Source organism: Nannobrachium achirus, assembly GCF_963921795.1.
Source record: "Nannobrachium achirus genome assembly, chromosome: 4".
Taxonomy (NCBI): Eukaryota; Metazoa; Chordata; class Actinopteri; order Myctophiformes; family Myctophidae; genus Nannobrachium; species Nannobrachium achirus.
The window spans coordinates 57,075,875-57,147,963 of NC_137813.1; the positions used below are offsets into that span (position 1 = coordinate 57,075,875).

The 72,089-nt window shown below is 44.1% G+C and overlaps 1 protein-coding gene across 2 annotated transcripts; it reads left to right on the top strand.

Annotated features, from left to right (window-relative positions):
* The first annotated feature begins 19,175 nt into the window (after positions 1–19,175).
* LOC308283759 (zinc finger protein 646) lies at positions 19,176–45,379 on the top strand. Of its 2 annotated transcripts, XM_080724242.1 has the most exons (5): positions 19,176–19,331; positions 34,291–37,067; positions 38,003–39,056; positions 39,205–39,302; positions 40,956–41,096. In XM_080724242.1, exons 2-4 carry the CDS (start codon positions 34,525–34,527, stop codon positions 39,265–39,267), a joined length of 3,660 nt encoding a protein of 1,219 aa, XP_080580368.1. In that variant the 5' UTR covers positions 19,176–19,331; positions 34,291–34,524; the 3' UTR covers positions 39,268–39,302; positions 40,956–41,096. The 2 variants fall into 2 exon arrangements, with proteins under 2 accessions (XP_080580368.1, XP_080580367.1); XM_080724241.1 differs by lacking the exon at positions 39,205–39,302 and having other exon boundaries at positions 38,003–39,118; positions 40,958–45,379.
* The last annotated feature ends 26,710 nt before the right edge of the window (positions 45,380–72,089 follow it).

The window sequence follows — 72,089 nt, forward strand, 5'->3', positions numbered from 1 at the left end:
GGGTTATGAATGTTCATTTCATTCGGCACAGAGGTAGGCTACTCTCTGTCCTGTGCTGTAGGTTGTGGTTCCGTTAAACTCTACCGTCACAATAGAAAAAGGTGGAAATATTTGTAATGGGACCTACAGCACAGCGCAATGCTAATTGCTAACCCGACCATAATGCCACAGTCGGTTTCAATGTCGTCACATACATCAGGCGGCGAGCTCCCATTAAGCAAGGCACTTAACCCCTAAACTCTGCCGTCAGCGGAAGAAGCTGGTGATCCAACAGCAGACAATATTTCAGAGCCACATATAGGTCATAATACTGTATATATGAATATTATTACTCGAGATATGGGTTGTGGTTAGTCATCCATTCTCTGCTGCATTACACAAGAGGCTAGCTAACAACGTGAACAATGCTCCAGCGCCAGCCACGAAGCCTGACTCAGATACAGACAGCCTGCGGCGCCATCCCACCTACAGTACAGCCTGTGTGTGTGTGTGTGTGTGTGTGTGTGTGTGTGTGTGTGTGTGTGTGTGTGTGCGTGCGTGCGTGCGTGCGTGCGCGTGAAGGCAGATGAGCTGAAGCATTCTGACAGTATGGGGCCACCTCCATGCCGAATCCCAGCTCAGCTGTGTATCGCGTGTGTGTGAGTGTGGGTGTGTGTGTGGGGGGGGGGGGGGGGGGGGGGGGGGGAGTTGCCTTCCCTTCACCAATTGCCTACGTACCCCTCCCCCACACACTCTCTCACATGAATTCCCCCCTTAAAACATATTATGCCCCATTTCCCGCACACGCGCCCCCTCTAAAAACATACACACTCCATGTCGGAGGCAATAATTCAATTGCTTTATACCATTTAGATTAGGTTTGGTGACTTTGCGCGGTTCGCTTCTTTTCTAGACTCTGTCCTATCATGTTCTGAACACCAGGTTCAAATTAGCCGTGTTGACTTATTGGTAGCAATACCTCGCCAAGGAAAGGGGAAATAAATCAGCGCTTTTTGTCCAATACTGTGTGCTGTTTTGCAGCGTTTGTAGTTAGTTAGTTAGTTAGTTAGTTAGTTAGTTAGCATTTATGTGTTTGCTGTACATGTCCTTGATATTGTAAATACAATTTAACAGGACAAGGACAGTAGTGGAGGTGCAGTCAACATTTATTATTTTTCTTTTCTTTCTTTTTTTACCACCCAAAACCAAAACTGACTTCATACAAAAAAGTCTTCATACTGAAACCAAAGTGTAGTGACCACTACCCCGTGTCCTATTGAACAGCAAAATCCAATAGATTTTTCTTTTTTTTTTTTGTCTAAACTTTAGTTGGGCAAAATGTTAGTAGGTTTTTAGTGGAATATTGTGTTGTTTTCATTCACACAAAGGGACGGAAGCTCTTTAACAACGTTCAACCTGGTGTCCCCAGTTTAGGCATGTCATTATAGGCGGAAATATTATTCGCCTATAAATGTAAAATCTTCAAAATGTTCGAAAACTGTGAAAACGCAACACGTCTGTCTGTGAGCTACTTCCCCCCCTATTCTTTATACAACAAAGTATAGACGGGTTTCTCATAGACATCGATAAATTGACACAACTAGAGACAGAGTTACATCCCGGTCCTGTAGATATATCAACTCTGCCAACACAGGAAAACAAAATAAGTTGCCGCAAAGCTCAGCGCGTTATACATCCACCAATGTCACCCCTCGCCCCACCAGTGATGTCATATTCCCTCTCGCTCCATCTGTCCCGCTCCGTTCAGGTAGTTATTTTTCTGGAATCTGTTTAGGCTTCTACTCGACCGGTTGGTTGTCCTTAGCTCTGTTTCTCCTGCGACGGGTGCAGGGGTTGATTGACTGCTCTCTTGTGTATACGGCCACCAAATGGATCCTGATTTATTCTATAATGAGGTGATTAAGCCACATCACTCTCACCACCGAGTGGCAGTAATGAGTGATGAGTGCAGTGTTTCCAACCCGCCATTGAATCTCAAATGAGGTAGAAGCAATCTTGTCTTCTGGGTTAGGGAACAGGTGGATTTATTTTTTATATAATATCTTCTGAATTTGCCTTTAATGGTGTGTGGTTGGTTGTGAGACCGCGTTGGTTGTACTGCGTAGACATAAAACGGAACCCAACCATCTCCATAACACATATACATAAACTAAGTATTCACATATCGTCACTGTCGGGCAGAAACCTCGTATCTCCAAGTTTCAAATTTGTATTTTTTTTTTTCGCAAAGCAAAGCCCAGCTTCATCATACAAGGCCGTCTCACACAAAAGTAGTGAAAACAGCAGATCTACAAGCACACAACGCCTCGCGGTGCGAGGCGTTGTGTAGATCGGCTTGTAGATCGGCTGTTTTCACTAGTTTAGTTCATTTTTTTAAATGATAAATACAAAACTAACGCTTTTGGACATACAAGGTTTCCACCCGACAACGACGATATCATTTCATCATATTCCCGTCAGTCGGTCGTCCGACGCCCGGGCCAACGGGTGGTCAAGGTAACCGTGGTGGCGGTGGGCAGACGTGTCGTCACCGAGGGGATTGGAGGGTGGATGGATGGAGGGACGCGAAGCGGAGGAGTTAGAATAGAAGAGAGATTGATCGCCATCCACCCGTACGAGAGACAATTCCATCACTTCCCCCTCAAACCATTCCAGCATGATTTTATAAACGTGAAGGTCCTGTGTGTGTGTGTGTGTGTGTGTGTGTGTGTGTGTGTGTGTGTGTGTGTGCGTGTGTGTGTGTCCCTCTTGACCATTCATCCATTCAGCCATCTTGAAATGGGTGTTGTTTATCAGTCACGCGAGAAACGAAACTCCCCAAATTTCAAAGCTCCTCGGGAAGCAAGCTAGCGCGCGACAAGCTCGCTGTAATCTGACGCGACGCGTGCTGCGCTTGTACGCCCGCGACTTTCACCGTTTTTCGTGCGACAAAAGCATATAGCGGCTCACGCGGTGGAGATGGACCTTTTTCGGAGTGTTTGAGACACCGTACCCCTCCATTTTCATAATGATTTCTCTTTATGAGTTTTGCAAGACACCAGTCATGTTGCCATACCTTAGCTTTTGCTGAACTGACGCCACTGCCACCGCTTGTCGGCGTGTTTGTTTACGACAAAACAGGCAATGCAAAACCTTTGAGCTTTGTGAGTTTGCATGGCGACACGATTCGACATTTATTGACACGCCACACCAGCCCGCCCCGCCTGTCTTTTCCTTATTGTGCACTTTACTGCTGGCCTGTACCCCCCCCCCCCCCCCTCACACACACACACACCTCCATCACCATGTTCTCCCTCCAATATCTTGTGCAAGCTTTTGGCAGATTTTAGATCATCTCTCCCCCGAGAAGTCTAGTTTGCGATGCGGGTTTGGCGTTCCCGGGACAAAGCAATGGACATAAACCGTGTCAATCGACATGCAGTCACGTTCAAAAGTTCAGAACTTCACAAATGTAATAAACGCCCCGAAACCAAGGCAGTAAGGTGTGCTTACAACAGGTTTTTTTTTTTCCAATTATGCGAGGAGAGGAGAAGGGCAGGGTTGTTGGGTTGAACCGATAATGTCCATGGAACTGGTCGTATTTTTTTTGGGCCCCTTTTAAGCGGGGCACCGTCGTGGGTGGAGTGGGCTGGACGAATCAAGTAAGCAGCTGTAAATCTTAACCACTTAAAACGCCAGCACTGGCATTGTGAGGTAAGCTTCCGCTGACAACAGCGGACCGACGAGCTCACAATGCGACGCAAGTGAGGAAAGTGAGCTTGTCGATCGGTTAAATTGTCAGTGCAATAACAGAAAACAGAAAAGACACTAGCATTGAGCCCTGATGGACTCCGGATAGTACCCATATGGGGTCCATGTGGTTAAACATATCCTCCTCATCAACCATCCACCCCCTCCCCCCCACCCTAACCTTTACCCTCCCCCCCCCTCCCCCCAAAGATTAGTTTATTTTAATTAGCCAAAACTGACTTCATTCACTGCTTGTTGGCTTCCGTGGTGACAGTGTGTGTACATGTCGTTTGGAATCCCTCTCTCTGGTGTTATTTAGTACGAGTCTCTGTAAAAAAAAAAAAAAAAAAAACATTTATTGAACCTGCAACTTGTGAGCTGGCCCTTCTGTTGTGGCCACACGTGTACAGTACGTGAGTGTGTGTGTGTGTGTGTGTGTGTGTGTGTGTGCATGCATGCATCCGAACCCCCCTCCCCCCCCCCGCCCCTTCTGCCACAGTGGTACAAGACTGGTACGTATAGGTATGCACTCGTGTGTGTGTGTGTGTGTGTGTGTGTGTGTGTGTGTGTGTGTGTGTGCGTGCGTGTGAGAGCGCGTGAGAGCGCGTGAGTGCGCGCGTTAGCGTTTGTCGTGCGGAGATAGTTTGGAAAGCAGGTCCATGGGTTGCAGCCGTTTGATGAGTTCCGCTCCTTTTCGCATTTTAGAGAGAAGAGGAAACACAAGTAGAAAGGGAAGAAATGAAAGGATACATATTTATTGATATTATGGTTATTATATTTATTGTAAAGTTTCAAACCAAAGCGTTTTATCGCCCCCCCTCCCCCCCCCCCACGCCATGTGTTCTCCGCGCCATACGTACAGAACAAAGAGCACAACGCGAGTCTAGTTTACATTGAGATGCTCGTCACAAAGGGAAACATCTTGCCGTAACTGTCCCAATATCGCTACCGTAAATATTCCAGTAATCGAGACAAAACAAACCCCTCCCGCCTGCAAAAAAAAAAAAAACCCTCAACTTACTGCATGTTGGTCTGTCCGCCGATCAAAACTTAACAGACTAGATTAAAAGTAGATATCCCCCTCCCCCCCTCCCACCCCGCACACGATAACGACATTACCGTTCCCCCGTTTTTTCGGCTCATCTTTAGATGTTAGTCTTAGTTTGTGGTCCGAGTAGTGAAGAATATGACACATAATCATCCTATGATATAGTGTGACATGTACTCTCCTTTTTCACGTATTACGTTACATTATGGCCAAAAAATAACGGTGGTGCTTTTGTCCTTATTTATTTTATTGTGTTATTATTGTTATTATCATTTGGGTGTCGTTATGTTGTGAACAGCCTCTTGCAGCATCCACGCTTGCCTCTAGGTTTCAGGTGTTGCTAGCCAGCTCCGTCAGCAACGCCCAGCCAGTCAGTCAGCCAGCCAGTAAACCAGTCTGCCCGCCAGCTGACACAGACCATGGTATAGTCAGGGACCCACAAGCCCAAAAGCTCAAGGAATGGGGTTGAACCTGTCATGTCTTGCCGTACTTTTAATTTCAGTTTTATCTATTAGTTTGGTCTTTAAGATCCACAGAATGAGAGGTCTGCTCTGCCGGAAACATCGCGAAAAGAAAGTTATGGCCATTTGTATATTCACTGTCCTTAATGACCAAACTAATAGATAAAACTGAAATAAAAAAGTACGACAAGACATGACAGGTCATCTCACATTCTGGGTGAGTGGGTCCCTGGCTAGTATTTCCCCGACTGGCAGGCTGGGCAAGCTGAACTCCAAGCAGCTTTTTTTCTGTTGGGTTCAAATCCAACAAAGCCAAAAAGCCTCTTGTCCCTGTTCTCATCTCCACACTCCTTTCATCATTAGAATCGGGGTGTGCGAGATGATGACGACAACTGGAACGATACGATTTGCGATGACTAAAGGAACGTGTTCGATGTTTTCAAGCCAGCACCGCTGGCTAGCCCCATAAACCTAGAGAAGGCGTCGTTATGCAAGACAGACAGAAAGAAAGAACGAAAGAACGAAAGAAAGAGCACTGTGGCCTTCTTGTCAAACCAGGAGTCACATTAGAGTTAGAGGTATACATTTGTGTCTGTATTATAGCATACATGTTTGTTTCTCTGCATGCGCCCGGCTCTGCAGCCACACATATCATCATACTACTGTCTGTACAGTCTCATGTCCAGGTGGGGTACGACAACAGGAGGAGGACCAAAATGGTGCAGTGCTTCTCCTCTACCGGAGAGAGGCGCTAGCTATGCAGACCTGCTGAAAACGGACTCATTTGCACACAATTCTGTTCTTGTTGGTTTTTTCCAGCACGTTTGTGATCGGGGGAGGGGGACAAAACCGGGCTTTGTAGATGCTCCGACCAATCTCTTATTTATTTATTTGTTCATATTTATGTATTTATTTGATTCTTGTGAGTGAGGCAGCAGCTGCAGCTCAAAACGCCAACACATTGGATTGAAACGGCGGGACGCTGCTCCTGTGTCGGGAGCAGCTGCAGGAACAACATGTCGTCGGTTGTTTGACGAATACCGATCTCTCTGGCCATTTTCTTTTTTTATCCTTCCTTCACTAAACGACTTAAACAAAACAAAGAACCAAAAGCTGTCAAAGTGCCCCACCTCTGGACGATTCTAAAACAAAACGAAAATGTACATTTTGTCGGGGTTTGTTTTGTTTCTCTGTTGTCTGCTGTTGTCTGCGCTACAAAAAGCCACAGCCAGATCTTCTATTGTTTGATTATCGTTCCGTTTTATTTTATGCTCCTTCATACCTCCGTCCGTCTGTTCCATCCGTCCGTGGGTCTTTCTGCTCTCGCAAATCCTCTGAGACACTATTTTGGGTTTGTTAACAGTGGTTTTTTTTGTTTTTGTTTTATCTTAGTGGGAGGGGTGGGAGGAGATAGGAAGAGGGGCAATGAAGGTAGGTCACGCCCACATGGTCTCTGCCACAGGCAGAAAGAACGAGTTAACACACTTAGATATCAAATACATTATTATTATTGTTATTATTATCATTATTATGACTATATACAACAAAGAGAAATGCAGTAAATTTTTTGCAAAAACCCAGAGGGAGAAAGGAACGGCTTCACACAAAAAGGCGTGATCAAACAAAAATGTGGAAAAACTTTAAAAAGGGAGGTTATGACGATTCTATAATAGCAATGATTTAAAGACATACAAATGGAGTTATGTTATCATAAATAATAGTAGTAATATTGAATATTGAATGCTCGCAATTTTGTCAAACTGAAACTGGATTCTTTGTGTTATGTAATTATTGTAAATAATCTTCAAAGAGAGAAAAAATGACTTGCATGTCTATGTATAAATCTACTGAGATATTTGTTCCCGTCAAAGTTGACACGGCGGTTCGATCCCTGTCCTTTTTCCCCCCCACATAAATCCTTCACCGTGTCCCGCCCTCTGTCACACCGCGCTATTGGCTGGGTTCTGACCGACAGACATCCAGACAGCATTCCCTCACACGGGTGAGAGACACGAAGTCGCAACAGGAAGGTGGCCTGGTCCGGTGGTTCTCAAACGTGGGGGTCCCCTGGGATCCTTGAGGGGGTCCCAAATGAGTTACTGCAGCGTCAACATCACAACTTTAACCCTATAATGCTGTGGCTATTTGAAAACAGACGATGTAACAGGCATCAGCGATCTTGTACGCGCGTCCCTGGGACAAGATCCGTTCAAATGAATGGGGGGAAATCTGTGGCCAGATACATAATACATTTGGGGGTCCTTGACATGAAAAAAAAAAAAGGTTTGAGAGCCACTGTGCTAGCCGCTTCCTGCCCAAACGCTGCACCCACACCAGCCTCGTCACGTTGTCTTTTCTACCCGACGACCCAGGGGAAGAAAAAAAAGAAAAATCATCCAATCAAACTGTTGGATGCCGAGGGTGCACTTTTGATTCAACTAAAAGATGCAGCCACAGGGAGATGGTCCATTTCCCCTCCCCTGAGAGTCTGTTAGGGTTCAGATGGGTCTTCGTGGCTGTCTAAACAGGGGGGGGAATCCGGTTTTGTGGGGTTTCTCCCCCGTGTTTAGACCGGAAGACTGAATCTGAGTTTGACATAATGACAATACTTGTTGGTGTCAATGCAGCCTAGACCACACCCCCTTTCCACCGTCCCAGTTCCAGAGGCTCCACCCACTGGTGCCTCTGATGAAAGTGCTTCCCTCCATATTCGGACCCCCCCCCCCCTCACCCCCACCTGGATTCCAAGCCCCTCCTCCGATTACTAATATATCCAGACAGGACGGCCCAACCCTCTCTCTCTCTCTCTTTCTGTCTGTCTATCTTTATGTATGTCTCTCTGCCCAAATGTACCAACCACACCGAAGGCAACTCTATTGCAATCTATCCGGGGCTTAGACTGCACTCAGTCCTGAGAGGTGACTTTGTGTGCTGTAGCAGTTAATAGCCAGGCCCGTCTCGACTCCTCAGTGCCGTTAAACCCGTGGACTGCATTCAAACATTGTTTGTGGCTTTGTGTAATGCTGTGTAACCCTCAAAATCATATTCGGTGTGGTTTTTGCTCTGTTTAAATCAACAGTGTGACTATATATGGACTTATGTGCCACAAATAAATATCAAATTGAAAGCAATACAGAGAAAAACAAGGGCTTTCTATGACCACGCAAAGGCACAGGGACCTCCGGGGGCCACAAGGGGCCCCCAGGAGCCAACACACTACCCCTTTTTTTCTGCATACCCCCAGTTAGGTAGGTTTGCATTAGGCAACGGACTCCCATAACTCTGAGAGAGTACAAGTGGTTCCATTTGTACACTCTCAGAGTTAGACTCGGATTTAGACTAGGATCCATTTGGTTCCTATAATATCAATCTTTTTTTTCCCCCTGGGACCTCCTGGAACCCACTCAAGGACCCCTGGGGGGTCCCCGGACCCCACTTTTAGAACCACTGGTGGTGTGCTGGAATGAGAAAGCCTTCATAACATTAGAACGAAAGAAAATAAAAATAAAATAGGAATAGGGTGGTACTATCTCTATGACAGATGAGAGACAGAGGTAATTGGGTTCAAAACAAAGCCAATCTCCTCCCCGCCCGCCACCCCCTAGCCTCTCCCACCACCAGCCCATAACACATACCCCAAACAAACACCAACACGAACTTGAAAAGAGGACAGGCCTCGATCGTTCTCGATAGGCTCGCAACTTTGACCGGAAAATGCAACTTGTGTCCCGTTTTTTTTGTGTGTGTATGTGTGCGTAGCGTAATGTAAAAGCGATCTGTCCCCCCCCCCCCCCCCCGAGCCCCCTCCCCTCCCCTTCCTGCCCCGCCCTGACCTGCCCCGCCACCCCCCCCCCAACCTCTCTCTCGTAACGCTGTTGGCTGTTATGTTTAGTTCGTGTGACGTGCCAGTATTCCCCCCGCCCGCCCCCCCTCCTTGACTCCTCCCCCTATCCCTCCGTCCCTCCCCCTGCCCCTAACTCCGCCCCCACCTCCTCTCTCTCTCTCTCTCTCTCTCTCTCTTTCTCTCTCTCTCTCTCTCTCTCCCTCCTCCTCTCTCTTCTCTTCATGGATCTTTAAGATGACAACTCTATGCAGATGCTGTCTTTTATAAGTGTGTCAAAAATTTTAATTTAAAATAAAAACTTTAAAAAGGAAAAAAAAAAACACCCTGACAGACATATTGAAATGAAAACAAAAAATGAATAAAGAAAAGGATTGTTCAGTGTAAAGATGTCGCTTGGTCTGACTTTTATTGCCTCAGTGACTGTGTGCTCTCTCTCTCTCTCTCTCTCTCTCTTTCTCTCTCTCTCTCTCTCTCTCTCTCCCTCTCTCTCTTGTGACTTCTATAGCGCTCTTTATAATATTTTTCCAATCAAAGAATGTTATTATTACGATACATTTTCATGTTAACTTTGTATTATTATATTCATATACCGTATTATGTAAATATGTAGTATTAATACTTATCTTAATCTTTCATTTTCCCAGCCAATGACACTTATCTTACATCCCAACCTTCAATACAATCATCATTACTCGATTAACACTAGAAAAGGGCGCCTCCTTAGAATGCAAGGCTTTGCCAGTGTGGGTGGCCTACCTAAGGCTGTGTCAGTTATGGGTTGCTCCCGGCAGAACATGCGGAAGCTGTTCGGGGGGAAACAGTGTTTCAATAAAATGCAGTTGAGCTTTTTTGCATTTGTGGCACCTCCTATGGGCAATAGGCTATATGCGCAGCGCAGCAGCCATATTGAAGAGAAGTTGGGTCTCTTCTCACTTCCTTCAAAGGTGTTACCAATGATACTAATGAAGGCTCTGTTCCATTTCATGTGCACAGTGGTTCTCAAACCTTATATTTCAAGGACCCCATAACATAATTTGTATGCTCTCAGAGTTACACAACTTTTAAGGAGTCATTTGGAACCCCCAAGTTACCCCGGACCACACTTTGGGACCCACCTGTGTAGTTTCCAGTGAGCCAACGTGCTCAATATCAGCACCCTGACTCTGTTAGACCAGAATGGAACAGAGCCTTCATTAGTATCATAAGTAACACCTGTGAAGGAAGTGAGAAGAGACCCAACTTCACCCAAAAATGGCTGCTGTGCATATAGCCTTATCAAGACCAGAGACCCCTCAAGGTGATAACAATTTGGGGTTGATTGAATGTTGCATTCATACAGTAGATAGATAGATAGATAGATAGATAGATAGATAGATACCTTTCATACATTCATTTCATTCATTCATACAGTAGATAGATAGATAGATAGATAGATAGATAGATAGATAGATAGATAGATAGATACCTTTATTATCCCAAGGGGGAAGATCCGTCGCCCAGAGGAAGCACAGCAGTATACTTCTCTGTACAAAGTTACAGAGAAGTATGAAAAGAATAAAAAATCACACCCGTGTGAACTGAGCGGTGGTTTACCCCCCCCTTCCCCCCTGTGTGTGTGTGTGTGTGTGTGTGTGTGCGCGTGTGTGTGTGTGTGCCTGGTCTGGCCTGGCCTGAAAACAGCGCCCCTCCCTTAACGTGTGGTCAGAAAAGGTACTACACCACAGGCTTGAGGCTACATACGGACGCACCCACCCACCCACCCACCCGCCCACATACATACACGTACGTCTACACACACGGCCACGTATAGGAGCGGCGTGACCACCGCTCAAAAAGAACAGAGTAGTAAAGCAGGGGTTTTCAAAGTGGGTGACGGGGCACCCTGGGGTGCCGCGACGGCAGTCCAGGGGTGCCGCGAGATCATTCGATAATCTTTGGAATTCATTTGGACACTTGAAAAAAGATTTAGTATCATTTTAAACTTGAAGTACTTATTTTCAGTCAGTTCTAACCAAAATGGCTATTATCTCAACGTTTTCCTCGCAACATAATCACTAAAATATCATTACTGTCGGGCAGAAACCTCTGTCGCACAAAACTAGTGAAAACAGCCGCACAGCCACACAACGCCTTGCAATGCAAGGCGGTGTGATTGTAGATCGGCTATTTTTGCCAGACCCAGAGGGTCGGCCTACAAAAGGCTTTGTCTGTCGGTCGGTCGGTCGGTCGGTCGGTCCCTCTTTTCCTCAGTGTGCACACACAGGTGACGGCACTCAAGGCAATCAGCCGAGCAAGGGAAGGGAGGGGCAGATGCGTGTGTGTGTAACACACACACACACACACACGCACACGCACACGCCCACACACACACACACACACACACACACACACACACACACACACACTCACACACACACACACACACACACACTCATACACACACACGCACCCACACGCACGCACACACACACACACACTCACACACACACACACACACACACACTCATACACACACACGCATCTGCCCCTCCCTTCCCTTGCTCGGCTGATTGCCTTGAGTGCCGTCACCTGTACGGGACCAGCTGAGTTGAGTTGGCTGACGAGCTGCTGAGACTATAAATTCCTGTGTGTTCATGTGTTAGTTCAGTGCTGCACCCCTTCCTTGCATTCTGATTTTCATTGCGGGTCTGGCAGAACCAGGTGACCTGGTCTAGTTAGCAAAGAGCTTTGGTGTAGAGGGGAAAAAGAGCAGACTAAGTACATGATGAAAGGTAAAGTTTATTAAGTAGTGACGGTTCAAGTGATTAAATATCTGAAAACACAAATTGACAATCCAAAATACACTGATGCTTGTGCTGCCAAACAATGAAACTACCGGTATATGGAATCTATGATAAGGCAGTGGGGGTCCCTGCTTCATCTCTCTCTCTCGACTAAGGGGTCCTTGGCCTGAAAACGTTGAAGACCCCTGCTCTAAACAATGCAGAGACAAAGGCGATTAACCCTTCCACCTACTGTATACGGTGTGCCACAAAAACTGTCATTGTTTGTTGCATGAATGTGCATTTTTGAATAAATTAGGTACAAACATGGTCTTGTGAGTCATGTGACAAGACCGTAAAACAGGGTTTTGATACCTTTTATATAACTGCCTTTATATAAAAGGTTTCTGTCGGGCAGAAACCTCTTATCTCCAAGTTTCAAATTTGTAAATTTTTCTCGCAAAGTAAAGCCCTACTTCATCATACAAGGCCATCGCACAAAAGTAGTGAAAACAGCCGATCTACAAGCACACAACGCCTCGCGGTGCGAGGCGTTGTGTGTTGTGTGCTTGTAGATCGGCTGTTTTCACTAGTTTAAATAATTTTAAAAATGATAAATACAAAACAAACGGTTTTGGACAGGCAGGCGGAGACCTGTCCTGCACTCTGATGAACACATATTTCTAGTTATCTCCACACAGAGAGAAACTGGGAGTTTTCCATACAGGTAAAAAAGAGAGTGGTTTACAATTTAATATTTAAATGGCTCTAAGCTGTATAATGCATGATATGGGCAAGGAGGAAATGATTTTGCAAAAATAATTGAAGGTCCAGATTTATTGTGAAGGTTAATCAAAATATGGACCTAAATTATTGTTGAATGAAATGTGATGCTTTTATATTGTATATTTTGTTTGTGTCCAGGAGAAATATGAGAAATGTCACAGCTTGTCTCCGTCTGTAAGTGTGTGTGTGTGTGTGTGTGTGTGTGTGTGTGTGTGTGTGTGTGTGTACACATTTTTACAGTCTATGGGTTGGCTCCCTTGTCACTGTGACACAGGTGACATCACCTATGTATATATGGGTATTCCCCAGAATCCCTTTTATGCCCATATATGAAGATCCCTGATGTCATCGATATACGGTATATCCCTGGCCACAGTGGCCAGATGGCCAAGACATGGCCCATATCTGTGTGGCTGGTTCAGATAGTGCCCAAGAGCCTGCTTTACTCTGATTTACACCCTACCTTCCCCGAAAACGTTAATATAAAGTCCATATTATATGTATAATATATGGATATATATTAATAAAGGATAACATAAATAAAATGTCCATATGCAGTATGGGCATAACATTGTTGACTATCATGGAGGGATCTCCATATATGGGTAACTGGTCCGATATACATTACTGGCCAGATGGCCAAGAATAAAGGGTGAGGTCGCGCGTCGCCCTGAGGCGTCTTACTAGTATATCTACACATTTCCGGAAAGTGTTTGTCCGCTGTCTCTCGGGTGTCCAAATATGGAAATGACTGTCATAGATGACTGAACGTCATCGGCCATTATCTTTCATTTAATAAGCCTCACCATGTTCTTTTTAAATGAATGCTTTCACATTTTGTCCAATCTCTATGGTAGAGTATTAATAATTGGAGTGGGTTTATTTTGTCGCCCTGCTAATGAGACATTTTAGTTCGTGTCAAAGGTCATGTCTCACCTATAGTCACAGGATCTGACGCCAATTTTGACCTGATAGTCAAGGTTGAATTTATTCCCCGTGGCAAGCAGGCAGGCTCTATTAGCTCAACTAGCCTTTACCCGTTCAAAGATATGAGCTCCAAAATTATGTGCAGTGTGTGGGTTATGGGATGTGCACTGTGCATACAGTATATGAGGGATGGAAAGTAACTTTAACTGGTGCTTGCATGATAATATGTAGGAGCATCAATGTAAGAAATACCCGTTTCGTTTAATGCCCCCCCCCCCCAGCCCGCCCGCCCACCCGCCTGCGCACACACACGCCTGCCTGCACACACACACACACACACACACACACACACACACACACACACACACACACACACACACACACACACACACACACACACACACACACACAGAGAGAGAGCTGGTTAAACATGTTGCCTCATGCTAGATGCAGAATAGATGTGCCTCATGCTAGATGCAGAATAGATAGTAGATACACCATAAAAATGCTAATATACAGCATACGATTTGTGAAAGTGACAAACGGGCTTCACAGTTATGTTAGGTGTGTTCATATGCTAATGGTGATGCGATTTCAGATCAATTGCTCCAGCCACTGAGGAGAAACGCTGTTTCAGACAGACAGACAGACATTCGCAAAATTATAGTATAGACTAGCCCTTACCCGTTCAAAGATATGAGCTCCAAAATGATGTGCAGTGTGTGGGTTATGGGATGTGCACTGTGCATACAGTATATGAGGGATGGAAAGTAACTTTAACTGGTGTTTGCATGATAATATGTAGGAGCATCAATGTAAGAAATACCCGTTTCGTTTAATGGCTACCCCCCCCCCCCCCCCCAGCCCGCCCGCCCACCCGCCTGCGCACACACCCGCCTGCCTGCACACACACACACACACACACACACACACACACACACACACACACACACACACACACACACACACACACACACACACACAGAGAGAGAGCTGGTTAAACATGTTGCCTCATGCTAGATGCAGAATAGATGTGCCTCATGCTAGATGCAGAATAGATAGATACACCATAAAAATGCTAATATACAGTATACGATTTGTGAAAGTGACAAACGGGCTTCACAGTTATGTTAGGTGTGTTCATATGCTAATGGTGATGCGTTCAAAGATATGAGCTCCAAAATGATGTGCAGTGTGTGGGTTATGGGATGTGCACTGTGCACACAGTATATGAGGGATGGAAAGTAACTTTAACTGGTGCTTGCATGATAATATGTAGGAGCGTCAATGTAAGAAACCCGTTTCGTTTAATGGCTACAGAGATACTGTTCCCCCCCCCCCCCCCCCCCAGCCCGCCCACCCACCCGCCTGCACACACACCCGCCTGCCTGCACACACACACACACACACACACACACACACACACACACACACACACACACACACACACACACACACACACACACACACACACACACAGAGCTGGTTAAACATTTTGCCTCAAGCTAGATGCAGAATAGATGTGCCTCATGCTAGATGCAGAATAGATAGTAGATACACCATAAAAATGCTAATATACAGCATACGATTTGTGGAAGTGACAAACGGGCTTCACAGTTATGTCAGGTGTGTTCATATGCTTATGGTGATGCGATTTCAGATCAATTGCTCCAGCCACTGAGGAGAAACGCTGTTTCAGACAGACACTCAGACAGACATTCGCAAAATTATAGTATAGACTAGCCCTTACCCGTTCAAAGATATGAGCTCCAAAATGATGTGCAGTGTGTGGGTTATGGGATGTGCACTGTGCATACAGTATATGAGGGATGGAAAGTAACTTTAACTGGTGCTTGCATGATAATATGTAGGAGCATCAATGTAAGAAATACCTGTGTCGTTTAATGGCTACCCACCCCCCCCCCCCCCCCCAGCCCGCCCGCCCACCCGCCCACCCGCCTGTGCACACACCCGCCTGTCTGCACACACACACACACACACACACACACACACACACACACACACACACACACACACACACACACACACACACACACACACACACACACAGAGAGAGAGCTGGTTAAACATGTTGCCTCATGCTAGATGCAGAATAGATTAGCCTCAAGCTAGATGCAGAATAGATAGTAGATACACCATAAAAATGCTAATATACAGCATATGATTTGTGAAAGTAACAAACGGGCTTCACAGTTATGTTAGGTGTGTTCATATGCTAATTGTGATGCGATTTCAGATCAATTGCTCCAGCCACTGAGGAGAAACGCTGTTTCAGACACTCAGACAGACATTCGCTAAATTATAGTATAGATGGTAAAAATGGCAGCTCTTGAGCAGGAAACCGGGTTCAAATCCAGGGTAGAAGAGGAAAGTTACATAATGCTGCTTTAATCTGACTGGTGGATATTTAATGCTTTAAACATTTTTATGGGTGTGTGTGCTGTGAGCTTGTAGATCTGCTATTTTTGAAAAATCGTGAAAATGTGTGCACATTTTTCAATATATATTTTTCAAAACAGACTTTTGTAACTCAAATCTCTGCTTCTGGGGGGTCCCTGGAACACATATTTTGTGATGGGGGTCTGCGGGCCGAATACATGTAATTTTGGGTGTCCTTGACATGAAAAGGTTTGAGAACAGCTGATTTAGAGGAAGGATTTAGAAGTCGGGTCAAAGATCGTGTCAAAGATATTCAAAGACTTGCACACATTTTCACGATTTTTCAAAAATAGCAGATCTACAAGCTCGCAGCGCGGCACTCGGCGCCGCGCTGTGAGCTTGTATATCTGCTATTTTTCAATAGTTAAAGCATAAAAATAATGGTTAAAGTGGTTCAAATCTAACGCGACTCGGGCGCGTTCCAGGTATTTGAGAGTTAATCTGACTGGTGGACATTTAATGCTTTATACATTTTCATGGGTGTGCAGTTCTGTGCACTCAACTAAACATGAGTAAGTGTAGGCCTAAGACAGTTTCGCTGTGGTCTTATAGGGCCCGTCTTAAGGCAGGGGTTTTCAAAGTGGGTGACGGGGCACCCTGGGGTGCCGTGATGCCAGTCCAGGGGTGCCGTGAGATAATTTGATAATATTTGGAATTCATCAATATCACTATACATCAATATCACTTCACTATGCTTAGACCTGATTTGCACTGTAGATGTCACGTTGTGACGTGTTGTGAGCTTAAAGGAGTAGTTCACCCCCAAAATGACTTTTTGTCTATTGATTACTCAGGCCATGGAGAGTAGAGTTCAATAATATTTTTTTGGTTTTTGTCACATTCCTAAGACAAAATTTTGATTTGAGTAAATTTACCCCCATTGATTCCGGATGGTGACCCGTTTCGAAACGGGTCACCATCCGGAATCAATGGGGGTAAATTTATTGTTATCACATTTTTGTCTTAGGAATGTGACAAAAACCAAAAAATATTATTGAACTCTACTCTCCATGGCCTGAGTAATCAATAGAAAAAAAGTCATTTTGGGGGTGAACTACTCCTTTAAGGTACGATGGCCTTAAGGTCAGAGAGAAACAAATATGTCATTGGGATTGGTATTTAAGATACTCAAAGGGACAGTGCCCTCAGTAATACAGTACCTGTCAAACTCTCCAGTGAGTGACACCCACAGCCACAACACCAGAGGGAGCAACCACGATCTGGTATACCCCCCTTTAGATGTGAGAGAGGACCTGTGATGTTCTGCCGTACTTTTTATTTCTGTTTTATCTATTAGTTTGGTCATTAAGGTCCACAGAATGAGAGGCCTGCTCTGCCGGAAACATTGCAAAAAAAGGTTATGGCCATTTGTATATTCCCACACAGAAACATGATATATAAACCTAAAATAAATACTATAAGTAAATAAATGAATAAATACGTTTGAGAAATATGATATCAGATGTCAAATGTTGGTTTTAATGGGCATTAGGCTGCTACATATTATTTGTGTTTGCATTGTGTGTTCATATTCATAAACAGCAACATGATTTGTTCCCTGAAGTTTCTAGTGACATGGACCTTATACTGGTCCATTTGGTTTCATTTTATTCTCTCAAGAGTAAAATTATTGTTAAACATCTGCATTACTTAATTTACAAGAAGTCTACACAATGTAGAAGAATAGCTATTTTGATAATTTGATCAACATTTGCCTGTAATCTACTACTCCTATGGTCAATGTAAATAAGCCTTTCTTGTAGCCTTAAGCTTTATTTGGACCTCAGAATGTAATTTTTGCCATGCTCCAACAATGGTCTCCCCCGTTTTCTCCAGGCGGAAACTAAACTCCCTACTACTGCACCAACAGCATCAGGTTTATTTTCTCTTTCTCTTTATATCATAAGATTCACGCTTACAGAAGCGAAATTGACGAAAACATTGGGAGAATAGGCCGAGGGAAACGTATCGGTGGAAAGGAAAGGTAAAAGAAAAAAATCACACCCGTGTGAAGTGGAGCTGTGTGTGTGTGTGTGTGTGTGTGTGTGTGTGTGTGTGTGTGTGTGGATCATGTGTACCGATTTTTGTGACATTTGAAGAAAATATGTAGGAAAAGGAGCAAAAAGTGTGTTTTGGAGAAAATTCAAGATGGCGGAAAATCTATCATGGCGCAAATGGGCGTGGCCTATATGGGGAGATGCGTCATGACCCAAGGAATCCAGGGAAAAAATATTTTTAATTTTCCGACCTACGGTTCAAGAGTTACAGGCCAAAACGTAAAGTGGGGTGTTATGGCGCCACCATGCGGCCAAATGACACAATTATTTTTTATTTAATCCTTGAAATCATTATGAACCTCCTCTCCAAGTCTTGAAACTCTAGCCCCTATGGTTTGCGAGAGACAAATAATTGAATGTGAGTTTTTGCGATTCCCATTATAAGTCAATGGGGAAAATTAATTCACTAATAAATTAATATCAATTAAACTATAGAACCTTTCTCTTAGAAAAGTAATAGCCCATGATTCCCGAGTAAGCCGGTCGATTTGACATATGGCGCGAGTGTGTGGTGGCAAAACTGTGGGACTAGTGGCGTGCCGAAGTTTAGGAAGTTCAGGCTACATACACACACACACAGACACACAGACACACAGACCCACACGGCCACGTATAGGGAGCCTGTGCTTCACACAGCTCCAAAAAAACTCAGGAAAAAAAAGAAAGGAAAAAAGAACAAGATGTTTTGTGTGTGCCTGAGAACATCCAACCACTAGATGTCGCTCAAAGGGGCGAAGATTTGCCTTAGAAAAAGCACAGATCTACAAGCACGACGACGCATGTGACGCGACCGCGCCTTTAGCTTGTAGATCTGTGCTTTCCCCCGGCCGCGCGACACCGGTCGTACGGACGCGGTATAATAATATATTCTCTTGCGCATGATGACGCGCAAGCTTTGCGTCTGGAGGACTCCTCCTTTCCCAGGTGTTTGGCCCAGGTGGGCGGGGTCACATGCCTAAACCTTTGCTCAAAATCCCGCCCACCTGGGCGAAACACCCGGGGAAAGAGGGAATCCCTTGCGTCTGGAGGCAGGCAGGAAGTGTATTTGTTCAATCGGAGGTTGGAGGAGGAAAAAAAAGGAGGACCATCATCATCATAAAGTCCGAGGTTGTTGATTTCGGAGGGGAGGAAAAAAAATAAAAAATAAAAAAAAAATACGGACATGATGTCTAATAATACGTGAAGTTGCAAGACAGGTTGCATTAAATCCTGCGTGGTGCATCGTTCATACTGCGGGGCGCAGAGGCCAAATGAGGGGTGAGTTGCAAATAAAATGGACTTTTTACAGAAAGAAGCCGAGGAGGGTTTTCCATCAATGGGGGCCGTTCGTTCATCGTTATTTTGTCCAGATCTTTGTGTGGGTCCTGGCTAGGCTAGGCTAGGGTTGCTAACGGGGGCTAGCTAGCCTGCTAACTAAGCTAACCCGTGCTGTGGTTATTTTATTACTTTTTTTAAATGGAAATGCATATGTCTTTTTTTTATGGACCAACGGTTTGACGTTCCGGTATTTAACAAGCAATTTGATATTCTCTATTTTGCCCTAATGTTATTATAATGTTGCTTGGGGGACTTCCGTTTTCGCCTCCTTTTTTTTAGCATCGTGGGGGGTAACTAGCTAGCGGCTACTAGCTGGTTAGCTGCTAACGCTAGGCCGCGGAGCCTGCGAGCTCCCGTTCTTTTGAGTCCGGCGTCCATGCATTGACGCGGGCCGGTGCGGCGCCAGCGGCGGTCGGTTTGGTTGGATTATTTGGCTGTTTTTTGTTGTTGTTGCAAAGGGTGTGTATTGGAACGAACCTCGTCCCGTCTTTGTAAACGTTGCTCATGGGTGAGTTGGTCGTTCTAACGGGGCTCAAATAAACAACGAGCCGGGGAGGCTAACATGCTATGTTCTATCCAGTTAGCATGGTGGTGGTGGTGGTGGGGAAAATGGCTCGCGCAGCTTCGAAAGCCATTTTCCGTGGGTCGGTGGTCTCAGTGGAAGTGGGCTGAGACCGACACCTCTTTATGGCACGAATATTTAATGGTTGGCCGTGCAGTCTGCTGCGTTTGCAAAATGCAAATGCAAGCTCGCAGGGTTTTTTTTGTAGCTCGCATTTATTTTTGCAAAAGAAAATCTCCAAAAAAAATGTTTTCCCTCCCCGTCCGCTCGATTCGTTATGTCAGTCAGTCTCCACCGGTTAACGTTCTTAAATTCTTGTGCGTGTCGATAAAGAATAATACGTGTTTTCGACCGCACCGCTTCACGTCGCCACTTTGTGCCGTTGAAAACGAGTCTTTTTTTTGGCCGTTGAGAAAACATGAATTGTGTGTTTTTTTTTTCTGGTAGCACGGGGGAGTCGGCTGAAGGAAATGTCGACCGTCTCTCACGGCGGTAAAAGGGAGCCCCGCTTTTGTCCTGCTGAATCCATGCTGGGATGAAGCAGCCGAGCCAAGGTCACCGCTTTTTTACACCAGATCTACGTTTAAACTGGCCGAAATAAACGTATACGAATCTCCAATTTCCCAGTCTGCAAATTACGAACGCTTGTCGAAGTGTTGGGAGGCCGGTATAATCTTCAAAACAACGCATGTGTAAACAGAAACGGAGTCGGGGTGTTTTCTGTGTTGCATGGATTGCCCATGCAGGGGAATTTTATCGGCAAACCAGGTTATTCCTGCAGATTAGATCCCCATATACACGGTTTTTTTCACGCAGAGACGTCTTAGAAAATGCATAGCTTTGTAGTCGATGGCGATCTGCTGTTTTCGTTTGAGCGAAATGGTTTGTTTACATTACTCTTGGCCCTGAGCTCTGCAGAAGGAAAAGAGTTGCAAGAAAAAAAGTGAAAGGATTTTTGATTGGTCGTTTGCGAGGGTCCTGATTCAAATATGCTTCTGAATGAACAGCTTGATGTGGATGACCAAACTTAGTGCATTTAGAAACTGTGCTTTGTACTTTGTCAATTTGATCTGTTGGCCTTTTTGTTTTAAAACAGAATATTTACTTAGGTTGCCCTTTCGCAACTCTTTACTCTTGACACAATTTAGTGGAGGAGAAGTTTAAAAAAAGGCTATACTTCTTGTACTATATAGCTTTAGTAAACTATACATTCAATTACACAATTTCTGTAGGCACGTTATTGCATATGGATGCATTTGGGCCATCTGTAGTGTCTCACAGTGCTGTTGCATCTTATAGTAGAGTAAAGTACCCCATGTAGGAGACTTAAGCCCGTATCAGAGCCTACGGTGGAGACCTATCCACCGCAAATTTGAGGTGGAAAGCTTTCCACCTCAAGTCAGAAAATAAGTGCAGGCCATCATAGTCACGGCCCACGGTAAAGTCCTTTACCCCGTCTAGACCGGTTCAGGTCGACCAATCAGCGAACGGGGTGTAGAGCCTGTCTGTCTGATAGTAAAAACAGAGAGATGTGTTGGGACTCACGGTGGAAAGCTCTCCACCGTGAGGAATGATGTAACGTTGTAGTTTCATGACTCAAAAAGACTCGAAAAGACTACACCGCGGTGTAAAGCCTTCCACCGCGGACCCGACTATGATACGGGCTTTAACTGTTAAGAAAGGGCCACAAGTGTGTTCACTCGACTGACTTGTTTTTGTGAAATGCTTTTGAATAAACCACAGAGGATGGTTCAGTCATTGTTGAAAGGCATGTCTTTGTGCTGTCTGTTGTAATGCAGTCACTATTTATGTATTTTACATTGCATGCACTGCTTCTGTTATTGTATCATCATTAGATCTTCATTTCAGAGCAGTGCCGATGGAAGGATTTGATGACAGCTGAGGGGGGATAAATATATGCTGATTACCAATTCGTGTGCAGATTTCACCCCTCAATGCCCATGAAATCAGCAAAATATTAGTTAAGCTCATCTTTTGTTCCTTGTTGAATTCTGCTCCTGTGTAAACTTCAGCTAATGGAATTCTAATACTGCCTGGCCAGGGATAAAGGACACACATACCCAACTATATCCATGCTATCCAAGGCGTGTTAAATAAATGCATCCTTCCACTAACCCCCAGTGCATTTGGAAAGTCCACTCAGGTAGAGGTGTAGTAAATGTATAACACTTATGGGAGAGGGGCATGAAGGACACTATGTAGGGCATTGTAGGGAGGCCTTGGCAAGCCAGAAGTGTGCTAATGTTTACTGGAATAACAATTCTAATATATTGTTCCTTTACAACTCTGTAGATGTGTCTTAAGATGCTGTTATTGTTACTAAACTCTGTAGTCAGACTCGGCAGCAGTGCAGTCTAGACTTTCAGTGTTCACTATTGGGCCTAATTCAAAATGCTTGCCAGCTGCCAGAGTCTAAAACCTGCCTTCTGGGCTTCAAAGAAGCATCCCTCACAGGTTGCAGGGCAGTGGGTGATCCCTGTAGATTTGGAATTTAGCCCTAATGATTCGCATTGGGTCAGCCTGAGAGATTGCCTGGGAACTCGCTCATATGTGTTGTTCTCTCGCTGAAGACAGAATGTGGTTGGTGTAAGGCAGTGTTTTGTTTGTGCTCTGATCAACCATAGCATTGGGACTGTGTTAGCCAGGGAGGCTGATTGTGTTTGCTGTGCTCCACTAGCTTGGACTGTTTAGTGAGTGGGGTCCATGTCTTCAAGCACTGGACTCCACTGTAGCCTGCACACTCTGTTTCAGCCTGTGTGAGTGAGACTGAGAGGGATGTGGGGGCAGGTACTCAGTTGACCGTAAACACAAAAATAATCTGCTCTGTGTTCAGGAGTGAACCGAATGACACAAATGTATAAATCTTTTCTCATACAATACTGCACCAATTACCAAAGCGACCATCGTCGACACCTCTTGACTGGATGCACGCAAATTAGTTGTATAAATGCTTGGATTAATTGGGGATGCGCACAGCTTTTTCTATCAAAGCAATGTAATGCAGACGTGTGCCTCTAGCAATGGATCTGTAATTGAAGTTGATGTGCCAGGCTTTAGGTCTCTGATAGAGTATGAACCATCCTACTCAGTCAAGAGACGCAGTTTTGTGGGAAAGAAAGCGACCAAGTGTTTAAAGTTCCACTTTTGAAGTCTTTGGCTTTTTAAATAAAAAAGCTTAGCGGTGAAAACCATAGCTGATAAAGAGACAACTACTAGGAAACCATTTCCATTTATTTCATTTTCAGAATGCTATTTGCTAGCCTTACATTAATTCTCACCTGTAGTAGCTTCTGCTTTGATGACGTCTATGGCTACAGGAGAGTCTTAACGCTTTGACAGACAGGTCGGGAGTATGGTCTGCAAAACTGCTACTGCGGCTCTACACATGCATACATGCGAGACATATCTTCCGTACAAGTTCTGCAAGGTGTATGCGACTTGTAAGGTAGCCTTGTTTAATGTATAAGTCCGTATTGTTAAATAAAATTAGTTTTTACCAAGTGTGTGTCTTTTCCAAATCGAGCAGCTCTGGTCTGGTTAAAGATGGCTGCACTTATCACGTGACGTTCATCCATTCCCCCATTCGTTCATACAAGGACATGACGTATGTGTATACGGAATAATGCTTCCAGCCACCAACGGGCGCTGTTGCAGCTAACATTGTAGCAAACGAGGAAAAGACACACACTTGGTAAAAACTCATTTTATTTAACAATACGGACTTATACATTAAACAAGGCTACCTTACAAGTCGCATACACCTTGCAGAACTTGTACGGAAGATATGTCTCGCATGTATGCATGTGTAGAGCCGCAGTAGCAGTTTTGCAGACCATACTCCCGACCTGTCTGTCAAAGCGTTAAGACTCTCCTGTAGCCATAGACGTCATCAAAGCAGAAGCTACTACAGGATAGGATTAATGTAAGGCTAGCTATTTGCCATCTATGCCCTGTCTGCTCGCAGCATTGAAGTACGCTATTTGTGCAACATACAAGTCGATGCATTTGGTGCGTCCAAGCCGAGTGATGTGCACTGCAGTGTGATATAAATATAGCAACATGCTATGGTTAACCGTGGATATGGATAACCAACAGCATTCCCAAGTGCTATTTTACAAAACAATGACCAAATTGCACGGCAGATCACAGTTGCTCAACTTGTAAAGCATTAACAACATTTATTCTACATCAGAGAAATATTGGATATCTATTATCTTAACTAAGTCACATATCTCTGTGAATGGCAATGGACATTATGCTGTTGCATTCTAGCTCACCCAATAATCAAATGTCTTTGTCCACAAAACAAACTTGAGTTTAGCACAGCTCCTTAACAGCTTTCTTGCAGAGGAAAATATTGACCGGTTCCTTGAGTCTCATAAAGGAAAATGATAGCGACATTACTTCATGCAGCATAACCCAAGATTTCTGAAGCCAAACGATTGCACTGTGATTTGAAAATACCTAGATTTCACCATTAATGTTGAGACTATAGTTTGTTTCCCGAGTTGAGTTTAAGGCAGCATGTAATGCCACCCCCAACAGCTCGCTCCAGCTGCAAGGGGCTGTGTTTGCAAACCCCATGAGTGTTTTGTGGACAAAGAAACTATCTTTTTGTGTTTCTACTGCCATGATGGCGAGAAAAATGGTGAACTATTCTTTTAAAACCCTTTGCAACTGGGAAAGCAACTGTCATTTTAGAGTTTTGCATTGGCTATTTAAAAATGGCAGATATACAAGCTCGTACATCTGCTAATTGTTGAACATTTTTGAAAAATCTTGAAAGTGTGCGAAATATAGATCTTTAGAAGGCATTTGTAGAATCGGCCAGGTCTTAATGGGTTTACTGTTACTGGTCCACTGAGATGGCTGAGCGAAAATACACAGTTACAGCTACTGGTTGTCGTGCAGATAACCTTGCATCAGCTCACCTATTAACTACAGTCTGGACTCGAGCAATTTCCATCCACTGGCCTCTTTAGAAAATAGCCTCTGGGCCTGGTGTTTGTGGTTTTTTTTAACCCTCATTTGTCAAGGTGTAGAGATCTGATGTATATAAGCACCACATTGTTTGATGTATGCATCCTGATCATGTATCTCTTTATGCCCACAGGTTAATTATGATACTGTATGATCAGTGTGTATGTGGCCCCATTAACCATGAGGACATGAATCTAAATGGCTGTAGTTTGGTCCAGATAGTGTCTAGGTAGGTTGGGTAGGGCCCCAAGGCACATTAAACACAGCTGTACACACACACACCCCCAAAAAGGACTGGAATCTGATTTTTTTTTTCCCTCCTTCTCTTTTCCTCCCCCTCCTCTCTGTCTTTCAGTTTGTTTAGGAAGATGGTTTTCCAAGCGGTCTTGCGTGTATTTACACTAATGTTGAAACGTGTCACGTAGCGCTCTCAGGACGGCACCTTCGGTGTGTATGTTCATGTTGAGGGCTGTAGGAACAAACGTGGTCCTTTTTTGGAAGTCGGTCAAAAACCCCAATGTCAGGGAAACCCGTTTGCTCTCGATTCCAGTGTTAAACCATGCAAATTAAAGCGTGTCCCTGTGTAGCTCAATTGGTACAGCTGCAGCATGGATGGATGGCTGTGTTGCTGGTTCCATTCCCCGTTCAGCTCATCGGTTACCCGATGGAGCAAGGCACCAGTTATTTAATGTTTAATGGCCACCAATACAGAAAGAAATGTATACACTCTTCAGATATGGCGTCCACCAAAATTGTGTGGAGTAGTGATAGATTATGAGAACTTGAACCACATTTCCACATTTTCCAGTAGTTGTATTGTATTGCATTAGTTCTTTGCATTAGTATTTTATTAGTTCTGCATTAGTTCTGGACTTGTTCGTGTGACAGTGTCGTGCACGCGAAACGACAGATCCACAAGCTCACACCGCATTGCATTGTACTGCTTGGGAGCTTGTAGAGCCAATATTTTCTCTGTGCGACGTGATGCACAGCAAAGTATAAATCATGGAGATTCTTTCTTAAAATGGGTTTGTTTTCACTTGACTGTCTGTGAACATTAGTTGGCTTAGTTTGTTGGGATAAAAAAATTGTGAGGTCTTTTATGACACGAAGGCCTAAAGACGCTCCTGTAAGAACATGTTGTGCACAAAAACAAGACATTTTGTTTGTCAAATTATTTCCCCATTATTGGTTTTACACATTTCACATTTTGAATATGCACGTGTCAGTGTGCATGTTCATGGAATAATGTATAGAAACAGTAACTTGTTGCAGCATACTATAAACGCTCCAGACATGGTGGATGGTGATGGATTTTTTTAATACAAAGTCACATTTTTAAATGATTCACTCAAATCAGTGGTGGTGTTCTAATGTGTTGAGGATGACTCTCAGTGTTGTGTTTGGGAGCCTGTGTGTCTGTTTGCCTTCCTACCTACCATTGCCAACCCCACTGTTCATCAGGGTCTGACGGTGTGCGTTTCTAGGCCTCTGCATCTAGCCCACCATTTTCTCCACCGCCAATCAAAATCTCTTCCACACCTTTTCTTTCCCCCTCGCCTCCTCTCCTCCCCCTCCCCCCTTCTCCTTTGAACGCCTCAGGCGTTTTTTCTTTTTTTACCCCCTCTCCATTTCCCCCCCTAATGCTCAACCTGGGCAGTCTACCTCGTCTCTCTCTCTGTCTCTTCTCCCATTGCCCGTTTTCTTCTCTCGTTTCTTCTTCTCCATCTCAGTCTCTGTAGAGCTTTCTTTCTTTTTCTCTTTCATCCTCCCGTTTCCCTCCAGCTCCCCTTAAAAAAAAAAAAAAAAAAAAAATCCACCCCTCTCTCTCCGGGTCCCCCATTTTGTCTCTTGTTTTTCTTCTCCTTTTCTATCATCACATCTCCACAAGTTATCACATCTTCTATTCTTTCCTTGGCCCCCATAGTAATCTCACCCGTTTCCCCCCCTTTCTTTAACCTATGTTCTCTTGCTTCAAATTCCCTTTCTCCCCCATTATGTTTGTATTTATCTCCCTTTATCTCCATCTATCCACCCAGTTTGTGGTTTCTGTTCCGTTTCCCCCCCCCTTTACCTGTCTGCCCGTTTCTATCTTTCTAGTATGTGCCCTGTCGGGCTGTCACAATTATTACATAATCGTCTAATCGTGATTATTTGACATTATCGCAATTATTTTGTCATAATCGTCATAATCGTGAATGTTGAAACATTTCAGAAATAGTGGAAATAGCCGATCTACAAGCTCACAACGCGACGCGTTGTGAGCTTGTAGATCGGCTATTTCCACTATCAATGTTATTTATTTTTTAAGTAGTAAGTTGTCAAATATGTCAGTAATGTATTTGTATATTTAGGTTATGTGTCATATCTACCATATGCAACGTCAAAGCCTAAAAGCCAAACAGAAATGTAATTATCAACGACAGAAACACAATTAAATCGTTAATCGCCAATTATTTGAGTGACAATTAATCGTCATGTAAAATGTCATATCGTGACAGCCCTAACCCGGTCTCCTCACTCAGTCTATATACCCCCTCTAATCTCCTCTTAACACACTCTGTACCCTCTTTCTCCCACCCCTCTCTCACTATGTACCCCATTTCTCATCTTTCCTCCTCCCCTACGTACCATCCCTCCCTCTCTGTCTGTCTGGCTCACTCTCTCTTCCACTCTCTCTCCGTTGGCCAGTGAATTCATTAGGGCCTGGTCAGTGTAAACAACAGCTGAGGGGACGAGCCTAGCGGAAATGCTATGTTTCAGTGACGTGGGGCCCCATCTGGCAGAGCTCTGCCCTGCTCCACTCCTTGATTGACTTGATGAGACTGCTGGCCGGTCCAGATGGCCTGCTGGGCCCCGCAGAACGGAGCAGAGGAAGGGGGGGGCCGGCGTTTGGGAGGTAGAGGGGGTAACGCCGTCTATGCTGTGTACCCTGATACCCGGAGGGCCTTCGGTGGCATTTTGACACTGCTTAGTGCTTAGGATTGTAGACTCGGGTACCGGCCCTTGGGGGTTGGGGGGGTGTGTGTTTGGCTCTGGCATTCCTACTAGATGCCCCAGAGAGCACAGCTGTCCTGTGGTCTAGAGAACCTCAATACATAACCATTTTAAATACCTTGTTAATAGGGTTGGGATCCGGAATCGAAGGAACTGGAACCAACATTGAGGAACCACCTTCACATTTGGAACAGTTTCCAGGACCGGTTTTATCAGACTGCTGGTTATGTGGACTTCTCGTCTGCTATACAATTACAATACCGGATGTCCTCGAACTTGGACCCTTGTGGGTCCATTTTTTTATTTTATTTTTTAGATTTGTTTTTGGGCTTTTTATGCCTTTATTGATAGGACAGTAGACTGACAGGAAATGGGGAGAGAGATGGGGAATGACATGTGGCAAAGGTCGTCCGGATCGGGAATCGAACCGGCGACGCCAGCAGGCATCATAGCCTAGTATGTGGTATGCGCCTTGACCACCAGGCCAGCGGGCGCCCCCTTGTGGGTCAATTTGTTGTACTCTCTGAGAGTTCTGTAAGGGTCCATTTAGAACCCCCTATACTAGGAATCATTAAAGGGAACCGTTAAGGAATTGGACCATTAGAGGGAACCGTTTAAGGGACTGGAATCGTTAAAAACGAAAAGGATCCCAACCCTAGTTGTTGGCACCATTTTAATTCTAGAATCTGTATGTGTGCAGCGACATGCATGTGTCGCTGGGAAGATTTTAGGCATAGTGTAATCCACCCCAGATTAGCTGCTCAGTATTCTAACAGTAGCCCAGTCATTATAATCACCCAAACTCCCTAGCTTGCTCATAATCTGATTACTTTTCACTAGTTGTATAAGGGCGGAGGTGAAGCCTCTGCCTCCATTATGCCGCTGTGTGCCGTGCCGTGCCGCTGCAGTCGGGCCCAGACACCAGTGTGTGTGTGTGTGTGTGTGGATGTATGTTCCATCGGGGTGGGGGAGGGGTGACACAGGCAGGAAATGGAATTTTTTCATTTACCGTCTACGGGGGCCCACTCAGTTCCAAAATATACCATTCACTGTTGACGGTTTCACCTGTCGGCTATCATCATTTAAAATGTATTTTAAAAACATCTGAAAGTACCATTTTTACTAGCCAAAGCCAGCATCAACCATTTGTTTGGTGCATGGTTGAGGTTAAGGGTTGATCCACCCTTTAGCTCTGGTAGCCTACTGGTTTATTCAGCATCCACCAGGTTAACAAAAAGCTTTGATTTTAATGCAGTCATAGATACCGTTTTGTTTTGTCCCGTCCCCCACAAAAATACATTTTGTGGGGGACCCATAACTAGGGATGGGACGATATGAAAATTTCATATCACGATTATTGTGACAAAAGAAATGCGATTTACGATATCGCGATAAGCAAAATCCATTATCTTAGGGCGGAACATTTGCAAAAAAATTGCAGATCTACAAGCTCGTTGTGAGCTTGTAGATCGGCTATTTTTTTGGCAAAGACATTTGATAGAGAGTGGGGAAAAAAGACTGTATAAAGTACATATATTATAAGTACCTTTACCAATTGTAGAGGGTTTAAATGGTACTGGATATGCAGTTCGGCAAATAAAAGGTGAATTGATCCCAGTGCATGATGGAGGACGATATCACAATAAATTAAATCTCCACGATACGTGTTTTTTATCACAATATACGATAATATCACGATAATTATCGTCCCATCCCTACCCAGAACTATCACTGAATTTGATTCCCTCATTATCATTGAATTGGATTCCCTCAAGCCTCAATTATTTCCTTATTAGTCTGTTTTGAGTCCTATCCCTGACACTACACAGATTTATCATAACCTCCACATTTCTAAGAGATATTCTACATAGGCCTATGCCCTGAAAAGCCTGTTTGTGTGTGGTCGAAATGAGGCAGTGGTGCACGGAAATGTGAAGCAAATCAGCATCTCTACCTGTCCCTTCTCTCCCTACCCCTTTTTGGATGTGTAGAAGCGTTCTGGTTAGCCTATTGTTTGTGTGTGTCTGTGTGTGTGTAGTCCAAACAGCGGAGGTGGGAGTGTGTGGGTGGATCCTCCTCCCCCAGCCCCTCTGCAGAGGTGCCACAGAGTCACGTGTCCACAGGAACAAACAGTGGTGTGTCAATATTAGACCACCATGCTAGAAGCAGCAGCCTGCTGATGGTCAGCCCTTCAGCTCCCAGGATAGATGGGTAGAGAGAGAGACGTATGGCTGACTGTCACCATAAATAGATTCATTCACCTAATAAAATCACCTGCATAAAAACATAGGTTTTTTCCAAAAATCTTAGAAGGATTCAAAAGACACTTATAGAATCAAAATTGTAATTTTCACGATTTTTCAAAAATAGCAGATCTACAAGCTCGCAGCGCGGCACTCGGTGCCGCGCTGTGAGCTTGTATATCTGCTATTTTTCAATAGTTAAAGCATAAAATATTGCGTCATAATGTGTTCAGGCCTAAATGGGTTAAAAAAGATACGCAAGAAGATCTTAACAAATTCCTTGGCCTGCATTTAATGTCGCTTAATTAAGACAAAAATATCCCCAAGTAAATGAAATATTACATTTAATTGTAACAGATCGAGGCACAATTGCATTTCTTTCTCCATGGTACATACAAGTAACTATTTGATCTTTACAAGCGTCTAATTAAGATTGCATTAGATTCAGATTCAGATTACTTTATTAAACCCATTCAGGCCGGGAACACATTTTGCTGTTTGGGAGGGGCTTACAGTACATGTACAGTATGTAGCAACATATTTGTTTTGTAGGCTAATTTCAGATTTATTCTATAGGTTAGGCCTAAATGGGTTAACCATTGTGTAATACACATAGGAAATTGCTTTGGCATACTACATTTTTGCATTCAAATCAGTTTTTCACATATAACATAAAAACAAAAAACAGACAAACACCAAACAACACCGACAGAACGCAACACATAGTCACCACAGCAGCCATGGGCGGCGCTATCAGCTATTAGCTGATTGTAGACTTGCTGTGAACAACTTCTACATGCTCATAATAAAAACAGTATACCGGTATATATAATATATTTAAAAGCCACACAAAGGCGGAAAGCTCCTTTTCCCACTGCCCGACACAAGTGCAAATGACTGACGTGCCTACGCTTGTCTCCTCTGCCTAATTAGCGTGCCCTGTCATTTTCTTGGGGGGCCATAAGACTGAAGAGCCGATATGATCATTACCGATATGGCATAAGGCCTAAACTAGGAAGACCACCACGCATCAGCCTGTGGGGAGGAACATTCTGGAGATCCTCTACTGAAAATCACCTAGAATAATGCAATGTGAACTCCAAATGCAGCTCACGGATGCCATATCAATTGGCTCTCAGTGTTGTTAACCCATTTAGGCCTAGAATTTTTGAATGCTTTAACCAGTGAAAAATAGCAGATATACAAGCTACATGCGAGCTTGTAGATCTGCTATTTTTTGAAAAAGTCATGAAAATGTGTGCAAATCTTTGAATATTATGTATTTTCAAAGCGAACGTTTGTAACTCAAATTTTGCTTCTGGGTGGTCCCTGGAACTAGATATTTTGAAATGGGGGTCCGTGGCCAAATACATATCATTTTGGGGGTCCTTCACATGAAAAGGTTTGAGAACCACTGACATAATAGTCTCTCAAGAACAGACTAACTGAGCTCCAGTTAAGTGAAAAGGACCTTTTCTTTGACGATGGCTGGCCAGATTGCTGACATAGAAACATAGTTTTTTTTTCCAAAAATCTTAGAGGGATTCAAAAGACACTTATAGAATCGGGTCAAAATTCTAATGTTCACGATTTTTCAAAAATAGCAGATCTACAAGTTCGCAGCGCGGCACTCGGTGCCGCGCTGTGAGCTTGTATATCTGCTATTTTTCGATAGTTAAAGCATAAAATATTGCGTCATAATGTGCTCAGGCCTAAATGGGTTAATTAATTACGAATTAAAGACGTGTTCAGATGCTGATTCATCAGTTGTGAATCCGTGTCGGATTTCACAGTTCAGTGCAGGCTGCATGCAGGACAAATTGCAAAAAGTCAGACCTAAATACATGAGAGAAAAGTAGGCAAAAATCCAAGTTCAGAATATGAATTCATGATACAAATTCCAGAGCTCTGAAACATTTCGGCTCATCCTTGATCAATATTCGTGACTGTATAAATGTATATCACTTGGAGGGATCAGTGGCAGACTGGCAGTACTTGGCTTTCACATAATTGTGACCATAGGTCGCAGTTTACTATCAGAACCGTCACAGCTTGTCCGTAGACGTCCGCCTGGACTGGTAACGCCTGACACTGTGGTTCCCCTGACACTTCACTGTGATGTCGGATACTCAGAACAGGGATCTCCATATATGGGCTTAAACAGGTGACATCACAGTGATGTCAGATACTCAGAGCAGATCTCCATAATATATGGGTATAAAAGGGATTCTGTTAGGGATCTCCACATATGGGCATAAAAGGGATTGTATCCCAGACGATGCCCTGTTAGGAGAACCACACTAACAGAATCTATATATGGCCAAGACAGGTGGTGCGACCTCGTCCTTTAGGGCAAGGTCGCTTTTCGCCCTTAGGTGTCTTACTGGTTTGTAAATGTTGTATCTAAAGAAGTAATGGGAGTTATTCATGGAGCATGAAGTATTGTTTTTTGTTTGAGTTTATTGGCCAGTATCCATTTAGTCTAAAACATACTTGGAAAATATTTATTTGTCACATCTTAAATAATCAATTTGACAGTGTTTCCGTTTAAATTAATTGTCAGAAATGTAGGCTACTTGAAGAAGGTTGTTAATCCCAAAGGGATGTTACCGTACTTTTGTTTGCTATTTGAATTAGTTACAGTATTATTGGTGGTGTGGGCCTGCAAAATATCACAAAACGTATGGTGGTCAGCAGACTCGGCACATAAATAACTAGCCAAAGTGGTGTTAATGTTTTCTTTTGGTAGTTTAATTCAAATTCATGTTATTCATTCGAATAATGAATACAGCACATTTTACATGCCATCACTGCTGTAAATTTGAATGACACTACCTCTGTTGGTGTATCTTTAACACAGTGGTGCAGTTGTTTGCAGAAAGCTGTCTCTGTCTGCCACCCACCCACCGCTCTCCTCTGTCTTTACACTATCAACAAAGGTGTGCCACAGCACAGCAGGGTGGTAAAAACACAACTAGCGCTCTTAAACCATGTGACTAATGCAGTGCAGTGGGTGGGGTTTTCTTTAAGTCAATAGGAAGAGTTTGTTCCGAAGTAAGGGCTCTGCTGTTGGTGGTTTTGTGAATGTTATCTGGTACTTTGTCCCGTATATATGTTGGAACCGTGTGTGTGTGTGTGTGTGTGTGTGTGTGTGTGTGTGTGTGTGTGTGTGTGTGTGTGTGTGTGTGAGACCGATCTGGACATTGGAATGTCAATGTACCCTTCTTTAATATGTAAATTCTATTGTGGAATGAGCATGTAAATTGGATCTGTAATGACTTTATGAAAGCATCTGTCACGTTAGAGTTTAACCACTTCAACCATTATTTTATAGCTATTCATAGCAGATATACAAGCTCGTAGCGTGCCAAACTATGAGCTTGTAGACCTGCTATTTTTTGAAAAATCATGAACATTTAAGAAACATAGGGTTTTCAGAAATGTGTTGGGATTTAGAAGACATTTTTACAATCGGGGTCCTCAGGTCTTAATTGGTTAAATGTCCAATGGCTTGATGCCGATGGTTGTTGTTGATACATGTGCATGCATACTACCGAACCCTAGTCACTTGTTTAAAGGACCATACTGGCATCAGTGTGTCTTTGTTCATTCACAGTTTGGCTGTTAAAGCCTTGCATAAAAATAGACATTTCCTCCCTATTAATAGATTGTGTGTGCGTGCTTGGAAGACTTTTAAAATGCTTCCAATGCAACTAAAACATAACTGGACCAAAAGTAACCCATGCAAGAAAGTTGTAAGTTCAGTTACAACGTTAATTTTATGGCATTTCTGCTTTATTTGGATGGGTCAGTGTAGAGTAGACAGACCTGTAGAAAGGTTGAGAGACAGAGGGAATGACATGCAGTACAGTGTCTTGGGTCTAATTCAAACCAGGGTGAGCTGTAGGAAGGACTATAGCTTTATTTAAGTGATATGCACTCTTTCTATATGAGAACCAACATTCATACCATACTGAGGTTATTGGAATCCAATAGTCTTCTCAGACATCTAACACAGTAACTCGCCTATGGCATGGTTAACTTGATGTCATAGTATTAATATATATATTCTTTGTTTTCCCTTGTGTTTTCACAGAGCTTCCTCATTGGCTGGTGTGACCCCAGGCCCTCCTCCTGCCTGCCAGGAAGGGCACTGATTGGCTGAAGTTGTTTCCACCACTCCTGAGAGACCATGGCTTCTACAACCCACAGCTGAAGAGCTAAGCCCCAGTCTTTATTCCCTTCCCCTCCCCTCCATCTCCTAGACATCACAAGTTCATCACTGCATTGTGAACTGTGATTTCTCCTTCCCTGTTCCAATTGGAGTACTATGGCAATGCATGATATGAGTCGAGCCAAGGGTGTCCCCTGTAAAGAGTGTGATATGGTTTGTCCGAGTACTCCAAGTCTACTAGAGCATATGAAAGCACATTACCAGCAAGAAGAGAGTGGACGTTTTGAATGCGAACAGTGTGGAAGAATCTTCAAGCACGCAGGCAGTTTAGCTAACCACAAGAAATCCCATGAAGTTGGTTCTTTCCAGTGTCCAGTGTGTACCCGTACCCTTCCCAACGCAGTTGCTTTAAAGAACCATCTGCGTATCCATACATTGTCCCCTAGTAGTGCACAAACTGAAGAAGAGGCTGAAGAGGTAGTTGAAGAGGCAGTCCACGAGGAGAGGGAATATAGTACCCTAGCCCAGGACCTCTCAGACGGCTTTGGGCGCACGCATTTGAACAATAGTCATAGTGTCCATAGTGTCCTGCAAAGCCACGAAACAGAAGAACATCAACATAAGAAAGGCTCCCCCGGGTCCGACGACGCGTGGGACCGGCCATTCAAGTGTGACCTGTGTGACAGAACCTACAGGCACCACGGTAGCCTGGTGAACCACAAGAAGTGCCACCAACAAGGAACATTTAAGTGCTCTGTGTGTTTCAAACAGTTCAGCAACCTGGCGGCCCTTAACGGCCACGAGCGCACCCACTCCAAGTTCAAGCCCCCTGGGGCGTCCATGGTGAGCAGCAGCAGCCTCCACAGCTCGGGGCGCAGCAGCCACTCCAACGACGACTCTGCCTCCTGCTTCTGCCACCTGTGCCAAGTAGCGCTGCCCAGCAAGGCGGACTTCCAGGAGCACATTCTGCTGCACAACGCCGCCTCATCCTCCCTAGGCTTGACCCGCAGTTTTCCTGGCATCATGCCTCACAACCTGAGTGCTGTTCGCTCCCCGGCGTACACTCCTGCCCTGGGCGATCCCCTGCCCCTCCCGCCTCTGCCCAGCGAGAAGAGAGGCCCCTACGACCCCATGCTGGGCCCACCTGTTAATAATCCCATATACACGTGTGCATACTGTGGTGCGGGACACCCCGACCTAGAGAGCCTTAAGGTCCACTACCTGACTCACGACCCGCACCCAGGCTCCCATGGTCAGGACGGCATCTTGACCTCAGACGGGCTCCCGTCCCAGGGCTCTGTGTCCTCCCCCTCTGGAGGCAGAGTACCACAGGATGGCTCCCCTGACGATGGCGAGCGACGTTTCAAATGCGGCGAATGTGGCAAGAGTTACCGCCACGCAGGCAGCCTGGTCAACCATAAGCGCTCCCATCAGACAGGCCACTACCAGTGTACCATCTGCTGTAAGCAATACCCCCACCTGGCGGCACTACATAGCCACCTGCGTAGCCACAAAGGGCGCTCCTCCAACCAGATGGGAGGTGACGGCAATGACTGGCTGTCCTCTGAGCCACTCACTCTGGACTCACAGAATAGCTACGTCCAGGAGGGCAGTGGCGCAACCACTCCCATATCGTTGCCTGGGAACTTGGGAGATGCTGCCCACTTTGTGCCAGACGGCGGCCACAGCAGTGGCCTGGACTCTTTGGAGTTCCACGACCGCTTTGATGGCAGCTCGCTGTCGCAGAGCAACTCTGCACATCGACAGGCCGACCGGCACATGTGTGCAGACTGTGGTGAGATGTATGGTGACGTATCTGGCATTAAATCTCACATGTGCCCGCGACGTGGCCAGCAGCAGCAACAAGGCAACATGTCCAACGGGTACATGGCCAATAACCTGAACTACCACAGCCCAGGAGGAACGGCACTGCCCTCTGGAAGCTCCAGCACCATGAAGGAAGGCAGCAGTCAGCGCCAGTACTCGCAGAGTGCAGGGAAGAGGATGAGCGCCAACGACAAAGATGAGGAGGACGACGGGGAGGTCTACCAGTGCTCGGTGTGTGGCAACCACTATGCCAGCCTCCGGGCCCTTAGGAGCCATCTGCGCAGCCACGCCAACAACCCCTCAGCGCCTGGCCAGCCCAACGTGACGCCCGACTGGAGGATGATCTGCTCCACTTGTGGACAGAGCTTCTCCCGGAAGCAGGATCTGCTGAACCACCAGCTGATCCACGGTCCCCAGAGACCGGATGGCCAGGCCCAGGCCCAGGTCCCGGGCACAGCCAATGGAAATGACAAGATGGATGGTCGCAACCACATCTGTGTGGACTGTGGCATGTTCTTTGCTGACCGCCACCACCTGATCACCCACCTGTGCCCCGGCAAGAACCGCGCTGGCACGCTGAGCAAGCAGGGCATTAATGGAGCCAAGGGGATGTCTGGAGGAGACGGCGTCAGCGGCGGGGTAGCCGGGGGAAGCCGTGACATGGGCGGTGACGGCCGGAGGTCCATGGACCAGGGTGGCGACCGACCCCACAAGTGTGACCAGTGTGGCAGAGGGTACAGGCACCCCTGCTCCCTTCTCAACCACAAGAAATCCCACAAGACCGGGGTGTTCCGCTGCCTTGTGTGCCAGAAACGCTACTACAACCTGCTGGCACTGAAGAATCACCAGAGAACCCACTTTGACCTGAAGAGGTAGGTCTCCAGCTTAAAGCTAATACACACTGATATATATATATATATATATATATTATTTGTTCATAAACCTAGCAGTTTTACATCCATGTTACAAGATGTGGAAAATAAAGTTTAGAATAAAAAAAATGAAGTTAAATTACCCATGTAGCAGAATTATCTGGCCTTTATTGGCTAAACCAAAAGTCTCAGGAATTTAATGCTCTGCCATTTAAGTACCTTTTTAGAATGTTGGTTCTCAAAGTGGGGTCCGGGGGACCCTCATGGGTCCATGAGCTAAACCAGTTAAAACGGGATTAAAATATATTCATAATGGCATCTTCCCGCGACCCCAAGCTGTGACATCATTTTGTAGTCAGACCTCCAAGCAGATTTATTATCAATATCTGTCCCTCGCTATTTCAACAGATCCGAGACAAAAATAACTACCACTTTCCCTTCAACAACAAAGAAGAAAAATTTGTAAATAGTAAAAAGATTCACGGACGCTGGGGCCTTTTGGCCCCAAAAGTTCTCCTCTGCCTACAAAATGATGTCAGACTTAACAGCCCCATTGTTTGAGAACCGCTGCCCCAGTGTTGTTGAGAGGGAAGGCTTTCGTGTGCCTTGTTTTGGGAGCAACGCATTTTGCCCTCGTTATTCTCAACTGCGCAACAAAATAAAAATTTAAAAAATGTCCCACTCCCCTCCGCGATCGCTTGGGGCGGTCAATCCAGCATATCTGGCTAGTTTGAAAAGGTATCAGATATTTCACTTGCACAGCGGAATATATCTGAACCCAAAGAACCTCAAGAAAGAGGATCGCTGTCATTTGAAATGATCACCAATCTCGGATCTTATTAGATATTGTTATCGTCTGGGAGGCCCTTTACCTAGTGTTTCTTTAAAGGGGATTCCTCAATCTTATCTCCATCTCCTTCTACTCCCTACTGCAGGCACAAGTGTGAGGAGTGTGGAAAGGCCTTCAAGATCCAGAAGCAGCTCATCAACCACCTGCGTCTGCACGAAGAGCACCGGGCTAAAGGCCTGGTCCGCACCGGCCCCAACGGCTCCCGCTTCCAGCAGCAGCCCGGAACGTCCCAGATGTCCCATCACACCATGAGAGGCGAGTCCTCCAAAGGCCACGGAATGGGCGTCAAATATTCAGCTCACGGATTCAAGAAGCCCTACTCCTCAGCCGGAACCTCCAGGCCCCAGAAGTTTGACCAGTCCGAGGGCGGCCGCCGGCCCTTCGCCTGCGACGAATGTGGGAAGACGTACCGCCACGCGGGAAGCCTGGCCAACCACAAGAACCTCCACAAGATCGGAGAGTACCACTGCAATGTGTGTAATTCCACCTACCCCAACCGGTTAGCCATGAAGAACCACCTACGTCTCCACTTCGCCCAGAAGAAGCACAACTGTCAGGAGTGTGGCAAGGGCTTCCGCACGCAGAAGCAGCTCGCCACTCACACCACGGCTGGCCTCTGCAAGGGCCCACAGGGTCCCGGGGCCCAGATGGATTTTGAATGCGACGGCTGCTGCGAGGGATTCGCCACGGCCGATGAGCTCGCAGCCCATGACTGCCCCGCCCAGCATCTGCCGTCGTCCTCAGCCTCGGTCAACAGCTCCTCCATAAGCATCGACCGCAGCACGGTGGATCTGGACTCGGACGAGCGGCCCTATGCCTGTGACCTCTGCAGCTGCGCTTACAAACACGCCAGCTCACTGCTGAACCACAAGCACACCCACAAGACGGGCGACTTCCGGTGCAACTTCTGCGACAAGCCTTACACCAACTACATGGCGCTGCGCAACCACATGCGCATCCACACGCAGCGGAAGAAGCACATCTGCCACACGTGCGGGAAGGCCTTCCGGCTGGCCAGGTTCCTCCGCAACCACGCCAAGGTTCACGAGGAGGGCGCCACCCCGTTCGGCTGCCCCAGCTGCGGGAAGAGTTTCCAGGGGAGATCCGGCTTGGCCAGGCACCGCTGTGGGGACAACCAGGTAGGCATGGAAGGCAGGAGGAAGCCCGCTGCACCCCCGGGAGAGGGCGAAGAGCGGTACACGTGAGTTCACGTCTGTTGTTTGTGATACTACGAGTTGAAGCCAAAATAGTGGAAGATCAATATAGGTCTCTACATGTCTATTACAGGTATATGATCTCCAATCCGGCTTCCTTGGGACCATTCGCGTGCCGGAATTCGGATTTTTCTGAAGTTTGGAACAATTGAATTAGTGGAGAGAGAACAGATAAGTCAATCCAGTTTGCTTTCAGTTAGCATATATCTCACACTAGTTGTGTTTTTTTGGTTTGTTTTTCTTAGGCTACCTGCAATCAAACACTTTCACTATTTAGATGCATTGCCTTCTGTTTTGTTTCCTCTTGACCAAAAAACAAACAAATTACCGATACTTTTGACACCAATTTTCACCAAGTAGTTATTTTTTGTAGCACGATTTTGTGTGTTCCTTTACACTTGTTTTGACTGTAGTGTTTTATGTTTGTGATTGTGTAATATTGGTATTGCTGGCTAGTGATTTAGAATATATATTATTACACTTTCAATCTATGGGGCTTATGTCTCTTGATTATTTGATCTCGTAATAACAATAAGCATAAATCTCAGGGATGAAGAGGAAGTGTTTGGAGCTAGCTGCACTGCACAAGGCATTATTATTCCTCACAGTAAACATTCTGTAGACTGTGATATTTTGTTATTTGCGTTTTTAATGGCCACAACGAACTATGGTACAAACAATTTTCTTTCTGAGGTAGATAAATTGTAAGCGAAACAAATGAATAAAAAAGCCCTTGAAAGGGCCTTCTATTCTCGTGTTAACCCATTTAGGCCTGAACACGTTATGACGCAATATTTTATGCTTTAACTATTGAAAAATAGCAGATATACAAGCTCACAGCGCGCTGCGAGCTTGTAGATCTGCTATTTTTGAAAAATCGTGAAAATTAGATTTTTGACCCGATTACATAAGTGTCTTTTGAATCCTTCTAAGATTTTTTGAAAAACCGATGTTTGTATGTCAACAATCTGGCCAGCCATCGTCAAAGAAAAGGTCCTTTTCACTTTAACTGGAGCTCAGTTAGTCTGTTCTTGAGAGACTACTATGTCAGTGGTTCTCAAACCTTTTCATGTGAAGGACCCCCAAAATTATATTTATTTGGCCACGGACCCCCATCTCAAAATATCTAGTCCCGGGGACCACCCCAGAAGCAAAATTTGAGTTACAAACGTTCGCTTTGAAAATACATTATATTCAAAGATTTGCACACATTTTCACGACTTTTTCAAAAATAGCAGATCTACAAGCTCGCAGCGCGGCACTCGGTGCCGCGCTGTGAGCTTGTATATCTGCTAATTTTCACTGGTTAAAGCAGTCAATAATTCTAGGCCCTAAATTTAACCATCTGTGAAAGAAGCTGTTTGAAGCTTATGCCCATTTGTGCAGCGCAGGGAGCTCCAGATACCTCCTTAGTCCCTTCATAAAGAACCCAGTTGTTTGTCCCCATAGCTTCTCCCCTGTGCCTCCCCCTTACCCAACCACCCAGCAATGATGTTCTCCCCTGTGACCTATCTAGAAAACCTAGTTTAAAAATGGTACACCACTTTATAGCAATCTTGAAAGCTTAAAAGCCGGATTTCAGATCATATACCTGTATGTGCTAGATTAGCTACTTACAGTACGTAGTAGAGAATCACTAGTTTAATATATGATCAAAGTGGTAACCAGTAGTTAAGACCAATGATGGTTAGAATAGTGAAAACAAAGGACCGTGTTCAGTTGCTAATCTCCCCTTTTTGTCCTCTCGCTTTCATCCCGTGTTCCTTCCCTCCTCCTCCCATCCCCTTGTCCGCCATTGTTTCCTCTTCCTTTTCATCCCTGCACAGATGTGATCAGTGCGGCCGTGCCTACCGCCATGCCAGCTCCCTCCTGAACCACAAGAACACCCACACCGTCGGCATATACCACTGTGCCGTCTGCCTCAAGACCTACTCCAACCTGCTCGCCCTCAAGAACCACCGCCGCATCCACTCGGAGACGCGCCGCCACCGCTGCCACGAGTGCGGCAAGGCCTTCCGCGTCCTCTCCCAGCTCTACAACCACAAACGCGTCCACCAGAAGCAGCGTCAGCTGACCTGCCGCTCCTGCCAGCGCTCCTTCCCCACGCAGGCCAGCTTCCGCCTCCACCTGGAGATCAGCCACGGCCAGACGCCGCAGCCTCGCCAGCCCAGATCCCAGCAGCCTCGGCCAGGGGGCTCCCAGGAGCTGGGCTGGGGCTCGGGCCTGGACCTGACGCTGATGCAGGCGCAGGGCATCAACCCCCAGCACCACCACGGCACGGGCAAACACCGAGGAGGTGGCCGCGGCGGTGGCGCCAGCGCCAGCAAGCCCCACGCGTGCGACCAGTGCGGCCGCGCCTACCGCCACGCCAGCTCCCTGCTGAACCACAAGAACAGCCACAAGACGGGCGCCTACTTCTGCAACTCCTGCCAGAAGGAGTTCCCCAACCTGATGTCCCTCAAGAACCACCGGCGCATCCACACGGAGCCCAAGCGCTACCAGTGCCCCGAGTGCGGCAAGTCGTTCCGCGTGTCCACCCAGCTCATCTGCCACCGTCGCATCCACACCAAGGAGAAGCCCTTCACCTGCCAGCAGTGTGACAAGCGCTTCTCGTCGCGCTCCAACCTGCGGCACCACATGAAGGTGCACTGGAACAGCTCGTCGGCGCCCCCCTCCATGTCCATGGGCGCGCCCAACTACCTGGGTATGCCCGGCGGCCCCTTCATATAGGCTACTAAATGTGTCATTCAGGGAGAGGGTGGGGCTTAGCTAGTGGGGGGGGGGGGGACGGGGACGGGGAGCCACTCGAATGCCAAGGTTTTCTCGAGGTGCCAAAACAAAAAAATGTCTTCCTCCTCTGTGTCCTCACTCTCCTCTTCCTCATTCTCATTGTCCATGTGTGTCTGATGGACAGGTTGCATGGCTTTAGACAGACCTGCATGCCACATGCACACGCACACAAAACACTCACACAGCAGAAGAGGGAGGACATAAAATGGATACCGTACATATAATGAGGTGGGAGAGAGGACTCAAAATGGAGGACAGATATTCACGTTAATTTCTATACACCTCCGCACATCTTGCATTGTTTGGCCTCGATCGTTACAGTGGCCTATATAAATGGACCCTATTACAAGGTCATTTTCCCTTGAACTTTTCCCTCCTATTAACCCCCCCAAGTTGAGTAGGATGGACTGACTGACAGGCAGAGGGCCAGGCAGAAACAATGTAGTCTTTATAAACCCTCACGACATGGACTGAGTCACTGGTCCATCTGCCTCGTTTCCTACTGCATGTTGCCACAGTAGAGCCAAGCTCCCAACACCTACTCTCAGCCCGGAGTTACACAAATAAAAGATTGATTCCGTGGACTTAAAAAAAAAATGTGATGCTGCTGACATTGGCCCTGCTGCGTGGCCCGTGTTCGCGCGCCTGACCATAGTAGGTTGAGCAGCCTGGCTGTAAAGACTGTTTTAAGACCTGTTGTAGAGACTTGTCACAGTCACTTCATGGCTAACCCGTTGGGGTAGGTGGTGTTACACACATTGCAGTGGTACTCCCCGATCTGACTGACAAATGGACTGACTGACAGGCAGACAGACAGACAGACAGACAGCCGGGCTGAGCAGGCTTGGGGGGGATAAAGCCAGGGAAAATGTACCTGTAAGGGCCAGATGGAATTGGGCAGTGGGTGTGTACTATGTAGGTCTGGAGGTAACTAAAGTACAGGCCTGAAACGATGGTTTTGGTGCTCAAGAACTTGTCCGTTTTGATTCAAAAGGAGCTGGTTGGTGTTATTGCTTGAGGTTGCTTTTCTGTGCTCTCTCCATGCGTCACGTGACCACAACCCATGTGTGATGCTGCAAAAATGATGATGATGATGGTGGTGATGAGTTTGCTTTGTTAAAATCCTTTTTCTTGCGGCCTTTGTTTCAGTTTTGAACCGTTGATAGTTAAAACAAAAACAAATTTAACCTTGGGATTTATTTTTTGTTTTTTTTTGTAATCTTTCCCACAAGTGTGAGCAATACGTAGCCAGTGTATCCCAGAGCATTCTACATTTTATGGCGACAAAAGAGGCGGTTGGTTTTGTTTTCATAATATTTCTTAATGGGGGTTTGAAGAGGGAGTTGACAAGGACCACTGTAGACACATTGCTCTGTCCTTGTCTCTCTCTCTCTGTCTCTTTGTGTGGTTTTTAACTGTTTTTAACTTTGTTTTTGCTCATTACAACACAAAGATGAGCTTCAAACCCTTGTAGACCAACCCCCCCTCCCTCATCCCAGCTGCCTCGTTATGACATCACACTTGTAGAATTTTGCCCCGTCTTCCTCTAACACTCACACACACACACTGGGTCGTTTATCCACTCTTATTCGTCCACGTTTATTCTAGACTTTTAACTCTGGGCGACATCAGGTGCTGCGAAAGCGTTGAAAACCAGCTAACAGGTGTATTATAGGCCAATAGGTTGTGGTTACGCATAGAAAAGGGTGAAAGGAAAAAAATATACAACTTGTTAAAAGTGAAATGTGACCATTAAAAAAAAAGGAGTAAGGCTCGTGTATATTAGGCCTGTGCCAGCATATCTTTTGTTTTGTTTTTGTTTTATCCTGTATTGTACTCGTAACCCTGACTGTATTATCTACAGTACCTCTTTTATAAGAAAAAAAAGACAGATCATTGTAGTAATGCATTTATTTATATCATTATTATTAACACTTGTAATGGACGGCGCTAGTCTTTAGGATGTGAGTTTAGAAGATGTGTTTGATGATGTATAAAAAAAAGAAGGAAAAAAAAAAAACACCCACCTAACCCCACCCTTTAAACCCTTTACCCATAATCCTATCCTTTTTTCCTGACATGGAGCCAACCAAGATGGGACTCCCAAAAATGAACACTTGCTCGCTCCGCGGAGACTGTAGTCGAACCGTTTCACGACCCATTTTACTTCTGGGTTTTGTCACACTTGGGAAAGAAACTGCGTGTGTTTGTGTGTAGGTGTGTGTGTGTGTGTCTCCCCCAACCACCACCAGGGAAGAAAAAAAGAACTGTTAATGTGTTTTGATTGCAGTACGTACGACTAAGGAACAACAGTATTACTATGATGGAAAGGTTTTTATATCCTTGCCTTTTTATCAGAGTGATGTGACGGTCTCGTTCCCCTGGGTGATTTCCCCCCCCTTCACCAAGTTTGACTGGACTTGTTAATGTCACCTCCCCTCCATTCTCCGATTCCACCACAAAATCAAACTCACTGGAAAAGGGACGACTTGGTGGAATGAAAAAAAAAAAAAAAACACATACTCTTCCATGTATTCAAAACGCATCAGTTGAACTTTTTTTCCTTTTTGTTTTTGCCCCCCACCCCCGTTGTGTGAAGTTTTTATACTTTTACGGTAACCTCTTGTATTTATTGGTGTTTTTTTTCTTTCTATTTAATTGCATTTTTTTTGTAACTATTCAGAAGCCTGTGTTTGTGTGAAACACAATGTTCTCGGAGCAGCGGTGCTAGTGAAGTCCAAACCGCCGTCAAGTGACCGTCAAAGTGCTTGTAGGAGTTGTGTAATCTCTAGGACACACATAGAACTGTACATTCTCTCTGCACCTCCGACACCATGTTTGACTTAGATTCTATTTCCTGAGTGGACAATTTTCCCGCCTGCATTTCCAGTTGGTAGTTTTTAGACGGAACAACTCGTCTTTTTTTCTTTCTTTTTTCTTTTATTTTTTTGAACAAAAGGTATAAGCATTTTTCTTTTTAAGTTCTAACCTTTCTTCCCTTTTTTCATGCATAATGTAATGCTTACTATACACTTTTATAAACTATGTTTTGATAATTCATTTCTTAACAAAAAAAGAAACTTGTCCACATACTATAACCCTTACTGCTGAGTACTGAAAATAAATAGCTGGAAAAAAGAAGAAATCCAGAACGGTGTTGTGCATCCATTCTGCTTCCAACTAACCGCACATTTAAAACACGAGTAGAAATTAAGAGCAGTGGTTTTGAAATGGTTGTGTCCAAGGCGCGCGCCAAAGGCAAAGTCAAAAATCGCAAGGCGTACCTATATTCATATCCAAGCGAAATGGCGTTATCACGCTTATCCCTCAGTAAATGTCTATTTTATATCTACTATTAATACAATAAAACGTTGACCACATAAGCCCGGCCATTTCATACATGGAGTCATGGATTTTTTTAAATGTATTTTTAAAAAGGTAAAACTAGCCAATACATATATAAGCTCAACACATTGCATTGACGCGTTGGCTTGTAGGTCCGGTTTGTTTTTTTTTCTTTTCATTTTTGAACATTTGTGGAAAAACTCATTCGAATAAATGGTTAACATGTTTTGAGTCTATAAAATTTGATAAAGATAATATTTTTTTATACATTTATTTGTAACAATATCTGGTCACAAAACCCATCCCCATTCAGAAACATTGCCATTCAGAAGATTGACTTCAATTACTCTAAATGGAGGCGTCACCTAAACCTAACCTTAACCTCAGTGGGGGTATTTCTGAATGGGGATGTTTCTGAATGGAGGTCTGCCCCCCACACAATCCTCAGGCAAACCTGGACTTGTCGTCTCATGGCACACCATTTGGGAACCACTGCAGTAAAGTGTATTAGTCTGTACTCATTTGGAGAAGCTCAAGTGTGCTTGAGCAAAGATTGAGTCCCTGAGGTCGAGTCGCCCTGTGGCAGACCAGTAGAAGGCTGGTTGTACACTGGCGACTTGTGGGTAAAACAAAAAGTTTTGTCTCTCCTGAAAACTTTACAAAAATGATTCAGGCTATTATGCTATGATGCTAATGATGTGTATGTCTGAAAAAAATGAATAACAAAAAACAAAATGTTGAATCGAGCAACTTAAACTGTTTGGGTTGCTCACAAAAGTCAGTAGACGTTTAAATGACCCCAAACATGTTTCTCAACAAAAACATTGGATCTTCATGTGTGCTGAATTAGTCGGCGACAACCAAATGAATTGCAGGAACGTTGTTAAATATATTAAATGTAGATTTCAGGGTCAACATAATGGAGGTCCTGGTGTGAAACGGTACTGCCATGGCGTGCCTGAGAATGTCATTGTTTAACCCATTTAGGCCTAGAATTATTGACTGCTTTAACCAGTGAAAAATAGCAGATATACAAGCTCACAGCGCTGCGAGCTTGTAGATCTGCTATTTTTGAAAAAGTCATGAAAATGTGTGCAAATCTTTGAATATATTTATTTTCAAAGCGACTGTTTGTAACTCAAATTTTGCTTCTGGGTGCTTCTGGGAACTAGATATTTTGAAATGGGGGTCCGTGGCCAAATAAATATCATTTTGGGGGTCCTTCACATGAAAAGGTTTGAGCACCACTGACATAGTAGTCTCTCAAGAACAGACTAACTGAGCTCCAGTTAAGTGAAAAGGACCTTTTCTTTGACGATGGCTGGCCAGATTGCTGACATTGAAACATAGGTTTTTTCCAAAAATCGGTGAAACATAGGTTTTTTCCAAAAATCTTAGAAGGATTCAAAAGACCCTTCTAGAATCTGGTCAAAATTCAAATTTTCACGATTTTTCAAAAATAGCAGCTCTACAAGCTCACAGCGCGGCACCGATAGTTAAAGGAAAAGTTGAAACACTTAAAAGGTTACATTTGTCTTCAATTCATATTTAGTGTTTTTAATCTTTGGATCTCATGGCACCCTTGTGGTTATTGGAATGTCCCTGAACCAGATGATAATGGGGTTGATTCCCCCATAAACCCAAAGCTCCAGTGTCCTGGAAGGACGGTGAAACCGTACCAGCTCAGATTAAAAGATTAATTTCCCCCGCAAGTGTAATGGAGAACCAACAATGACATTTCATTGGCGTTATGTCCAATAATTCCCTTCCAAGTGACGCATCAATTGGGGTCAATTGTCAGCGATGTTTTTTCTCGTTTCGTGCGAAGTCGTGTGTGAATGAATTCTTTGCCAAGAAACGGTCTTCCATGTAGTTGAGTCAAAAGGGATATGACAATTGATTGACAATGCTGGGTGGAGTGAATTAATCATGGTCGCACATCAATACTGAACCAGATTTCAGTCATATGGAGAATTGGAGACAAATAACACAATAAGGCAAATAAACTTGGAACAATGTTGTCTCCTTTCAGCACCCTCATATGCAGTTGTTTTAAAGGAGGAGTTCAGACCCAAAAAATCAATTACACACCCTGTGAAGCTTTGAATTCATAGAGATTAAGAGTCCCTTAACTTGCACACCAAGTCCGGAAAAAAATAAGTGATTTTTTTGAGTGAACTACTCCTTTAACCTTACATACTGTGCATATGGAGAAGTGTATTTGCTACATATTGTGTTGTGGTCATTAAACAATCCATTCAGAATGGGTACACTATATTGTATCATTATTTTATGCTTTAACTATTGAAAAATAGCAGATATACAAGCTCACAATGCGGCACCGAGTGCCGCGCTGCAAGCTTGTAGATCTGCTATTTTAGAAAAATCGTGAAAATTTGAATTTTGACCAGATTCTATTAGTGTCTTTTGAATCCTAAGACTTTTTGAAAAACCCATGTTTCTATGTCAGCAATCTGGCCAGCCATCGTCAAAATGGAGCTCAGTTAGTCTGTTCCTGAGAGACTATGTCAGTGGTTCTCAAACGTTTTCATGTGAAGGACCCCCAAAAGGATATTTATTTGGCCACGGACCCCCATCTCAAAATATTTAGTTCCAGGGACCACCCAGAAGCAAAATCTGAGTTACAAAGTTCGGTTTGAAAATACATATTCAAAGATTTGCACACATTTTCGCGACTTTTTCAAAAATAGCAGATCTACAAGCTCGCAGCTCTGAACATTTTCACCTATACAGTAACGAAAAGAGTCTCTTGCACGCCTACAAAGGCGTCAGGTGCGTCGAGGGACAGACCAAACCAAGGTCAGACAAACTGAAAAATGTCTTCAAATGCTAGTGTTTTTAATGAAAAATCAACATTTCAGTCTTTTAGACCTTCATCAGGCTATCTTTATGACCCTTTACAGTGATAACATGGCCAACATGCCAGGATGAAATTGACAGTGAATTGTCACAGCTGCTGTCGATGTTTGGCGCCTAAATTAAAACACCCATTTTATTGCCACCTGCTGCTTTTACCTGTCTATGAAAAAGCTCCATATTAAGGCATCTCAAAACGGTGTCACACTTAGCGGTTCCTGGCTGCACAGGTAAACCCTGTTGTATAGGTGGCCTTTATGTCACATACTTTGATGTTCCTGGCGTTCTATGAAGTTCTCTGTAAGTCTCAGTCCATAGTGGTTTTGCATGTGTTTGCAATAAAGACATGTTGGACAAAGATCTGGTATTGCTAAATGACCCCATGTCTTCCATTATATTCTTTCATTGTGTATTCTTTATGTTGCAAAGGTTGTCAGTAGGGTTGCAACGGTATGAGATTTTTAACACCGAAAACCGTGTCTGTGTCAACACCGCGTTTATCGGTAACACCGTTTCAACTACCATTGCGTGTCTTAGCACTCAGTAGCCCCATATAGAACCTCACCCGTCGCTGCGTCCTGTTGTGCTGCGACCTGTTGTGCTCAGGACGCAGCGACGGGTGAGGTTCTATATGGGGCTAAGCACTCAGTAGCAGCCAATGCTACCTCAAGCTACAACAACAACCATCCGACCATATTAAAAATTCGGCTTTGTAAAAAAGCAACAACACTGTTAAGGCCCTCTTACATCTAACAACTTTGAAAAGCTTTCTCAGTCTAATAAAGTCGAGGCGTGCTCCCGTGATTCCGTCGTTATTCAATCGTTAAATGTGAGGTAGTGTTCCGACTCGATTAAAAATTCAGCTTTGTAAAAAAGCAACAACACTGTTAGTGTTACAACAGCCCTGCGTTTTCTTGTTTGTCTAATCGTTGTTTTTCTGCCTACTGCGCGCTGTGACATTATAAAGCCACAACTTGTCTCCGAACGTGCCCTGCGAGTGGGGAGACGAGACATCATGCAGTCTGATGAGCTGTGCCTCGCCGATCCGTTGATTCTGGATCTGTTCTAATCTCGACACTCGCACACAAGGAACGGCTCCCGGCCTCCCGCGATTGAGAACCGAATCCCATCGTTCATTTAAAAGAGCTGTTCAAAAGAGCGGAATCGTTGGCGAACGTCACATCTCTACTGTCTGCGCTCCTCGGGGCAGAGAAGAGCAGCAGCTGAGTTTTCTTTTTATTTAACGGTGTTATCGGTGTGCAAGTAAAGTACTCTGTGTTGTGCTCGCTCACCGGTAACACCGGTAACACCGAGTACCGCTGCAACCCTAGTTGTCAGTCACCTACTTAGGTACAAAGGGTCCGTCCCAAATACAAATGATAATTTGACCCAACTACCAACCATGGATTAGAGTTAAGATCACTCCGGTTTGAACGTTCACAGACTGAAACATGCTAATTTGTAGAAATACCGTTTAAACGTTTTATACTTTGAAATGCATTGCATTGCAGGACGGGATGACAGAAGTGACAGATGTCAGTGCGCTGATGAGAGGGTTTAATGTTGTGCATTTATTTTGTATGTTTTATTTTACAGCTGATGTCTTGTGCTTGGTGTGAAACATGTGTCTGATGATGAACATATAAACACAATGATATATATTGGCACTCATGCCTTGGGTGACTTTGTGATTGAAATGACTCGGTATTGCACAAAAAAACGAAGAATCTGGGTTTGATTTTCAGCAGAAATGCGCTGACCCCTATGTGTAAACTTCTTTTACATGCTCAGAGTCAAAAGGTCCATTTCTACACACTCTGGGTCAAAGTAACACTGAGGACTTTACTGTGCACTCTAATGCAATGTCAGGGCCGACACAAGCCACTGTTCCGCCCTCACCCCGATTAGCTTTTAATAGTTCAACTACGTTAACAGTTGGTCTCCAAGCCTGGAGTCTTATTATCTTTGAGCAGGCCTTCTAAACCATGTCTTCATGGCTGTGGGGGGGTGCTTGGTATCTCCCAACACCTCTGCCTTTCTCAGTCTCCCCCGCCTGTCTTTCTGCTATTATCTTTGTTAATTAAACCAGTGGTTCTCAACTTGTGGGTCGGGACTCCCAGAGGGGTCCCCAAAATTTTTTTTGGGGTTCCCCAGACGAATTAGCTTAATGTGCAACTGAACATTGTTTTCTCTCCCAACAGTAAACAAACCAACATACAGTTTAAGTGTATAGTGTGTACCTGCACATTTTTAAAGTGACAATTTGAGGACTTTTTTAATGACAAATTGAACATTGGCCAATTTGTCAAAAATTAGAGGCCGAAATTGTGAAAATAGCCGAACTACATGCTCACAACGCCTCGCGTTGCGAGGCGTTGTGAGCATGTAGATCTGCTATTTTCACAATAGAACCGTGTTATACAAAATGTAATGCCTCAACTCTTAGTGCTCGTAGGGTGGGGGGTCCCCAGTTAAAATATGATTATTTTGGGGGTCCCCAGTTAAAATAGGATTATTTTGGGGGTCCCCAGTTAAAATAGGATTATTTTGGGGGTCGCGGCCTGAAAAGGTTGAGAACCAGTGAATTAAACCACCTCTTGTCCTGTCTGTCAGCTCCCGTTACGTTGACATGATTTATTTTTGAAGAACGCTTGCTTTCCTCATTGACATCAATGTTTTTTTTTTCATCAAATTATTGTTTTAATAGTTATGGTGAAGCATTCAAATCAAAGTCATCTTTTCGATTCAAATAATAGAAACGCTCAAATTAAACTGTGGGGTTTCGAAGCAGACTGGCTGTGAGAAGCAATGTAACCTGGTAAGGAGGAGACGACTTTAGGTTCCTGGGGAAATTGGGATTATGCAAGTTCCATCTTGTACCTTTAGCCTGAAGATTCTAGTTCAGCCTTCAGAAAAAAAAAAACACTGTACTCTGTGGGGTGGAAACCTCATATGTCGAAAACTGTTACTTTTCAGGATTCAAATAAAAAAAATGGCAAAGGTAGAAGATCAACAAGCTCAAGCTTCTTCTGGAGCTGGTACTTTTGATGCTTTTGTGTGACTTGTTTGATCAAGTAGGGCAAGGGTGGGAAACTTTGATGATGGAGAGGGCCACTACATTTTCACACTCACTCCAGAGGGCCACAATGCATATACATAGCAAAAATAGCCGATCTACAAGCTCAAAGAGCTTGTAGATCTGCTATTTTTGAATTGGAATCCCAAAAAGTAACTTTTTTTTTCTTCTTTTGTTTTAACATTTCAAATGTATTTATGTTAACTTTATGAACTTAAATATAAATACATTGTTCATAAGAAATACAATAACATTTTAATACTAGTCATTTAGCTACTAATATGGACTGAAGTAATTAAAGCCGGTCATTTTCTCCATGTTTGGAATTGTAACAGCTGAAATCAATAATATATCAGTACTCCAATATTAACCTGCGGGCCGCATGTGGCCCCCGGGCCGCCAGTTGCCCATGTATGAAGTAGGGCGTTCATTTACACAAAAGGTTTCAACCCGACAGCAGCGGTATCTAAACATCACATCAGTGCAGGTTTTGCCCCCCCCACCAAAAAAAGTCTCGTTTCTTTCCTTCTCAGATCTGAGTCCCGTGGGCTCGACGGACAGCACCAAGAGCTACGTCTGCAACCAGTGCGGCCGCGCCTACCGCCACGCCAGCTCTCTGCTGAACCACAAGAACAGCCACAAGACGGGCGCCTACTTCTGCAACTCCTGCCAGAAGGAGTTCCCCAACCTGATGTCGCTCAAGAACCACCGGCGCATCCACACGGAGGCCAAGCGCTACCAGTGCCCCGACTGCGGCAAGTCGTTCCGCGTGTCCACGGCGCTGGTGAACCACCGGCGCATCCACACCAAGGAGAAGCCCTTCTCCTGCCAGCAGTGCGACAAGCGCTTCTCGTCGCGCTCCAACCTGCGGCACCACATGAAGGTGCACTGGAGCAGCCCGCCGCTGTCCAGGGGCTCGTCCTCCGCCTTCCTCACCATCCCGTCACGGCCTTTCCTTTAACGCAGCCATCGTCAAAGAAAAGGTCCTTTTCACTTAAACGGAGCTCAGTTGACTACTACGTCAACCTTTTCATGTGAAGGACCCCCCGAAATGATATGGATTTGTCCATGGACCCCCATCTCAAAACATCTAGTGCCAGGGACCACCCAGAAGCAAAATTTGAATTACAAAACGTTCGCTTTGAAAATACACATATTCATAGATTTGCATACATTTTCACGACTTTTTCAAAAATAGCAGATCTACAAGCTCGCAGCGCGGCACTCGGTGCCGCGCTGTGAGCTTGTATATCTGCTGTTTTTCACTGGTTAAAACATTCAATAAGTCTAGGCCTAAATGGGTTAAGCCCCCACCCCTGACTACCCACCCACCCCACCCATAACACCCTCTCCCCACTGGGAAACTCCAATGACATGAGACGAGGTGCTACTGTGCTGTATCTTAGATGAAAAGAGAGAGAGAAAAAGATGGTGTGACCACTAGTGTAAAGAAAGATCAGACCACGAACACAGCAAAGATACTTACTTGAAAAAGTCTGCAAGAGGAGTTTCTGACTCAAAACGCGAGCAAAGGTGGAACAGTATGAAGGAGAAATCATCTGCAAATATATGACATCCGTGTATTTTCCACATTTTGGCCCCTAAACCACCCTCCCTCCCCCAAACCAACCTTGGACATCTGACCATTTTCTCTAACATGTTTATGTTAGTCCTGTACTTGTTCTCCCTCTGATGATGAACTGGAAACAATCAGTAAACGGTGTGAAGTGTCCCTCATTTGACAGTGTATGAAGATGGGTCTTTCTCTTCATTGACACTAACCCGGTGCTTTAATTTTCTACATTGATGGTGAACGGGGCTTCACCGTTGACACTGAATGGGGCCACCGAAGCACTCGCTCCATTAGCGGTAAATGGGCTTATAAACGTTCCTCCTTTCCACATCACATGAGGACTGCGACGCCTTCCCTTGAGACTTAAACGTGGCAGGTGGTGTGAAGACTTGACAGGTGGAGCCGTGTGTATCTCTATTCTAAAGACTCTGCTGTTATAGACATAATACATCCATCGCTGGAGCCTTGCGTGTTGTTTGCTCATTTCTGCCGCGGCGCTGAAGGACGGCCGAACGTGGACGGTTGGGCTCGAGAGTTCCTCTGTTAATAGACAGCTTTGCTGTCCTGTACACTGAACGTTGAACAATGGCATAACGACGACACTCTGCTGATCCTAAAGGACTCCGAATTGCCTTTATAGCGGAGCTCAAACGAAGGGGGAACCACGTGGAACAATGAAGGGTCCACCGGCAAACACCGGCGTCTGCCCTTCAAACTGACAGGCGTCTGTGTGAAATCTATGTGACAAAGAAGGGATTTTTTTATCTTCTGCACCGGAGGGGGACTTAAAACGACTTACTCTCTCACTCCTCCTGGTTGACCTTCACGCCTCGTTAGGGCTGAGGAGGAGGAGGAGGAGGAGGGGACTGCTGCTGTTGCTGCAGACGGCCAGTGGGACGCGTAAGACGGGGAGGGGTGCATGCTGTAAAAACGGTTTATGCGCTTCTTTTCTAGAGTCTTGAGACAAGAGTGTGCCCATATCAGACCACGGTTACTGTTTTACACGTACGTGGCTGATGGGGGTGGTCATTCGGCCTTCTTTGTCTGGACATTAAAGCGTAACCCGCCTATAAAACTCATCGCCACAGATGTTTTTTTTTGGGGGGGGTGACGGGACCACTGTGTTGTCAAGTACTGCCGGGTGCATGGGAGCTGATGTCTGTGCTGTACGACAGCAAACTCTACGTCTCCTCTTGTCAGCTTGGGACTGGCGTTAACTGGCGTTTCTTCGTGGGCACAAAACGTTCAAACTAAACTGATCTACAAAACAGCAGCCTGGCTCTAAAGAGAAGGGATAGTTCACTAAGAAAAGAAAAAAAGGACCAACTCCTTCTCATTCTTCCCTCTCTCTCAAGGTTTGGGTGATTTGTCTTCACGGGCAAAGCTAGTGCAGGGAGCCATGTAGTTTTGTTCTTAAAGGGAATCACCCAAACACAACTTCAGGTTCAAAAACAAAGCAGCCTGCGTACCAGCAAACATCTTTCACGATCTTCCTCAAAGATGAGTAAGGTTAAACAAGTAAACTATCCTTTTAATTGTCTTTCTCGTTAACCGTATTGTATTTGTATATTATTTAGTTTAGTTTTTTCTGGGCACCTGTATTTTCAACGCTGTGCCTGATAGCGGAAATATATAGTTAAAGGGTTGTGGTACAAAAGAAAAAGAAAAAAACAAGTAGACTTTAAATAAGTGATGATGTGATGACATGTGTCTTTTAGCTTTTTCTTGATGCCATAATGCTCTTCATCTGTAAGTGGCTCTCGGTCTCTGGCCAAACCTCAAAGTCAAACTAAAATCACTCGCGTAACCATTTCTACTCTCCATTTACATACGATGCAGATATGGTCTCCGGTGAGATCGACTCTTGAAATAAACGGAAGGTTTATTTTCTAAAAGGTTTCCTTAGATGATAACCGATTTGTGACTTTATAGCTTGGCCAGAAAGGGGACACACACGCACACACACACACACACACACACACCTGCAGCCATTTTGTGATGACCTTTCTGTGGCAGCCATTTTGTACCCCTTATAAGCCCTGGTTGGCGGTGGCTTTCTGGACCCATGTCTGCTCTCATCACTGACCCCAGAAACCCTAGAAGTTGTCGGAAGTTGTTGTTGACATTGCCATGAGTGGCAGGCAGCTATAGTAGCAAGGTAAACCCTGTAGTAGGTAGAGGTACCGTAGAGCACTGGCTCTCAAAGGTGTGGTTCAGGGACCCCCCCCCCCCCCCGGGGAAATCAGGGGGTCCCCAGCTAAGTAAGTGAGAAACACTTAAGCCCCTATTTAGGGTTTTTCTCTATTTAAAAAAAATTGCCTATATCTACAATCTTGCAGCGTGTATCGCTGGCACTTTTTTTGTTTCTCCAATGGGGTGTCTGCGGTCAAATACTGTTCATATATCAATTTGGGGGTCCTTGACATGCCACTGCTGCATGCCCTCCGATGTTTTGACAAAAAGTGATGAATGTTCTGGGGGTGCAACTGTTAATCGAACGAATCGATTATAAAGAAATGATAATCAATACTTTACTAAAATAATTGGGATATAAGCAACCGTCAGGTCGCATACACAAACTTTAGAAGGCAATTGTAGCCAATCGGGAGGGAATATGGGAAATGGGACAGATCCATGTTGATAACATGACTTTTGAGATACTGTGTCCCGCTTTGCAAGATTTTAGGCCAAAATCTGTAGGAGCAGTGTCCAAAAATGTGTTTTGCAAAAATCTGACTCATGGTGGCGCTAGAAGAGGGCCATGTGAGAAATCAGGTTGTGAGTTGCCATCCAAGGAGTGTGTGTGCAAAGTTTGGCATCGATAGGGGCAACTGTTCCGGAGATAAGAGTAGGGCCAAAAGTGTGACGTGACGTGACAGACAGAAAGACAGTCAGTGGAGGTTTTCATAGTAACTTGCGACCTGGCGGTCACAATCGATCCCTATTTTGGGATTACTATTATGGTAAATGGTGCATTCATAAAGCGCTTTTATCCAAAGCGCTTTACCTAGATTGTGCATTACATTCACCTATTCACACACACATGGCAGAGGTAACCATGCAAGGCACCAACCTGCACATTGGGAGCAATTATGGGTTCAGAGTCTTGTTATAGGTGAAATGTTTTATGAACATTTTCAAACAAATTTGAAAATAGCAAGAATGCAACGCAAAGAATGTTTAAAGGCCCCCTTTTCATGAACAACACAACGCCACTGTCGGGCAGAAACCTCGTATCTCCCAAGTTTCAAATGTGTACGTTTTTTTGGTGAAGCAGAGCCCTGCTTCATCATACAAGACCGTTGCACAAGACTAGTGAGAACAGTGTGTTTTCACTAGTTTAGTAAAACATTTTTAGATGATAAATACAAAAACAAACGGTTATGGACATACAAGGTTTCCATCCGACAACGACGACAAGTTAATGCCCTTCTCCTTTTGAGGTCCAAGGCATCTGTATCGAGGTTGAGGGAGATTGTTAACTCACACGATTTTCAAACGCTTCCGTCAAATGCTGCCGTCGTACTTCAGTCACTTGAATTTGTCTTACGGTAAACCAAATCAGTCAACAACACATACATAACTGGCTGCTCAGCAGAAATGGAAATTCAAAAATATGTTTTAAACATGTTTTTCAATATATTTTCGTGAACATAAATGACAAACAGGTGACACGGCTTCCGCTTGCAGCCTTTAGGAAGCATAGTTATTGGTAGTCTCGTGTAGCCAGACATCTATTCCACAATCTCTGAATGCTGTATAGTGGGGCATTCACCAAATATTCGAATATCAAAGTCACTATTCGATGTTGTTCACCGAAGTCGAATATTTGCTTTCTTTTTGTATTTTTATTGTTTTCTCTTTAAGAAATATATAGTTTATAAAGCTTGGCTAGATAGGAAGTCATAAGAATGAGTTGCCAATGCCCATGGTGGATGCATTTGTTAATGCTCTATATACCAGGGGTTCTCAAACCTTTTTAAGCCGTGACCCCCAAATTAAACATATTTGAACTGGGGACCCCCACCTTGACAAGCAAGGAATTGTAGGTATTACGTTTAATGTGACTCGGTTCCGCAGATAAATATTGTGAAAATAGCTGATCTACATGCTCATCACAACGCCTCGCAACGCGAGCATGTAGATCGGCTATTTTCACAATGTTCGCCTCTTGCTTACTTTATATTTGACAGTTTGACAGTCCTGTAGAATATTCGACTATTCAAATACTTTGAGGTTGAATAATACGAATACTAAAAATCACTATTGGTGAATGCCCTACTGTATAGTATTATAGAGTCTGGAGCTACGCCTCCCGAAAGCTGAGAAAGGAAGCTGTCATATGTCCGTCATTTCCGTTGACAAAAATACATTTTAAAATAACTTTACATTAGATTTTAGAATTCCCATTTCTGATGAACAGCAAGCTATATAGCCTTTGTTTATTTTCATTTTTCATAATGGGACACATTTGCAAGGCTGCAAAGACCAAAATGGAAGTGGGGAGGAGTCGTCACATCCGCTTTTTACCCAGATCATTTTCAGCTCTTCTGTGCTCTAGTCAAGACTGTATGATGGAAGCATATGAAAATTGTGTGAGGCAACAGTCTGACTCACAAGACTAAAGGTTTAGCAAACCCCCAGTGATTGCATCGGGTTCTTTGCCAGACATACAAGCCAGATAAATCCCAATGGGGGGCGCCACGTTACATTTAGGGACACAAAACGTCTTAAGTGTGCCACATTACATTTAGGGATACAAAATGGCTCAAGTGACAGCAACCCCCTTAGAAGTATAACCTTGGTGCTGTTTGGTTTGCTCATGTATTGTCATTGTACCTCTGTATCACTTCCTCTGTATGACCTTTCTTTTCTTTAAATATATATATATGAACTGCAAATCCTTATACCTTTGTTTCTTTCATCTTGTAATGGACAGGACTATTGATAGAATACAGTATGTGAGCCTAGATAGGGCTGTGACGTTGTTAGCAAAGTGGCCTATGTTTGAGGAAAAAAAATAATAAAATAAAAAAACAGATTCAGAGTGTGAACTTAACTGACAAGCATTCATTGATCTCCCCGGGCGCTCAAAACCACACCGAGATTGAAACAGAACTAGTAGAGATGGCGACATGTGCTTTTGATATTTGCAAACTGTTTATTCTTTCATCTTTTTTATGTTATCGTGGTGTGTGTTTCTAAACCAGTGGCTTTTCAACTGAAATATACATGTGTGAGATCTGTCGAGAGGTCTTTCAGTGTCTCCTCCGACATGACTGCCTCTCCTCCTGTCCTGACTACTGGCAACCATCTCCGAGTCCTAACCAACACTCTGCAACAGCTCTGTTTTCGGTTAATTGCCTATAGCCCTAGCACTCTTCTTTTTTTAATAAAAATTAACAATCTACTTTATCATACTACTGAAAAGCATCGAAATTAGCAGATCTGCAAGCTTGAAAAAACGGTGCAAAGTGGCGCGTTTTGAGCTTGTCGATCGGCTACTTTTGATGTTCTGAAAAGTAACAGTTGTGAGGTCTCCACCCGACAGAGACGATATGCCGTAGGAGTCAAATACACAATGCAGCCACGCACAAACACATGCACAGTCTGTTATGCCCAGGGTTCCCACGGTCATGACATTCCTGGAAATATTTTGAAATTAGAAAAATATTTTTTCCAGTACTGGAAAAGTTTGGAAATATTTTTTAAATTAGAAAAAAAAAAAAAAAAATCCAGTACTGGAAAAGTTTTGGAATTGTTCAAGGGTCCTGGAAGGTCCTGGAATAAATAGCTATGCATTGTCTTTGGTTATTGATTTTGTTAATACCTCTGAAATGTCGAATTAAACATTGGCCAAATTGTCAAATATTAGAGGCAGAAATTGTGAAAATAGTCGATCTACATGCTCACAATAAAACCATGTTATAGGCTACAAAATTCTTCTACTCTTATAGTAATCGCCAGGGGTCCGGGGTCCCCAGTTAAAACATGATTATTTCGGGGGTCACAGCCTGAAAAGGTTGAGAACCACTGGCATACACTACCGGTCTTTAGGCATTGCGCATAGGAGTAAGCGACTCGTTATTGAGCTGAATTATTGTTATATAGTCCTGGAAATCGGGTTAAATTTTCTGGAAAAGTTTTGGAAAAGTTTTGGAAATGAATTGATATTAATTGTTGGGTGTAGGCTACTATTATGGGGGAGACCTCTGATCTTTGTGCTGCTGGCGTACCAGCTGTGGCTCGGGTTCTTTTGGGAGAGCACTGTAGCGTCCCTATTAGTGATGGGAAAAGTACTCAAATTCTTAGTTCACCCAAAAAAATTACATATTTTCTATCAATTATACACCCAAGATTTTGTGTCAATAATGTGATGACCAGGTCATCGGTTAGGAGGAGACTGAACCGGTCATCCAATTATTGGATCAGGAATGTGACAAAAACTAAAATATCTCAGAATCAAGGCTTCGTTGATTGAAAATTAGTCATTGTTGGGTGAACTACTCCTTTTTAAATTTTTTAGATTAGTTTTTGGGGTCTTTTTATGCCTTTTTTAGATAGGACAGTAGACTGACGGGAACTGGGGAACGACATGCGGCAAAGGTCGTCCGGATCGGGAATTGAACCAGCGACGCTGTCAGACATCAATGCCTATGTGGTATGCGCCTGGACGGGCGCCCCCAGAACTACTCCTTTAAGTAAGAGAAGAAACACTACTACAATATAAAAGCCTTGTTATCAAACTTTCACTGAAAGAAATATGTTTTATTAAAGTACAAAAGTATTGGCACCCAAATATAGGCTACTTAAAGTATAAGTGCTCATATTTTGAGAACTTATCGTAACCTTTTGAATAATAGCTGATCTAGAAACTCATAACATGGCACATAGCCATGCTGTGTTAGCTTCTATTTGCTAGTTTCAAATAAATTAGGTATAATCTATTATATGGTGGTTAATGTACATGTTTTGTATTAATAATCCAAATCTGAAAGTACCTATAGTAACTAAAGCTGTCAAATAATGGAAGTACAATATTTGCCTCTGAGATATCAGTGGAGTCGCAAATAAGTAAGTAATTAGATGTTGTACTGGTTACTTTCAACCACTGGTCTCTTATTGTGGGGGCCCCTTTTTCCACGAAAAGAACGTTGGACCATTGTAATTAAGGGCAGGACTCAGGAGTCCCCAGTTGCCCCAGGTTCGAATCTAGGCCTGGTCAGCAATGTGTTGAATATGACTGGTCAAAGTGTCCATTTAAGGGCCATTTATAGTTACGTATGGTTGATTTTGTGTACGTTTTGGGTGAGGAACTACGTACGGTTACTGCGTCGCCATTCATTGTAGTCATGCACGTTATTTATGTGCCGACCCGCTCTCCGCTCCAATTCTGTTCCCGTTTGCGTCCACGCGCCACATGAAGGTGGTTCTCACACGTGTAAAAACCGAAGCATTTAGCCAAAATATGTAGAACCACAGATTTTTGACCCGCCGTGATGTTTGATACAGTATAAATACGTGGACTGGATCTGCTGTCGGCAACATTATCGCGGTAAATGCAACTCCGCGAGGGTACACATTTAACCACATGGATGCGGACCCGGAGTAGGCTAATTATAACAAAACAGACGTACACACCCGCTCATATATTGAACATAATTGTAATAAATGAGCCGCATCATCATCTCTTCTTGTGACTTGTGTGCCTCGCTGTCTGTGCTCAGCTGATGACTGTTGATGCGTGATGAGTGAGGAGTCGAGGCGTCCTCTTCAAGTGGTTGTGTAACGACCTTTTTTCCGTTTCTTGATAAAATATATTTATTATTGGGACACACAGTTTGAGAACCGCTGTTAGAGCAGAGTGTGAGCTGTGTGTGTGTGTGTGTGTGTGTGTGTGTGTGTCAAGCCGTCCTGTTGCGAGTTGCGACGTTCTTTTTTTTTTTACCGTTTCTTGATACATTATATTTATCATTGGGACACATAGTTTGAGAACCGCTGTCATAGAGCAGAGGAAAAGTAATTTTCCTCACTACTGCGCCTATGTTTGACAACGGTGGCCGTGGGTACTTCTTGCTACGGATAGGCCTACATCTTCAGTCCGTTCTGTCCGTTCAGTTGGGTGCTGTCCGTAAGCGTCCGTATACGGAGATAAATCATCCGGAGTGTTACTAGTAGAGGAGCCTATCAATTTTTGTAATTTTGGAATGATAATTGTTGGAGACATGTATATCTTCATTCTTGGGGTTCTCACAATGCCAAAAAAACATGTCTTCAATTTTTCTTTTTGGGTTTAGCATGTGTAATTAGCATAATTAGCCAATTAACTGCCAAAAACAGTAAATTGCAATAACTTTGCTTCTGGGTAACTTATAAAGGTGATCTAAGAGTCTAAGTCCATGTTTGTGAGGTCCAGAAACTCATCTGTTAACATTGTGAAGTCATACAACCTTTCCTAATTAGCATAATTAGCATACATTATGCAAAAACGAGGTGAAAATAAGCAAATTGCTGCATTTCTTTGTTTTAGTCAACTTTGAAAGCTTCTCACAGACTCTAAGATGTATGTTTACAAGTCCAGGAATTATTATTATCCTATACATGAATCATGCAACCTTTTGTCTGTGTAATAATTATGTAATAATCACACCGAAACCAGAAATAGCTATATTTCTTTATATATCCCTCATATAAAATAAAGAACAGTATGAGAAATGGTCACAGAATTATCAGATTGTTTATACTAATATGTACAGAAAGTTCTGTAAACACATTTAAATAGAAGGGTCTCCATCTTCGTCGTCGTCATCGTCAATCCCCAACAGTTGTGCCTTGCTTACATTACAACACACCTCTTCATCTTCCCCACACATGCACATCTCGGAGCAGTTCAAATTTTGAGATCGACAAGAACAATGTGACATGCACTGGGATTTCTTGCAGCCACATTTGATCAGTTGAGTAATGGTGGCTGGAGCTGGGGGATCCCGTGTTGTGACTGGCACCAGATGATCTCCCTCAGCCTCCCATCCATATTCAGTTGTTGGTGGCATCTGTGGGTTAGGTACGTGGTCCTGATACCATACCATTGCCTGGTAATGGGCACGGGCAATGGCTTGATGTAATGCTCTTTGTGTAGGTGGCAGCTTCTCTGCTTATAATCCACCGTTTGTCAGCCTTCTGATTGGTCCCTGAGACTCCCTGACTGGCCAACCAGAAAAAACCATTAACTTTTTGCTATCGGGGGTGGAGTTTGTGCAGTGGAGAATGTTGCTTCAGGCTTTCAACAACTGTCCGCACTGCGCGACACGGCGTGCGTCTAGTACGGCCACGCGAGGTGATCGCGATTTCGCTCAATATAATGAATAAGCTTCAACAAACTAGTTCACATGGACCTTATCAATATAACTAAGAGTTACGATTGGGTACATATATTTTAAATGGGCAGAATTACGAAAGCCAGCCTATTATGTGAGGAGAACTATAATCTGGCTGTCATCTTCCTACCCAAGATGCACTGCGCTTTCTCTTTCTATTTCTATTCTCTCTCTGATCCAGAGGATTAAACTAATTAAAACATATATTTTCGGGGGAAAACTAATTACTGTACCTTTTTCTTCCCTTTTTATTAATATCACGTAGATGTGTTTTTTTGGGTACTTTATATAGCTGTAATGAGGCTATGAAAAAAAAGAAAAATCCCATCCACTTCCACTATAAAAGAATCTGCAATGGTGATTCTGTCCCACTGGGATTAAACAAATTAAAACATATATTTTCGGGGAAACCCCCTGTTTTGCAATGTAACTACTGTACCTTTGTCTTCCCTTTTTATTAATATCACCTATAGATGTTTTTCCTTTGGTACTTTAAATTGCAATAATGAGGCAATGAAAATACCCTCTCCCCCCATTCATTGCCACTATAAAAACAATCTGCCCAGGGTCATCTGTACACCATAGTAACAGGGCAGAATGGGGCGGGATTTGCAAAGGGGAGAATTGTTTCTTTGTGAATAACCTCCACCTGAGTTCACCAACATCCACAAGATTTGTACCGGGCTCGTACAGCTGGCAAACAAATGCTTCAATCTTTTTTTCTGTGTCAGAACTGAGCTTTTTTGAAGTACTTAGAGTAGCAAATGCAGATACCACCTCCACAGGACACCGGTTTAGGGCTTGCCAACAGGTTAACTTTCCCTTTCCAGCAACATGGCCTGTCTGGTCAGCTCCAGTGAAGGCATGGAACCCTGGTAAGACTGAAGTCCTCGTTTCACCCAGTGCCTGCACTACTGGCTCCAGTGGGATGATACGTTTTTTGTTTCCCACACCGGTGATGAAATAGGTGTCCTTGCACAGCTGATTGTACCGTCGGATTGCAAGAACAAAGACATCAGTGTCCGGGGACTCAATGTAGAGCTGTGTTGCCCCTCTTCGGACAGCATCCAGGCTGTGCAGGATTATCCTTGTGTCAGCCTCTTCCTGTGAGCTGTGGAGATGTTTTACATCGATATAGTTTGAGTGGACATCTTGCCTTGACGTGATTCTGAAAACGTTGGGTTTCCCCTGGAAGTGTTGGAGGGCTTTCTTAGCAGACAGTCAGCTCATCTTTGGTGTGGATACCTGACAAGAACTGTTTTTCAGACACCTTCCCTATCGGTGTGTTGTCTTCCACATGATAAGTGGTAGGGGGCTTGCCACCCTGGCGTCGCATACGCGTGGCCTCCTTCAGTGAAGATGCAATATCATAGCGGTCAAATACTACATGGGTCTCACTATGTTCTTTGGTCTTCCTTTCCAGTAGGGCTATGAAGTGGTCAGCCCACTGGGAACATATCTTGATCCATGATGGCTTTCCCATTGCCTCTACCAATGCCATTCCATCTATGACACTTACACTCTTAGATGGCAGGGGACAACTGTCAGTGGCAGCACTCTGTGGTTGCTGATCAACACCAACGTCACCAGTCCTCTTCTCATTCTGCAGCTCCTCGAGAATGGTCATGAGCTTGCTCTTGTCTGTGCAGGGCCGAAGCTCACCAGTCACTGTGAAGAGAGCATGTGGTTTGGCAGTGAACTCGTGCTGGCCAATGGCTTCTTTGAGGTTGATCTCTGACCGTGATCGAGCAACAATCAGCATTCGAGCAAACAATGACCTGTCATCCTTCAATTCCACCACCTGGTCAGCGAGCTTGTGTTTCACAACTTTTCCTGCACTCTTCCACATCTTCAGTTGAACCTTTTTCATTCTGGCCTGGGACACTGACTTCATTTTTGTTAATGCACGCTTTCACAAAAGCAACATAGTTCGGCTGGCAATTTCATCTTGGCTGCATACATCTTTCTCCACGTGGGGTGGCATCACAACTTTTGTGATGATATTGGCTGCCTTGTCCAGACAGCAATGGACAAGTCATGGTTTTCCGTGTAGCTGTTTGTGTGCCAGCCATCTGGCATGCTTCTTCAGCAAGTCTACTCAGCTCTGGTGCGACCAGAGAAGAACCTTTCCCTAGCACTAGCATTCTGAGTAATGCCCACAAAGCCTCCAGTGACCTTCATGATGCGATTGTGATGTGTCCAAGCAGCATCATTCAGGTGTTTTCAAAAACTATGATTAGCTTTATCAGCTGTGATCTCTCACAGCTGAAGCACAGTTGCTTGACTAATTATGACAAGAATTAATCTATGGATATCCTAACAGAAAAAGAAACAGGTAATTTCCTACTTTCAGACTAATTAATAAATCATGTATGCAGATTATACTAATGACAAAAGGTTGCATTTACTTACATCAGGATAGGAATCTCTGGACTTGTAAACATACTCAATTAGTCAATAAGAGTCTCAGATTATCTCTCCAAAGTCAGCAAAAATGTGAAAAATGAAACGATTTCCTGATTTTCAACTCGTTTTTGCATAATTTAAGCTGATTATGCTAATTATGAAAGGTTGTATGACTTCACAATGGTAACATATGGATTTCTGGACCTCACAAACATGGACTTAGACTCTTAAATCACCTTTATAAGCTACCTAGAAGCAAAGTTATTGCCATTTCCCGTTTTTGGCAATTAATTGGCTAATTATGCTAATTACACATGCTAAACCCAAAAAGAAAAATTGAAGACATGTTTTTTTGGCATTGTGAGAACCCCAAGAATGAAGATATACATGTCTCCAACAATTATCATTCCAAAATTACAACCAGCAGAATCACTTGATTGGCTCCCCCACTATACGTACTGGGAGTCAAACCGGACCAAACGGAGTAAAGTTCTCTCCCCCTCCGTTTCTTGTGTATTCCTGCGGTCCTTATGTACGACTATGCATGGTACTTTAGAAGGTGTCATTCAATCGTCAATGGCAGTGACAGTTTCACTTTTCTTTTACATTTTTTATGATGATTTTTCACTTTCTTAATTTGCCACTGTTTATATCCCGTCTGCATCTCCCAACCTGTAGAATAGTGAGACGCCCACTTTGGCTCCCAGTTCATGGCAAGAAAAAAAGAAATATATATGTAACGGAGGTGATCCAAACGTCCCCACCCAGTTTCAAACCCTGGTCTCCCGCGTGAAAGTCCAATATCTTAACCATAACTCCAAAGGGACATCCCTATGGAACAGGAGCAGATACTAGATTTTTGAGGCTTCAGGCTGGGGCTGCGACTCAAATGGTTCAACCCCGGTCCCTGGTAGAAAAGTGGCCTATATTGGTTCTTCAGTTGCTCTTTGGAGATAGAGGCAGAGGTTTTATTTTGTATAGTCTTGCCCCCCTGTGCCGCCGGGCCTGCAATTCAGTTGGACTGGTAGTATTAAACATGGAAAAGGTTGAAAGAAATACCCATGGTTGGTGTAAGTTGTTGTTGTACACGTTCCTGATCACAATGATTCAGATGTGGAGATATACTGGGCTCCAGCACTGGGAAAGCTGGTTTCTCACCAATTCGTCCCATTAGGGCTGTATTAACCATTGGGCCGGTGGGGCCGTTGCCAGGAGCCCTTGGCTCTCAGGGGCCCTTGGGGGAACTGGGACGCGTGGTCATTGACAATTTACAAAAATTAAATGTATACGTTAATTAAAAATCAAATGTGTGAGCCCCTCCTCTGTTGTCTACAGGTGCTTTCTTGGTCCACAGATGATCATCATGGCTTAAAACCCGAGCTGGGTAGTGCGTGTCGGAGGGAGGGGGGTTATGGTGGAGGGTGGGGGGGCCCTAAAAGAATTATTGGCCAGGGGCCCTCGCAGGGGTTAATCCGTCCATGCGTCCCAACATCATTTTCACTCCTCTCTGTGATCAAGCTTGTTGCTGCCAGCTCACACACATGCGTATCCACGTTTTGATTTGCAATATACCGTATGTTATGTTATAACACGCATATCTTCTTAAAAAAAAATAACCATTCTTTGTAAAAAGTTCAAAATGTAGTTTATTGTTGACAATATCAATATTGTTAACACATCCGGAAACTCACTGTTCTTTTAGAGACTATTTATAACCATCTGATTTAATATTGATTTAGTATTTAGTATTTAGTATTGATTTATAGTACTATTATACTCTGATACTAATCCTTTCTCCCTCACTTTCATTCTGGCTTTTTCACAACATGCAGTGTGTGAGGGCGGGGTGTCCTTGTTTGGAGATGGATCTATTTTGCACAGCACAGTAGACGTGTCCCTAGGATAGACACTGCTTCACTCATCACATCCAGTGTTCCTCAACCTTTTCAGGCTGTGAACCCCCAAAATAATCATATTTGAATTGGGGACCCCCCTCCCATTTGTAGGATTTGAGGCATTTTGACTCAATTGTGATTTCTTTATTGTAAGAATTGCCTCTTTCTTATATTATTTGACAATATGCCCAATGTTTGACCAGCTTTTATAGTAGGCCTATAGCTTGTTAATTACCTTTGATGCAGTAATGGTCCTTTTTTCTTCCTTGAGGTATTAAATAAAGTCTTAAAGGTCCTTAAATTGTCACTTCCCCGTTATCTGGGGACCACCAACATCATGTGGGGACCAGATATCTGATATATCTGATATCATTATGTTTGCCAAGAATGTTGGGGGGCCCACTTGCAATACCCTTGCGGCCCACCAGTGGGCCTCGGCCCACAGGTTGGGAGTCACTGCTGACTGTCGGCAGGGGAGTCACACCAAATTCTGGGCCCTGGGTACAAGGATTCACTGCGGGCCCCCCATGAATGTTAACTATTGAAAAATAGCAGATATACAAGCTCACAGCGCGGCACCGAGTGCCGCGCTGCGAGCTTGTAGATCTGCTATTTTTGAAAAATCGTGAAAATGTGTGCTAAGAAACCTATGTTTCCACGTCAGTGATGCTCAAACTTTTTCATGTGAAGGACCCCCCCCCATCTCAAAATATTTAGTTCCAGGGACCCCCCCCAGAAGCAAAATTTGAGTTACAAATGTTCACTTAAAAAAATACACGTATTCCAAGATTTGCGCACATTTTCACGACTTTCACAGCTCGCAGCGCGGCACTCGGTGCCGTGCTGTGAGCTTGTATATCTGCTATTTTTCAATAGCTAAAGTTACTATAGGGCCCCTCCACCTTGGGCCCTGGTAACTCAGTCCCACTTTCCTACCCCTTGTGACGCCCCTGACACAGTTGGGCTCTACACACTGTGCTACTACTGTACATTCTCACACAGCAGAACAAAGACTTGTCTCATTGGTTTGGTGGAACGTGACCGAGAGGTCTTGCAGTCCCAGCACAGTGGCCTTGAAGTGACAATGCACTTGTGTGACCTTTCACGATACAAGCGGCCGAAACAATTGAACAAAACAGCAAACATATTTTGTGCTGTTTTCGTAAAAACGCGAGCGAATCAGAAAACAAAATGAGGAAATCTGAAAACACAACATTCTTCTACGACTTTTCGTAGGCCAGATGTAGGCCACGCTTAAAAAATAGATGTTTGAGTGAGAGAAATAAGCATAATTAACAATATAACCAATCGCTCCAAGCTGTGGTCGAGTAGGAAGAAAGGACGAGATTGCCTGTTATGAAAGAAAACTACAACATCTATACTACTATTTTTGGGAGAGAAGAACATGAACTAAAGATAAAATAACCTCCTAGGGAATTCTCCTTTAAGCTGACCTCACCACTGCACCACGGTACACTTCAGACTTGTCTCATAGGGTTAGGGTTAGTATACTCAGTAATACTACCGATTTGCATGATGTTTGGACAAAACCTATTAGGAGGAATATTAAAATATGTGTTTTGCAAACATCTGTGTCCAGGTACCTCAGTTGCCTCTTGCCTTTGGAACCACAAGGTCATAGGTTCAACCCTGGGCACCGCCAACTCAGCGTATCAGTGGTGCGGCAAGTTGGCAAGTAGCCAACTGAGAGGGTACTCCACCTCAGCAAACCATCTCCCAGGGTTTTAGCGCAGACAAATTCCCACGTTATCGGCTGATACAGACAATAAGCCTCTCTCCGACCTACTTATTAAACATGGGCCTCCTGGTGGCGCTATAACTGACCGATTTGTAACATTTGGGGCAGAGGTTCTGGCCGTTCTGCTCTGGCCGCCAAGGAGTGTGTGTGCAGAGTTTCACGTTGATTGAGCCAACGGTGCCGTTGATTAGCTGTGCACAGACAAACGGACAGACGGACAGGGGCGAAAACATAAGTAACTAACAAACAAATAACTTCGGCCTGGCAAAGACAACAATTAAATGAAGCTTTAAGTTAAGAATGAGGAATTGCTGTGTTTTTGATTGATTGATTATTTTATTAGACACAAATTGAGAACAGTACAAGTATTGTCAATACAATTGAAATGTAGGCTACAGTTAAACGCCCTGCCTATTAAAAAAGGAACATTTCAAATAAGACTTTTTACGGTCTTTTTTTACGTTGAAAGCCCTCTGTATTTAATTCATGGACATAATAAATAGCAAGCAAAAAAAAAACATTCAATAATATCGCAGTTATAAAAACACTATTATATACATATAAGTTCATGGAATGAGCATGTCAATCTGTGGTTGAAAGGTTGAATAGAGCATAGAGGCTGACAGCATCACTCCTTGTTTTTGTCAGAAACACAAATGTACTAAAATGTCCTAATTGTTTATTAGTCAACTCACATTCATCCCTAACATACATAATTATACCTATAACCTATGTACCACACGAGGCATGCCACCAGAGGTCACTACACACCATCTCTAAAGCTACCTACAACACAATCAAAGCAATCTATGCACAGCAGCCATATTGGAAATACATTGGGCCTCTCTCTTCCTGCTCTTCCATGGGTGGCCCAATGATACTGAACGCTCTGTTTCAGCTTATAGCAGGGGTGGGCAATTATGTTTTCCATGGGGCCACACGAACAACATAAAATATTGTGGAGGGCAGGGCCAAAAGGCAGTGCTTCCCACAAGATGTGCTCTCTAAACTAACTAAACTAAACACACAGCTTTACCTCCGAGTCCGACTTCAGTAAATACATTTACACTCGGCATCGACTTTTCTTTTTTTTAGACATTTTTGATGGGTAAGGCAATGCAGGTCGTCTTGACGTTTGACCAGTCTGACCACCTGCTTGTTATTAAGACAACGTCCAATGATCACACACACGTGCTGACGTACGCATTGCGTCCATAAAAAACTTCAAAATAATAGAAAGGCAGCTTTAGTCCATGCATGAGGTAAAATTAGAAAATGTGTTTATTTTGTAATTTGCCATTAACCCTACAAGGTCCGGTCAGAGTGAACCAAGGGGCTGCATATGGCCCCCGGGCAGCACAATGCCCAGGTCTAGCTTATAGGGTGCATGTTAGCTCACTGGAACACGCTACCAATGATACTAATGAAGTTGGGTGTTACCAATGATACTAACGAAGGCTTGCTCTGTTTCAGCTTATCCACCTCTTTCCGCGGGAGTTTACTGGAGATTATTTGGACCACACTTCCGGTTTAACAGCAGACATACAAGCTCACGTCGCGTCGCAGATGCAGCCAGTTGTGAGCTTGTAAATGACCCCAGACAATGCCCAAAAGTGTGAAAAGTGATGACTCATCACTAAACCGTCGTTTTCTGGGGCCATTATAGCCCAAGGAATGTTTTTTGTGCAAAACAAATTCTTGCAATGGATTCAGCATCATGACAAACCCCTAGTTAGACCCCTCACATCCTACTTAAATACCCAGAAAATAAAATGTTTTTCTGGGTATTTTCCTCCTGTATAGAAAGTCGATGGGAGCCCAACTTGATGTGGCCGCTGTGGCGAAATTATTAGAGCCTGCCCTGGGCTACATCTGTGCCAAATGTGGCGCTTTTATTCACTGATTAGCACAAAATTACCATTCTATCTCCCTAAGGCCCCCGACTATGGGTCCTTGAGGGAGTTCCAAATGTCCTTACGGGTGTACGTGTCCAGGTCCATTTGGTTCCATTTGTATACTCTCAGACTTATGGGGTCCTTGAAATTAAAACATTTCAGAACCTCTGCGCTACACTAATTAGAAAGGCCCAATTTCTTTCCAGTGAGGCTGCTGTGCATAGAGCCTATTGCACAGAGCCATGATCACTTCCAACTTAAACTGGTAAAGCACACAATAATGCAAGCTTTTTAAAAAACAAGCTAAGCAATTACATAACAGTCCATAACAGTATCAGGGCTGGCTTGCCAGGCTACATCTCTTATGCCTTGAGGACGGTAGTGGTGGAAAAAAGTATTCACTTGTTGACCACTTTTCAAACTGTCTTCATATAATATATATATGTATAATAGGTCCTCACTAATGTTCATGATAAAAATCACATTTTTTTCCTAGTCAGTCCAAGTCTCCTAGGAGAGCTGTGGGAAGTTCAGAATCCATCGTCTTGTGACATCATCATTTTCCCCAAAAAATATTTAATCAATATTTTTGAAAAAAATATTTTGATTTGTATTATCGCGAGAACAATGGCTTCCACTTTAAAATTGCAACTTTTCTGGAATAGAAAGCCTGCAGTTTCTATAAGCTGGATTGGCAATCGATGATGTCACAAGACGATGGGTTTCTGACCTGACCACAGCCCTCCTCTTAAAAAAGAAAAAAAAAAAAAGCTATTTTTGAGTGAGGACCAATTATATGAACATAGGTTGAAAAGTGGTGGAGTGCCCCTTTAAGTAAAAGTATCAATACTGCAATATAGGAATACTTACAAATAGTCTGGAATTCAAATTTACTTGAGTAAAAAAAAACATTGGCATCAAAATGTACAATATTTGTCTCTGAGATGTAGTGGAGTAGAAGTAAAAGTATTGGAAATTGGAAATACTCAAGTAAAGTAAACAAATACCTAAGTGGGACTCGTCATGCAGGATGCGCAAGTCATGTTTCTGGGCTTTACTTGCCTTCCTTTGAAACGTTGCTGCTGAATGAATGTATTGATGTTTTGCAGACACGATCTGTTGGAGTGATTCCAGTGAGTCTGTCTGGGACATCGTTCTTCCTCTGACGAGATTAAGTCAACAGACTGTAATTATTACTACTGAGCCTCAGTCAGTCATGACAGCATGTTGATCATAAGCAGGCCTTAGGCCGGACTCACACATATGCGTGAAACATCTTCTCCGTAACGTCTCAGAACGAGGGGGGGTGGGGGTGGTCCAATGCATTGTCAATGGAAGGTTGTTTGGTGTTTTGTCGTTGCCGTGTCTCTAGCTCAACCACAGGCTGTCTTTTGGCCAAGAGACACGGCAACGACAAAACACCAAACAACCTTCCATTGACAATGCATTGGACCACCCCCTCCCCCCCTCATTGATAGCTGTCGCAACTGTGTGTAGGGCGCCTTATAGACCCGTTTCTTGTTTACAAACATTGAGACTAAATGCACAGGTGACTGTATCATGTAAGCGCTGATTTCATTGGCTAATTTTGGTACCGACCTGCGCGCGCATCTAGTTCTTATCAGTGTAACGTGGACCAGAAATGCGTCTCTATGGGATGTGATGCTGCGTGGCTTCAAGCAGCGTTGATTTTGTAGACTAAAACTATGACGAACAATGTTTGTCGACTACCCTTTTTCACGACATAAAAAAAAAAGCTATGATTAAACCTATGGCTAAATATTCTGACAAAGTTGACTAAAATGTGAGGGAGGGACTAGTGGAGAAGAAGTCATTTTATGTTTGCTTGCGCTCTGAAAATAGCAGATCTAACAAGCTCACAACGGGTCGCGCTGCAACACGTTGTGAGCTTGTAGATCTGCTATTTTCAGTATGCAACCAAGAGTAAAATCAGACATTTTTATG

Excerpts from the sequence above, each read along its gene's own strand:
- LOC308283759 (XM_080724241.1), top strand. The coding sequence starts at position 34,525 with ATGGCAATGCATGATATGAGTCGAGCCAAGGGTGTCCCCTGTAAAGAG. Across the intron at positions 37,068-38,002 it reads ACCCACTTTGACCTGAAGAG|GCACAAGTGTGAGGAGTGTG; the intron begins GTAGGTCTCCAG and ends TCCCTACTGCAG. Across the intron at positions 39,119-40,957 it reads GAGGGCGAAGAGCGGTACAC|ATGTGATCAGTGCGGCCGTG; the intron begins GTGAGTTCACGT and ends ATCCCTGCACAG.